Here is a 72089-nt window from a genome sequence, read left to right as displayed (position 1 = left end):
ATGGTTTTGATGTCAATTGGAAGAAATCACGGAAGGGCATACATAGAAACTGAGATTGAGTTGAATGAGTACTTGTAGCTTCTTATAATTAAGTTCCAAAATGGCACGCCACGCGTTTGTGAAAATGCTGCCTGTGACCTGGAAATTTTGCCCAGCGATATGACTTGCACAAATGAATTTCTTCAAACTTCTTTCCTTCATATCTCTCTATTCACACCTCTTTTGACAAAACTCCCAACTACAATATTGTAGAGGGCTATGAAATGAACATCTTTCATGTTGAGACTTTCTTGAAAAAATGTCTTGAGATGCGTGAAATATCTGCATGAAGTGAGCTAATCAACCAAATCTTCAACCTTTCAAGAATGTTTCTAAGTTTAGAAACTTCCAATTTTGGAATTTTCATTTTTCAACTAATTTCCATATTTGGTAACTTTGACATTTTCTCGATTTTACTTCATTCCATTGACTTTCTTTGACCGATTTTCACCCAAAAATCAATATTTGACAGTTGACCCTGATTTTGACCAAAAAGTCAATTTTTCTGATTCTTTCCAGTTTCAGGTGAATTTCCCGATTAATCCGCCTCTGATCCAATTCTCAATCGATTTGCAACCAATGAACTCCAGTACATGATATTTCTCTCAGACAGCCATATTTTGCCTCCACATCCATTTTTCTGATTAATCAATGACCCGAAAGTCAACAGGGTTGGCTCTGGTCAGAAAACCCTAATTTGACGATCTTGATGAATCTGAAGCCTGTATCATTTAATATGAACCCTGTCTTGGAGAGAGTAAAATCCTGATCTTTAGGGGAACTTCCATGAGAATAGTATTGTGCAGTCAAGTCCTCAATCTTTCTCTTTTGCTCACAGATACCCCACACATTGAACCTCTTTTTCACCGGTTTTCTTGGATAGTGACAGCGATATGGATGAATGCCTTGGATGAATGGCCTATATGAAGTATGTGTATGAATGTGATGTGAAAGCCATTTGGGAATAAATAAGTGGGCAAATTTTGGGGTGCAACAAGTATTTTCGCTCGCACAATGACATATAGGACAAGAGGTATCAATAGCTAAACCTTTCTTCGACAGATTGCATTTTGTTGGAAGTAGATTTTTTGCAAACCTCCACAAAAAGTTTCGAATCCTCTCATGAATAGGCACTTTCCAAAGCTTCTTCCACAGTGGCTCATGAATTTTACTCGACGTACCTGCCTCCTGCATCTCCCTCTTCCTACGCAGGAAGTGATAGGCCGACCGGACCGAATACTCGCCGCTCTTCTCCCAATGCCATACAACCGTATCTTCTAATCCACTTCTGCATAAAGGAATGCCCAGGATTTGATCCGCTTCCCACTGCACAAACCAATTTTTAACAGTCTCCTTCTTCCAAATTTTCAGGTCCTGATCAATCAATTCCGACACCAAAGCCTCAGGGTTATGACTCCCTTTCGGACTCAGAACCTTAAAACTTGCATTTTTGGGAAGCCAGCCATCTGTCCAAACCTTCACCTTTGATCCATTTCCAATACGCCATCTCGACCCTTCCAAAACCACATCTCTCGCACTTAGGATGCTGCGCCAAACATAACTAGGATTGTACCCGACCTTTGCGTCTTTGATCGTGCCTCTTGGAAAATATTTGCTCTTTAGAGTCTTTGCCAGTATAGAGGTATTATCAGCTTGAATGCGCCAGAAGATTTTACCTAAAAGGCTCACATTAAACTCAGAGACACCACGGAATCCCATCCCCCCTTCGCCTTTTGCCGCCGCAAGGTTTTCCCAACTTGCCCAATGAATTTTGCGATTTCCTTCCTTTGATCCCCACCATAATTTTGCCATTAGACTTTCTAACTCAGAGCATATCCCTTCTGGAAGTTTGAAACAGCTCATAACGTAGGTCGGTATAGCTTGCACTACTGTCTTAATCAGAACCTCCTTCCCCGCCCTCGACAGCATCCCTTCCTTCCAACCTTTCAGCTTTTTCCACACCCTGTTAATCACAATCGAGAAAATCTCCTTTTTTGATCTTCCAAAAAGTACCAGTAATCCCAAATACTTCGTGTGAGATGGAAATGTCTTAACTCTCATCCTGTTACGGATCGTTTCTGCTACTGATTCTGAAACATTTCGACTGAAGGAGACTTCCGTCTTGTCAAGATTAACCTGTTGGCCTGACACTTCCTGGTAACGGAAAAGGGCTTACATAATCACATCAGCTTCCACTTCATTTGCTCTAGCAAATAGAAGGCAATCGTCGGCAAAGAAGAGATGTGAAATCTTTGGGGAATTCCTAGCAATCTGTATTCCATGAATTTTTGAGACCTTCGACTCCGACTTTAGCAATCCCGAGAGAACATCTGCACAAAGAACAAACAAGTAAGGGGAAAGTGGATCCCCTTGACGGAGACCCCTTTCTGGAAAAAACGTATTGCTGGGCTGCTGTTACCCTAAGATTTCGACTTGCTAATAATGGTAAGTGGTTTCTGAGATGTATGAGATTATTAAATAGTCTAAGGTAAAGCAGTCTGATTAAAAGGTTATTTTTAGTCAAGACTATCGTTCGACTATGAAAGACCATCACTGCCAGGGATCGACTAAGGTTAGCAAGTCTACCATGCATGTTCGACTAAAATAAGTGAAAAACTTAGGTGTTTTGCCAAGTATAGCTTTGAAGTCGGAAGGCATCAGAAGTCAAAGGAAGTAGTTTCAGACAGTTTTTTAGCAGTTTTCACAGGACACGTGGAAGCCTCACAGACGAAGATGCTGCATGTCGAAGACACGTGTTGGCTAGTAATCAGTCGACCGTTAGTAGTAGTTATTTTTATTTTCACTATTTAAGCAAGTTCCAGAGGAACAGTTTAGGGTCCGCATTTTCTACAAAAACACAAGTAAACTCAAATCTATGTGCAATAATGAGTGACGAGTGCAACTTTGGAATGTATGTATGTGTACCAGTTTAATTTATGCAATCATTTTACGTTATGCATTACTTTCAGTGCACATTTAATGCTTTTTATTGCTTTCATTTACTTTAAAGTCTTGAATTTCAGTGTTTACTTTTACTTTAAAGTTATTATTGCATTTAATACAAACCAGATACACATAATAGACAAATAAAAGCGATTAGTCTTGGAATATTCTAGTTGATTCCGCAAAAGTAACCTTTAAAAAGGAAACTAGCGCTTGTTTACCAAATTTCTGGGTAAACAAATTGGCACACCCAGTGGGACTCGTCAATTGCTGTTTGTTTAATATTTGTTAGTGTAAGAGTTATGTATGATACTAAGAAGTGGTCGAAAATTAACTAACATGTCTGAATTTAATACAAATGATTCTGACCTTTTTGGAAATCAAGGAGTTGTTCTAACCGGAACAACATCACAAAATGTCGCAAATTCGTCCCTAGTTAGAACAACAAATACTGGTGGATCGACGCCAGCAACATTGGTATCGTCACCAATGAATGTACGGTCACCATTTAACCCATTACGACCTCCGTTTCAAGGAATGATACCTCCACTAGGTTTTAACCCTCAGTTTGGAATGCCCACTTCTATGATGCAAGGTTTACACACGAATCCTTCATCATATTCTGACAATATGATGGCAACAAGCACATCAAACTTAGGGAGTCGACCTATGGGCATAGGTTATATTAACCATACATTGCCATATCTAAGTACTACGTTAATGTTGTCAATCCGACAACAAATAGACGAAAGCAACCATGAAATGGTAAATGCCCTTACTCAACAAATGGGAACTGTTTTTACTCCCATGATAAACAATACGAACCAAAGTTATGAAATATTGGCTGGACAAATGGCCAGAATAACAGATTTCTTTGTAGCGCCCCCACAACCAAACCTTTCGACTTCACAAGGGTCGGATGTAAGAGTAGTTGAAACTACGAGAAATGGGGACCAAATTGAGCAAGAGATCCCTAGAGTAGTACAAAGACATCAAGATGCTGATCAGGTTCTTAGAAATATCCAGCAAGATGTCAATGTTGGACATAATAATATCTCTAATGTAGTCGAACAAATTTTAGTTCAGAATGGAATAAATGTAGGTTTGCACAGACCTAATTTTGTTTCCCCATTGTCAGAGTATGTAAGGCAAACAGAATTGCCTAGGGGTTGGAAAATCCCAAAATTTACCAAATTTGCCGGTGAGACTGGCGAATTGACAGTCGAACATATTGCTAGGTTCCAGACAGAGGCTGGAGAATTAGCAAACAATGAGAATTTAAAGATGAAATATTTCCCAAGTTCTTTAACAAAAAATGCTTTTACTTGGTTCACGACCTTACCTCCACAATCTGTATTTTCATGGAATCAGTTAGAACGATTGTTCCATGAACAGTTTTATATGGGACAGTCGAAGATTAGTTTGAAAGAATTAGTTGGAGTTAGGCGAAAGGGTACAGAAACGGTCGATGACTACCTAAACCGTTTCAGGTTATTGAAAGCTAGATGTTTCACACAAATTCCTGAACATGAGTTAGTCGAAATGGCTGCAGGTGGGTTAGATTATTCCATAAGTAAGAAGATAGATACCCAACATTTAAGGGATATGGCACAACTGGCAGACAGGGTACGTCAAGTCGAAAGGCTAAAAGCTGAAAAAGCCAGAGTTAGTAAATATCATAAGAAAGAAAAGATAGCTTATGTTACTGCAAATGAGTTCGACTCTGATAGTGATAGTGAATACGAGGAGGGAGAAGTTAATGTGGCTGAATTAAAGCCAGGACCACCATATATCTGTAAATTACTCAAGCCCTCAAAAGATAAAAATCCGATCGAAAGTAAAAATGAAAAATTTTCTAGTAAAACGTATTCATTTGATATAACAAAATGTGATGAGATATTTGATTTGTTGGTAACTGACGGGCAAATTATAGTACCCCCAGGACTTAAAAATCCTCCTCTTGAACAAAAGAAAAAAAGAGGATTTTGTAAATTTCATAATTTCTTGGGTCATAAGACTTCTCAATGTGTCCTTTTCAGGGATTTGGTGCAGAAAGCTTTGAAAGAAGGAAGGCTACAGTTTGGAGAAAAACTAAAGTCATCAATGCAAGTTGATAATGATCCCTTGCAAGTCGAAGAAGCTCACTATACTGAGCTTGCTGATGTGATGATGGTCGAAACTACTGATGATTTCGGTGGAAAGAAAGACGGTGCTACTGATGGCAAAGTCTTGAACATGGTGTATCCTGAACCAAGAGAGAGCCTTCTGAAATTCCTTGAGAGGTGTCACAACAACAACTCTCAAGTTGGATTATGTCCAAGGTGTGATGTTGTTTTCAATGTTGATGCTGCAAACAAAGTGAGGTTCGACCCTCGTCGAGGGAAGAATCGTCAATTCATGTATACAGGGGAAAACAGTGGTCGAAGGGCTGGAGAATACAGGAAGCTATTTGAAAAGCCAAAGACTTTCCGCCCTAAGACGGATGTCCCTGAGGATAAGTGGGTGAAACCCATTAACTTCAGAGGAGGTAAACGTCCAGAATGGCAGATCCAAGGTGTTGGAACAAATGCTGAAGGCTCTTGGACTGATAGTAGATCTAAGAGGAAAGATTACATATCTCCAAACTACAAAGGAAAGAATCCTATGACTCGAACGCAGTGGAGGCGTTACCAGAGAAGCCATAAGAATGGCCAGGAAAGTTCGAAGATGATGCAAGCAGGTTTTTCTCATTATCAGCCAAAACCTTTTCAGAGGAAGTTGACTGAAGAACAAGCCAAAGTGGCAAATGAGAGACTAGTTGCAAGAATGATCCTGGGAAAAAAGCTCATCAAAGAATTAGTCGACGGTGACACTCCGACTCTCAATACAGGAAAAGAGCCTGAGTATTCTCCACTGTCGGACGAAGAGGTAGACGACAACTTTGACATAGAATCAGATGAGTTGTTAATTGACTGTGGAATTGTATATGTACTTCCAGCAGAGTTCTACAGAATATTTGAGGTGTCTGAGAATGAAGATGATTTTCTTCCAGACGAAAATGTGGAAGAAACACCTGTTTGTTACTATGTAATGGGAAAAGGAGTAGTGGAAGAACAAAAGGCCGTGTTTGAGAAGCCAGGTCGAGGAATGATGTATCATTTGAAGCCTTTATTCATAAGGGCAAAGGTAGATGGTGTTCTAATAAACAAAGTGTTTGTCGATGGTGGGGCTGCTGTGAACTTAATGCCCTATTCTTCACTTCAGAAAGTGGGTAAGTCTGACAAAGATTTAAGGCCCCATAATATGGTGCTGTCTAATTATGAGGGCAAGACAAGTGGAATACTGGGAGTGATTCAGGTAAAATTGGCTGTTGGTTCGACTGTCAGGTCAACCATCTTTATGGTGATTGCATCCCAAGCAAACTTTAAATTACTCCTGGGTCGAGAATGGATCCATGGCATAGGGGCAGTTCCTTCGACTTTGCATCAGCGTGTGGCTATTTGGAGGCCAGATGGTATAGTTGAAAATGTTGAGGCTGACCAAAGCTATTACAAAACTGAGAGTGGTCGCAGGCATTTTGACCATCATCTAGCAAATGTAGCCCCTTGCTACAAAGCAGAAGAGGTGTATTCTTCTGATGAAAGTGTGTCTAAGTATCTGAACTTGGACCCAAATTATGGTTTTATTTGGAATAAGGAAGATCCCAATGAACCATTGAATCATGAAAGTCCTCCAGAGCAGAGGACAACAGTCAAAGATGATGACCACTGAGTCAGAATACCTGGCTCGAATAACGGCTTATTTGGCCGAAAACAAGAGAAAAACGGCTTTAGAAGCCGAATTGGAGAAAAACATGGCTTTTGAGGACATGATGGTAAAAAGTGAAAATAATCAAGAAGTCGATCACCAGGTCGAAAGATTTGATGGGATATACGATGACAAACCTTTAGGCTTCAAGATGGATCCGTTGGGATCAGTAAAAAGAATGCAGGCTCAAGATCCTCTTGAAGAAATTGACTTGGGTGATGGAGTCACTAAAAGACCTACGCATGTAAGTACAAAACTTACAAGTGATCTCAAGACCAAGTTGATTCAACTTTTGAAAGAATATAAAGATTGTTTTGCATGGGATTACAATGAAATGCATGGTTTAAGTCGAAGTGTGGTAGAACATCAATTACCTTTAAACCTAGGAAAGAAACCTATCAAGCAACTTCCTAGAAGATTTGCGCCGGAGGTTATGGAAAAAATCAAAGTAGAAATTGAAAGATTGCTGAGAAGCAAGTTTATTCGAACTGCGAGGTATGTCGAATGGTTAGCTAATATAGTGCCTGTCATAAAGAAAAATGGTAGCCTTCGTATATGCATAGATTTAAGAGATTTAAATAGTGCTACCCCTAAAGATGAATATCCCATGCCTGTTGCTGAGATGTTAGTCGATTCCGCAGCCGGATTTGAATATCTCAGCTTATTAGATGGATATTCAGGTTATAACCAAATTTTTATAGCTGACGAAGATGTACCTAAGACGACGTTTCGATGCCCAGGTGCTTTAGGTACTTATGAATGGGTAGTAATGCCTTTTGGTTTAAAAAATGCTGGAGCTACGTACCAACGAGCTATGAATTCCATGTTTCATGATTTTAGTGACAAATTTATGCAGGTTTATATTGATGATATTGTAATAAAATCTAATTCTGAGAATGGTCATTTAGACCATCTTCGACAGTCTTTTGAAAGAATGAGGAAATATGGACTAAAAATGAATCCTTTAAAATGTGCTTTTGGTGTACATGCAGGGGATTTCCTGGGTTTCATGGTTCACAAGAAAGGTATTGAGATAAACCAGAACAAGACGAAAGCAATCTTGGAGCTTTAGGCGCCAGAAACAAAGAAACAACTCCAGTCATTGTTGGGGAAGATTAATTTCTTGAGGAGATTTATCTCAAATCTAAGTGGCAAAACGAAGATCTTTTCACCACTTGTGAAGCTCAAGAATCAAGATCAATTCAAATGTGAGTAAGAACATCAACAGGCATTCGACCAAATAAAAGCTTATTTAACTAAGCCTCCTATTTTGTTGCCCCCCAATAGGACAAAAAGAATGAAGTTGTACATAGCTGCATCAGGTTCGATAATTGGGAGTATGTAAGCCCAAGAGGATGATAATGGCGTCGAAAGAGCTATATATTATCTAAGTCGAACCTTAGTGGATGCTGAAACTAGGTATAATGATATTGAAAAATTATGTTTATGCTTGTACTTCTCGTGTAATAAACTTAAGCAATATATAAAACCTGTTGATGTGTATGTGTCCTCTCATTTTGATGTTATTAAACATATGTTGTCTAAACCAATTTTGCATAGTCGAATTGGTAAATGGGCCTTGGCGCTAACTGAATTCTCCTTAACATATGTTCCTTTAAAAGCTATGAAAGGACAAATCGTGGCTGATTTTATAGTCGAACATGGGTTAGTTGAACTATCAGCAAATCTGGTCGATCAAACTAACTGGAAGTTGTTTTTTGACGGTTCTAGTCATAAAAATGGCTCAGGCATTGGAGTCCTGATTATTTCTCCTCAAGGACTTCCAACCAAGTTCCACTATAAAATGAAGGATGTATGTTCTAATAATGAAGTCGAATACGAAGCTTTGATAACTGGTTTGAAAGCCCTAATAGACTTGGGGGCAAAGCGAGTTGAAATTCGGGGTGATTCTGAGCTTGTGATTCGACAAATCAAGAAAGAATATAAATGCATTAAAGAAAATCTAATAGTGTACTATGCAATAGTGGTACGCTTGTTAGAGAAATTTGAACATGTTGAGATCTTGCATGTACCAAGATCTGATAATTATATTGCCAATGAATTGGCACAGATTGCTTCTGGGTATAGAGTTTCTAAAAGTAAGTTAGAAGATATGGTCGATATCAAAGAGAAGGAAACTCATGAAATGTTAGACAAGTTGGGACAATTGTCGACGTCAAAACTCGGGGGGGGGGGGTAGAAAACAAAGTTAAAAGTGAAGATTTGCATGCCTTGGAAATTTTTGTCATCGACAATATGACAGTTTCTGATTGGAGAAACCCATTGGTCCAGTACTTAAGTAATCCAGTCAGAGGAACTGATCGAAAGATCAAATACAGAGCTCTAAACTATGTGATATTGGGAAATGAATTATACAAGAAAACAGCTGAAGGTGTATTGTTGAAATGCTTAAGTGAAGCTGAAGCATATTTGGCCGTGTCAGAGGTTCATAGTGGTGTTTGTGGAGCTCATCAGTCAGGCCATAAAATGAAGTGGTTGTTGTTTAGACAAGGCTTATATTGGCCGACAATGTTGAAAGATTGTATTGAATATGCAAAAGGGTGCCAAGAGTGCCATAAATTTTCAGGTATCCAACATGTTCCAGCTAGTGAGTTGCATTTTATTGTCAAACCTTGGCCTTTTAGAGGATGGGCTTTGGATTTAATAGGAGAAATCAAACCTGCATCTTCTAAACAACAAAGATTCATTTTAGTGGGAATAGATTATTTTACTAAATGGATAGAAGCAATTCCCCTGGTTAATGCTGATCAAGAAGCAGTGATTAGTTTTATACAAAAACATATTATTTATAGATATGGGATTCCAGAAACTATCACTACTGATCAGGGATCAATCTTTATTGGTCGAAAGGTGCAAGCTTTTGCAGCAGAAACAGGATTTAAATTGCTAACATCCACTCCTTATTATGCTCAGGCCAATGGTCAAGTCGAAGCTGCTAATAAAGTTATTATAAACTTGATAAAAAAAACATGTAGGGAGGAAGCCAAAAAACTGACATCAAACGCTTGACCAAATCCTTTGGGCTTGTCGAACATCACCAAAGGAAGCAATAAACACTACCCCATTTCGTTTGACCTTTGGGCATGACGCTGTGTTGCCTGCAGAAATTCATCTACAGTCGGCTAGAATTCAACGACAAAACAATCTTTCGACAGAGGAGTACTGGAGTATGATGTTAGATGAATTAGTAGAGTTAGACGAAGAACGACTAATAGTGTTGGATAGGTTAATAAGACAAAAGAAAAAAGTGGCGAAAGCTTACAATAAGAAAGTAAAAGAGAAAACATTTGTAGTAGGTGATTATGTGTGGAAAGTTATTCTACCCATGGATGAAAGGAATAAATTATTGGGTAAATGGTCCCCAAGTTGGGAAGGGCCGTTTAAAATTTTGCAAGTATTTTCAAACAACGCATATGAAATTGAAGAACTTAATTCAGATGGTCGAATCTTGAGGATAAATGGTAAATATTTGAAAAAATATAAACCTATACTTCACGAAATTCGCATAATAGAATAAAGCCAAAGATTATATTAAAAATGGCTGAAAACTGAGCCAGTCATTACAAAAAGATCATTAGAAAGTACATGGACAGTCAGTTGAAAATAAAAATTACAAAGTAGGAAAGTTGTTCCTAAAATAGGCTAGCTTGGCCGACTCAAAGTCAATTTTAGAGTCAAGTCGAGACAAGTTTTGTCTAAGTTGTCGAATGCTACTTTCCAATTTGAGGGCATTTTCACCATGACCAAGTCCTTTCAAAACCTCTTGATTAACAGTTTCAGGCGAAGGGATTTCCTCAGTTTGAGCCAAAGTGATTTTCTCTTGTTCAAGATCTTGAATCTTCTTGTTGAGAGCATCAATTTGGGCCTTATAGTCAGCAATCTTGCTGTCGATTTCTCCTTCCTTGTCAGAAAACTTTAAAGTTTTCTCCTGAAATTCTTCAACCTTCTTAGTCGAGGCTGCACTGGCATCCCATTCTCTCTCCATTTCGTACTCTTTGTTCTTTGCCTGTCGATTGATGTTTTTCTTTGTGATGAGGTCTCTCCAGAGCTGGTCGAAGTACGCCTCAAAATCAAAGAAGAACTGAGCAACAACTGCTGGAAGAGAAGCTTTAATGAGTGAATCTAATAACTTGCGAATGTCTCCACCAAGATGTTCAGAAATCTCAAGGACAGCAAGAAACTCAGGTTCGTTTAGGTGGGCTTTTAGTTGGCACATAGCATCGACAAGAGAAGCATCGATTTCAGCATCAGGATTAGTTGACTGAGCAGGAATATCAAGAGAACTTGGCCGCAGCTTCTGAAGTCAAAAGAGAGCTTCTAAAGGATTAGTCTTCTTCAAGTCCAGAATCTCCTCCTGACTAAGAGAACTGTTGGAGTTAGTGTCATCAACAGTAGGATGTTGTTTGGACTGAGAAATGGTATTGTATTCTGGACGAGAGGCATGGTCAGCAACTTCAACATTTTTAATTGCAGGTTGAGCTTGGTCGATGATGGGATTGTCTTGGGGCTCCGTTCGACTTCGACCTGGAGTATTAGCTGAATCAGTGGTGCTTCCAAAAGCGTCAGTCCTCTGAGGACTAAAAAGGTTAGAGTCAGGAGCAGCCTCAGTAATTTTTTCAGCAACCTCAACGATCTTCTCTTGAGTGTGGTCGACAGTTGATGTATTCTATTTTAGAGGAAACAGATTAGAAAATAATTTGTTGAAAGAAATACATTAAAAGATGGTGCTAAGTTACCTCAGGAAGAACTGGAGACGAAGAAGAGATTATTGTTGGAATTTTTTGGGACTGGACAACAACTTTAGGAATGTTTTTAACACCCTTTCGTTTCTTTGTTGGAGTCGGAAGCGGAGGTCGTGAAAAAATTTCACTTTCTTGATTTGGTGGAGACGTAGTTTCGTCTGAGTCAGCAGGAACTACCAGCTAAAGAGAAAATGACAATTAACAAAGGTCAAGGTGTTATTGATAAAAGAATAAAGGTTAGGGTAATACCTTTCTTATAGCTTTGTTTCTCTTGGTTGTGGTGGAGTTCGACGTACTGGGACGCTTTCGACCTGGTTTAGGAGTAGGGACTTCGACTTGATTGGTAAGGTCAGGCCCTGAAAGATCTAAGAATGAAATTAGAACATTGCACATTGTAATGAGAGAACGAAGCTAGATGTAAAAAATACTTACTTATGGTAAGTTGATCTTCCAGCACATCGAACGCAGTATTTAGTTTCTTGACAAACGAATCCCCATCATACAGTTGGTAATACTCAGACCACCACTCACTAAACTCTTTGGTTGTGAAGTAAGAATTTTGAAAGGTAAAGGTGGGGTGTTCCAAGGATTGTTTGTTATGAAATTTTAAGCAGTCGAGATGTTGACGGGCTGTGAACGGTCGACCAGAGTAACAAATGTCACCATCATGGGAATACAGGCTTTTGGGCAGCATTTGGCTCAAACCAAATTGTCGAGAGACCAGGTTTGGTTGATAACCTACAAACCCATAACACTTACCGGTCGACTCAATGCGATGAGAAAGGAGTGTTGGGGTCAGAAAAGCATCCCAAATAGCATTTAATTGAGCTCGAAGGGTTGGAGTGTTTCCAGGGAAAATGGCTTTAAACCAAGTTGGTCCAAAACACCTATTTGAGAAAGGAGCCATAGAAGCTATGAACGTTTTACATTCAGAAAACACTTTCACATATTTGAGAAGGTTAGGCCTGTTAGACTCATCTTGAGGAGTTTGAAAGGCAAGTTTGATGCCTTCGACTCTCCTGTCATACATGACTTCCAAAATAGATCGAGAAACAGTGTAACCAATATGTGACTCGAAGGTAGCATTCAACCAATGTTGCAAAAGCCAGTAGGGTCCCGACAGAGATAGCTGTTTTGGGGTTTCATGAAGGCGTTTGATCCTTAAAGACGCTATACCCAAGCTATGGTAAAGATAAGCAAGTAGAAGCTTACCTAAAGAGACTTTTCGACCTTCATGAATCTGGATAGCCAGGGGTATGTAAGCCTTAGCTATTTGAACCGACCCTGGACAAAATAGGTAATATGAAAGCCAATAAGTGAGGAAGGAAACATGCTCTTCATCAGAGACTTCGTCTGTAGACTTGTCATAATGATCCTGCATGTGTTTGGTGATGGTAGCGTTGGTGAAGTTGAAGTTTATTTCTGTCGGAAGAGTTGGGTCGAAGATCTCACCCAAGGGCGAAAGCCCTGTGATGGTAGCCACGTCGAAGAGAGTGGGAGTCATCATTCCACAAGGAAGATGGAAGGTGTTGGTTGAACCTTCCCAGAAGAATAACGAGGCAAGCAGCATAGAGGGACAAACCTTATGACCAGTTCTAGACAATTGGATGGCTTCGAAGATACCCAATTCCTCCCATCTTTGTTGTTTTTTGCTTGAACTTTGTTGAGCCAAGCCAGATACTCCTTGTTGCCAGGAGCTGGGGTCGAACGAAAAACCCTCACTGAAGGATCCATAAACTTCAGGTCGAGAGGACGTGGTTTATCAAATGCTACAGGCATTGTAGTTTGAAATGAGGGGAAAAAATCGGTGGTTTGTGCTGAATGAGAACGATGATCTGGTAATGGCCCTGAGAAAGCTACTAGTTTATCAGTAATCTTAAAAGGGATTAGCATTTGATTTTGCCAAATAATGGCTTTGGCTTCTGTAAGTTTGGGTTGAGGAACGAAATCCAATCCTTGCTCTTCTTCTTCACGAGATATAATGGCTCCTAAAGGGTTAGAGCCCGTAGCATAGACGGTAGTGTTGGTATTCGTAGTGGTGTTTGCAGCCATTGTTGTGTATTGAAGAAAAGAAGAAAACAAGTGCTTGAAGGTTAGAGAAAAATAGTGCTCTGAAAACGCTTGGGAAGAACAGGAAAACGTGAAGAAAATAAAAAGGGAGAATAAGCTCACATATATATATAGGGGCTATGATGACGTCAATGAAATCGTGTGAAAAAAGAAGTTGTTGAATCAAAGGTCACTTCAAAAACGCTTTGGAAACTGGTTTTAGGAAGTGGGGAGCAGTTATAGCCCACTACCTAGGATTTACGTAATAATTAGTGTCTAGGGATGTGCAAAGTAATCATGGCGAAAAAAGATAATAAAAGTCGAAACCTAAGAGGAAAACGAAATGCCATCTTTCTTTTTTTTTTAAAATCAGTCGAAAGAGGTCGCTTGGGGGGCAATTTGTTACCCTAAGATTTCGACTTGCTAATAATGGTAAGTGGTTTCTGAGATGTATGAGATTATTAAATAGTCTAAGGTAAAGGAGTCTGATTAAAAGGCTATTTTTAGTCAAGACTACCGTTCGACTATGAAAGACCATCACTGCCAGGGTTCGACTAAGGTTAGCAAGTCTACCATGCATGTTCGACTAAAATAAGTGAAAAACTTAGGTGTTTTGCCAAGTATAGCTTTGAAGTCGGAAGGCATCAGAAGTCAAAGGAAGCAGTTTCAGACAGTTTTTTAGCAGTTTTCACAGGACACGTGGAAGCCTCACAAACGAAGATGCTGCATGTCGACGACACGTGTTGGCTAGTAATCAGTCGACCGTTAGTAGTAGTTATTTTTATTTTCACTATTTAAGCAAGTTCCAGAGGAACAGTTTAGGGTCCGCATTTTCTACAAAAAACACAAGTAAACTCAAATCTCTGTGCAATAATTAGTGACGAGTGCAACTTTGAAATGTATGTATGCGTACCAGTTTAATTTATGCAATCATTTTACGTTATGCATTACTTTCAGTGCACATTTACTGCTTTTTATTGCTTTCATTAACTTTAAAGTCTTGAATTTCAGTGTTTACTTTTACTTTAAAGTTATTATTGCATTTAATACAAACCAGATACACATAATAGACAAATAAAAGCAATTAATCCTGGAATATTCTAGTTGATTCCGCAAAAGTAACCTTTAAAAAGGAAACTAGCGCTTGTTTACCAAATTTCTGGGTAAACAGCTGCCCATTTAGGAGGATTTGGTACGTCACCGAGGATATACACCGAACAACCAGCCTAACCATCATCTCCGGGAAATCCATAGCCCTTAACACTCCTTCCACGAACCTCCACTCCATCCTATCATATGCTTTTGCCATGTCCAATTTCATGGCCATCACACCCTTCTTACCCTTCTTCTTCTTCTTATTCATCCAATGGAAGCACTCAATTGCAATGAGAGCGTTGTCCGAAATAAGTCTACCTCTAACGAATGCACTCTGCTCTTCGTCGATGACCTCCGGTAACACCTTCTTGAGACGGTTTGCAATGGCTTTGGTAACAATCTTCATCATAATGTTACAAAGGCTAATTGGCCAAAAATCAGTAGGGGACTTAGGATTCTTACACTTCGGTATCAAAGCTATGAATGTATGTTTATCTCCTTCGGATCCTTCTCCCTATTCAGAATATCCATAACCAGCTCTCTCACATCCTTTCCCACCGTGCCCCAAAACTTTTGGAAAAACAGCGCTGGTAAGCCATCCGGCCCTGGTGATTTAAGAGGGTGCATTTGAAATAAAACGTCATTCATTTCCTGCTCCGTAAAGACACCTTCACACCACATACGATTCTCCCGACTCAGCTTTCCTTTAACAACCTCGCACACAGCCTCAATATTAGAAGGATTTGAAGAAGTGAAGATGTTTCCAAAATACTGTCTCAAAATCTCCTCGCATCGATTCCACCCATATTTCCACACTCCATCTTCGCCCTTAAGTTTCCTTATGGTATTAGTAGTCCTCCTTTGTTTGGCTTTCCCATGAAAAAACTTAGTATTTTTGTCACCGTATCTTAACCACAACGCTCGACTTCTTTGACGCCAAATGATTTCCTCCACCTTTAAGAGATTATTCTTTTGATCTTCAATGGCTTTGAAACTCCTTATGTCCTCTTCACTACTCCCCCATCTACAATCTTCTTTTAACAATTCCTCAATTCGTTCAATCTCTTTTCTCACAGCTCCACTTCTGAATTCCTTAAAGTTCGACCCTATATCCGCCATGGCTTTCATTTTGCTTAGTCCCCCACCCGAACTAGTCTCCCACTTCCGCCTCACAATATTTGCACAGTGCACTTCTCGGGCCCATATTACTTCAAACTTGAAAATATGTTTAAAATCTTCCTTCACCTCTTCAGTTTGCTTTTCCAATTCAATTCGTATGGCAGAATGGTCCGACCCAAACCTGGGTAAGTGAGTAACAATGATAGGGTGAAATCTGCCAATACACGACACGGTGCCCAACGCTCTGTCCAGCCTATACTGAATGTTGTTGTGATCTTTCCTTTTGTTGGACCAAGTGAACGGGTAGCCTTCGAACCCCAGGTCTTGAAGATTACACACCTCCAAAGTTTGTCTTCACCAATTGAATTGTGTTTGTGATCTCACGTTTCCTCCAATCTTCTCGTTATCACTAAGTACATCATTGAAATCTCCGAAACACATCCAATTATCATTGCCTTCTCTATGAAGATCTCTCACCAATTGCCATGTTCTCCTTTTGTTATGTTCTTCCGGAAAGCCATACACCCCCGAGAAACTCCAACCCCGCTCTTCCTCATCTTTTACTTCCCCACTAATATGATTTTGGGAATAAGACTTAATTCCCAGCTGCAAACCTTCCACATAATTGCTAGCCCTCCTGCCCTACCTTCCCATTACCTTCACAATCAACAGAGAAACTGTTATCAAAGCCCAATTTGTACTTCACCACTTGTAATTCCCCATCTTTCAAACGGGACTCCATAAGAAAGATGAGGTTGGGGTTTTCAGTTCGCACGAGCCTTTGCAAGGCTCGAACCGCACGGGGACTCCCCAACCCCCTGCAGTTCCAACTCAAGAGTCTCATTGATGTAGGCGGTGTTGGTCTTCCAACACCACCTCTGGTCTCAAGATTACAGCTCCACTCCCCTCCTGATCGGGCCTCCTCTTCTTCCCTCCACTGCCTAAATCTTCCAGTTTTCCTTCAGCAATCGGAACCTCCACTAGTTGTCTCTTCCCTCTATCTCGTTCAATTTGTTTCAAGGAAAATGTGCAGGTTTATTGCTAGTTTTTCTTTGAATTTTCCTGAGAAATTTCATTTTAGGGACTTAAACCAAAATAATTTTAACATTCAGGAATTAGGACGAAAATAAAAAACACATCAACTTACAGGAATCAAAAGACTATTTAAACCTAAAATTTAATATAAATTTAGAAGAGGATTAAAGTCCTAAGAAAAATTTAGAAACTAATTTAAAAACTTGAATTTTAAAATAGAGAAATTAAAATTATTAAAAAAAAGAAAATAGAAGAATGTAAATTGAAATTAAGCCTATTTTTTTAAAAGTTTTGAAAACTAATTAAAATAAAAAGAAACAAAAGAGTAAACTTTTAATTTTCTTTGATTTCTTTATAATGTGCATGGGCAAATTTATAAAAAAAAAAAAACAGTAATTTTTTCAACTCTTCTTTTACAATACACGTGACAACTAATCATCCATTTCGGGAATGAACAGTAAAATAGGTGCAAATTTGTTACAGTATTTAAGAAAAAAATCAAAGGAATTTTCGAGGAACAAGTTCCTGAAATATGTTCATATTTTTTATTTTAAATTAAAAGGAGTTTCCGAGGAACAAAGTTTATGTGCGAAAAATTCATCGAAATGTATTTTCTGACTACTGTTTTCTCAAAGACATTGATTCCCAAAAATTATTTGAAAAATTCTATTTTCTTGAAAAAGATAAAGATAGCTTCTCAAGAAATTAGTTCTTAAAAAATAGCCGTGTTTATTTATACTATAAGTTAGAAGAATGCGAGCTATTGTCTTCGAGTTTAATTTTTGAGAATATTTATTTGTATTTTTTATATTGAACACTTGTAAATAAGTTGTTGGTTGATATTTATAAATTATTAACTTTTTTATTTAAAATTTTGGAAAATTATAATCAATAATTTTTTTTCTTCTTAATTATAGTTTTGGACTTTCTATTTTAATTCATTTGGATAACTAGTCTATTTTAAATCAACTTAATTTTGGTCTTTTTCACATTTTTAGATTAAAAGTTAGAGTGAAGATTCATTTTTGTCCCTCACAAATATTACACGAGTCAAATTAGTCCCTCACAAAAAAATTGACCCAACTTAATCCCTTACAAAATTTAACCGGATCATATTAGTCCTTCTGCTAATATTTTTTTCAAATCAGTTTTTTTCTACTTTTAAATCGATTCTTTTCATACTTTTAAACCGTGACTGGACTGACACGTTGGATTTTTTTTTTAAATACTAAATTAATTTTTATTTTTAATTTCATTTTTAAATAGTTATCAATGAATAATATCAAAAAAGCCAAAATTATTTCTTATAAAATAATTTTTAAACAAGTAATTTTCATGATTTCTACTGTTATTAACAAACTCTATACATAAATTTTTACCTATGAGGTCTCAAATCCAAGTCCCTTCAAGTTAAATAATTTTCACTTTACAACTAGACAAATCAATTTTCTATCGTTAATAAAGTGACTCTCATTTACAACTAGAAAAATCAATTTCTATTGTTTAGTAAAGTGACTATTATTTACAACAAGACAAACCAATTTCTATTGTTAGTAAAGTGACTATCATCTATAACTAGATAAATCAATTTCTATTGTTAATAAAGTGATTATCATTCACAACTAGACAAATCAATTTCTACGGTTAATAAAGTGACTATCAATAACAACTAGACAGATCAATTTCTATTATTAGTAAAGTGACTATCATTTACAAATAGACAAATCAATTTCTATTGTATTAAATTGACTGTCATTTAATCTGAAGAGACTTAGGTTCGAGACCATATTGATATGTATTTTTTTTAAATTTAAAATTGTTTAAGATTAACCACATGGGCCTGAGTTCAACTCCTTATAAGAAACAATTTTGATTTTTTTATATTATTAATTTATAATTGTTTAAAAATGAAATTAAAAAATAAAAATCTATTTAGTATTTAAAAAATAAAAAATAAATAAAATCCAACGTGGCAGTCCAGTCACGGTTTAAAACTAGGAAAAAACCGGTTTGAAAAAATATTAACAGAAGGACTTATATGATCTGGTTAAATTTTATAAAAGATTAAATTGGGTCTATTTTATTGAGAAGGACTAATTTGACTCGTGTAATATTTGTGAGGGACCAAAATGAGGTCTTCACTCTAAAAGTTATTAATATATTTATTTTGTATGATATATAACTTATATTTTTTATGTTTAAAATTCTACAAGAATTGTTTCTGTGATGATAAATTTGTAACGGTGAAACATCATTTAGAAATAGAGACAATCAATTTTTAATTAAAAAATATGAGAGCAAAATAAATAGAACAAAATTGTATTCAAACCAAAGAAAACTAAAACACCAAGGAATAGATTTTGATCCTCTCTAATTTTTATGGTTCAGCTCTCTCCTTTTTAATCCAATTTTTTAGTCTAATAGTTGAAAGATCCGCACTATAAAGTAATGGTTCATAAGAGATAAATAAATTAAGTGAATTAATGGCTAAAAAATATTTCTAAAAAATATTATGATTTTGATACCATCTTAAAATATCCACGAAAAATACATCATGTATTCTAGGGGTGATCGAATCCGAACCAATCCAAAAGGAAAACCGCAAACCGAACCAATCCAAACCCAAAACTGCAAAAACCGTATTTGGTTTGGATGGCTTTGGATGATTTTTGTGCCAAACCGCACGGTTCGGTTCGGTTTGCGGTTTTCATTTCACAAAACCGAACCAAACTGAACCGAACCGCATATTTAACTAAACTTTTGAATTTCTATAATTAATTTATTATATTTGTTAGAACAAGATTTGTTCTGATCAATATTCTTAGTTTTGATGATAACAAGGATATGAATTTTGTGTGAGATAATGTGGTACTCTAATACATTGCAATTACCCTTTCAGGAAATATATAAAGAGTATGCACAAATCAGCGCTCAGAAGCTTTGTCTCAGAAGGTTCAGCATGCAACATCAGAACATGGTCTGGCAAAACATCAGAAGATGGTCAAAGCAGAATCAGAACATGGGTCTATGGAAGCATCAGAAGAACTTGACTTCAGAAGCAGAAGCACTGAAGTTCTCATGGTATCACGCTCAGAAGCACTTCAAGGTCAGAAGACAAGAAGATGCTATGCACCAAGCTGTTTGACTTTGATGATATTCAAATGTTGTATTCACAAACATCAGATCAGAAGCAAGTACAAGTGGCAGGCTACGCTGACTGACAAAAGGAACGTTGGAAGCTATTAAAGGCAACGTCAGTAGACACAGCGTGAACAAGGCTCGAGGTAGTTGACAAAAGCGTGAAACATTAAATGCAATGCTGTACGGAATACGCAAAGCATTAAATGCTCCCAACGGTCATCTTCTCAAGTGCCTATAAATATGAAGTTCTGATGAGAAGCAAGGTTGACGATTTCTGTGAATATTAACTTGCTAAAACGATGTTCAAGTCAAAGCTCTCAAACTTCATCTTCATCAAAGCTCACTACATTGCTGTTGTAATATATTAGTGAGATTAAGCTTAAACGTTAAGAGAAATATCACTGTTGTGATGATAGCTTTTCAGAAGCATTTGTAATACTCTTAGAATTGATTACATTAATTTGTAAGTAACTAGAGTGATCAAGTGTTGATCAGGATACTCTAGGAAGTCTTAGCTTGTGTCTAAGCAGTTGTAATTAGAGTGATCACGTGGTGGTCAGGATACTCTAAGAAAGTCTTAGCTTGTGTCTAAGCATTTGTTCCTGGAGTGATCAGGTTGTGATCATGATACTCTAGAAGACTTAGTCGCGGACTAAGTGAAAAACCATTGTAATCTGTTGCGATTAGTGGATTAAATCCTCAGGTGAGGTAAATCACTCCGTGGGGGTGGACTGGAGTAGTTTAGTTAACAACGAACCAGGATAAAAATAACTGTGCAAATTGTTTTTATCGTTCAAGTTTTTAGACTACACTTATTCAAACCCCCCCTTTCTAAGTGTTTTTCTATCCTTCAATTGGCATCAGAGCGCCGGTTCTAAGGTGCAAGCACTTAACCGTGTTTAGAAAAGATTCAGGAAGAGAAAAACGCTTCAGTAAAAGATGGCTGGTGAAATTCCAACAAATCCATCTGCATCTACACCTGGCTCTGCTGAGCAATACAATGGTAACAATGGTTATACTAGACCACCAGTATTTGATGGTGAAAACTTTGAATACTGGAAAGATAAACTGGAAAGTTACTTTCTTGGTCTAGATGGTGAACTATGGGATCTTCTGATGGATGGTTACAAACATCCAGTGAAAGCTAGTGGCGTAAGGCTTACAAGGCAAGAAATGGATGATGATCAGAAGAAGCTTTTCAAGAATCATCATAAATGTAGGACTGTTTTGCTGAATGCTATCTCTCATGCTGAGTATGAGAAGATATCTAACAGGGAAATTGCCTATGATATATATGAGTCATTGAAAATGACCCATGAGGGAAATGCTCAAGTCAAGGAGACTAAAGCTCTTGCTCTAATCCAGAAATATGAAGCCTTCAAGATGGAGGATGATGAAAACATTGAGAAGATGTTCTCAAGATTTCAAACGCTAACTGCTGGATTAAGAGTTCTGGATAAAGGCTACACCAAGGCTGATCATGTAAAGAAGATTATCAGAAGCTTACCCAGAAGATGGGGTCCAATGGTAACAGCATTCAAGATTGCAAAGAATCTGAATGAAGTTTCTTTGGAAGAGCTTATCAATGCCTTGAGAAGCCATGAAATAGAGCTGGATGCAAACGAGCCTCAGAAGAAAGGTAAGTCTATTGCGTTAAAATCAAATGTTAAAAAATGTACTAACGCTTTTCAGGCTAGAGAAGAAGATCCTGAAGAATCAGAATCAGAAGAAGAAGATGAACTGTCCATGATCTCCAGAAGGGTAAACCAACTCTGGAAGAGCAAGCAAAGGAAATTCAGAGGCTTCAGAAGTTCAAAGAGATTTGAACGAGGAGAATCTTCTGGTGACAGAAGATCTGACAAGAAGAAGGCTGTCTGCTATGAGTGCAATGAGCCTGGACATTACAAGAACGAGTGTCCAAAACTTCAGAAGGAGAATCCCAAGAAGAAGTTTCATAAGAAGAAAGGTCTTATGGCAACATGGGATGATTCTGAATCAGAATCAGAATCAGACTCTGAAGGAGAGCAAGCCAACTTCGCGCTGATGGCTACAGAAGATGATGGATCAGAATCTACATCAGAATCAGATTCTGAAGAGGTATTTTCTGAACTATCTAGAGAAGAGTTAGTTTCCAGTTTAACAGAACTTCTGGAACTCAAGGCTCATCTTAGTATCAAATACAAAAGCTGAAAAAGCAGTTTGAATTTGAAACTAAGAAGCTGGAATTGGAAAATTCTGAACTGAAGGAAAAAGTTTTAAATCTATCCAAAGATAGTGGATCTCCTTCTGAAACAGAAAAATCCATTCCTAGCATGAATCATATTCTGAAAGAATATGACTCGAGCTTCAGAAAGTTCTTATCTAGAAGTATTGGCAGAAGTCATCTTGCTTCTATGATATATGGTGTTTCTGGAAATAGAAGGTTTGGTTTTGGCTATGAGGGTGATACCTCACATAAATTTGAACCTGTTGATGATCTGAAGATCACATACAAGCCATTGTATGATCAGTTCAAATATGGCCATGCTCATGATATTAGGCTCACTTCACATGCACAGAAGTTTAACACTGTTCACACCAAGAAGCATGTGACACATCCTAAGAAATATCATGATGACAAACCTAAAGAATATCATGTTGTTCCTCCTGTTAAATATTTTGCTAAACCCAAGTTCAATCAGAACTTGAGGAGAACTAACAAGAAAGGACCCAAGAAATTGGGGGTAGCTAAGGAGAAGATAATTTCTGTTGCAGATATCCTTGGCGGCAAAGAGGACAAAAAGCAAAATGTCATGGTACCTGGACTCTGGGTGCTCGCGACACATGACGGGAATAAGGTCTACATTCCAAGACCTGGTGCTTAAACCAGGTGGAGAAGTCAAGTTTGGAGGAGATCAGAAGGGCAAAATCATTGGCTCTGGAACCATAAGTCTTGGTAACTCTCCTTCCATAACTAATGTACTTCTTGTAGAAGGATTAACGCATAACTTATTGTCCATAAGTCAATTAAGTGACAATGGTTATGATATAATCTTCAATCAAAAGTCTTGCAAGGCTGTAAGTCAGAAGGATGGCTCAATCCTATTTACAGGCAAGAGAAAGAACAACATTTATAAGATTGATCTTTCAGATCTTGAGAAGCAGAAGGTGACCTTCCTTATGTCTGTTTCTGAGGAGCAATGGGTCTGGCACAGAAGATTAGGACATGCTAGTTTGAGAAAGATTTCTCAGATTAACAAACTAAATCTGGTCAGAGGACTCCCAAATCTGAAATACAAATCAGATGCTCTTTGTGAAGCATGTCAGAAGGGCAAGTTCTCCAAACCTGCATTCAAGTCAAAGAATGTTGTGTCTACCTCAAGGCCATTAGAACTCTTGCACATTGATCTGTTTGGCCCAGTCAAAACAGCATCTGTCAGAGGGAAGAAATATGGATTAGTCATCGTTGATGATTATAGCCGCTGGACATGGGTAAAGTTCTTAAAACACAAGGATGAGTCTCATTCAGTGTTCTTTGAATTCTGCACTCAGATCCAATCTGAGAAAGAGTGCAAAATCATAAAGGTTAGAAGTGATCATGGTGGCGAATTTGAGAACAGATTCTTTGAGGAGTTCTTCAAAGAAAATGGCATTGCCCATGATTTCTCTTGCCCTAGAACTCCACAGCAAAATGGAGCTGTAGAGCGAAAGAATAGGACTCTACAAGAATGGCCAGAACCATGATCAATGAAACCAATATGGCTAAGCATTTATGGGCAGAAGCAATAAACAATGCGTGTTATATTCAGAATAGAATCTCTATCAGACCTATTCTAAATAAGACTCCTTATGAATTGTGGAAGAACAGAAAGCCCAACATTTCTTATTTCCATCCTTTTGGATGTGTATGTTTTATTCTGAATACTAAAGATCATCTTGGTAAGTTTGATTCTAAAGCACAAAAGTGTTTCCTTCTTGGATATTCTGAACGCTCTAAAGGCTACAGAGTATACAATACTGAAACATTGATTGTAGAAGAATCAATCAATATCAGGTTTGATGATAAGCTTGGTCTTGAAAAACCAAAGCAGTTTGAGAATTTTGCAGATTTTGATATTGATATATCAGAAGCTGTAGAACCAAGAAGCAAAGCTGCAGAAGCTGATAGTCTCAGAAGCAATGGATCAGAAGATCAAGTTGCTGCATCTTTAGAGAATCTCAGGATTTCTGAAGAGCCAACAGTCAGAAGATCACCCAGACTTGCATCAGCTCATTCAGAAGATGTGATCCTTGGAAAGAAAGATGATCCCATCAGAACAAGGGCATTCCTTAAGAACAATGCAGAATGTCAATTAGGTCTTGTTTCTTTGATCGATCCAACTTCTGTTGATCAAGCTGTAGAAGATCCAGACTGGATAATTGCCATGCAAGAAGAACTAATCAGTTTACAAGGAATGATGTATGGGACTTGGTTCCTAGACCAAAAGGATTTAACATCATCGGCACTAAGTGGGTGTTCAGAAACAAGCTAAGCGAGAAGGGAGAAGTGGTAAGAAACAAAGCCAGACTGGTTGCTCAAGGTTATAGTCAGCAAGAAGGGATTGACTACACAGAAACCTTTGCACCAGTGGCCAGGTTAGAATCTATTCGTCTATTAATTTCTTTTGCCACTTAACATAACATCACTCTTTATCAGATGGATGTCAAGAGTGCCTTCTTAAATGGTTATATAGATGAAGAAGTTTATGTCCATCAACCTCCTAGTTTTGAAGACTCCAAGTCTCCAAATCATGTTTTTAAATTAAAGAAATCATTATACGGATTGAAGCAAGCTCCGAGAGCTTGGTATGAACGTTTAAGTTCTTTCCTTCTGGAAAATGGTTTCACTAGAGGAAAAGTGGACACTACTCTCTTTTGTAAAACCTTTAAAAAGGATATTTTAATATGTCAAATATATGTTGATGATATCATCTTTGGAACATCTAATGCTACACTTGGAAAGGAGTTTGCTGAGTCTATGCAGGCTGAATTTGAAATGAGCATGATGGGAGAACTCAAGTATTTCCTTGGGATTCAAATCAACCAAACTTCTGATGGAACCTATGTTCATCAAACGAAGTATGTGAAAGAACTTCTGAAGAAGTTTAATCTCTCTGAAAGTAAAGAAGCCAAAACTCCTATGCATCCAACATGTGTCCTAGGTAAGGATGAGGTAAGTAAGAAGGTAGATCAGAAGTTGTACAGAGGTATGATTGGATCTCTTCTATACCTAATTGCTTCTAGACCTGAAATTCTCTTCAGTGTTTGTTTGTGTGCTAGATTCCAATCAGATCCGAGAGAATCTCATTTAACTGCGGTTAAGAGAATTCTGAGGTATCTGAAAGGTACTACTAATGTTGGTTTAGTTTATAGAAGATCCAAAGATTACAACTTAGTAGGATTCTGTGATGCTGACTATGCTGGAGATAGAATAGAAAGAAAGAGCACTTTTGGAAGTTGTCAATTTCTTGGAAGTCATCTGATCTCATGGTACAGCAAGACGCAAGCTACAATTGCCCTCTCAATAACAGAAGCAGAATATGTTGCTGCTGCTGGTTGTAGCACACAAATGCTCTGGATGAGAAGTCAGCTAGAAGATTATCGGATATATGAGAGTAACATTCCTATTTTCTGTGATAATACTTCTGCTATATGTTTATCTAAGAATCCTATCTTACATTCAAAAGCTAAACATATTGAGATTAAACATCATTTCATAGGGGACTATGTTCAGAAGGGTGTTATATCTTTAAACTTTGTGGATACAGACCATCAATGGGCTGATATCTTTACAAAACCCCTTGCTGAAGATAGGTTTAAGTTCATTCTGAAGAATATCAGTATGGATTTATGCCCAGAATGAGAAGATGAGAAGATCTTATGTATGAGTATCTTCTGAAATAAGATTGGATTAGTCTTTTATAAGAAGTTCTGATTGTAATCAATTAGAAGTAGTGATTCTGTTATTACTAACGTTTCATTGTCTAAGTTGACTCAGAATCTCTTTAAAAGTAAAACAGCTGTAACTGGCTATCCAGATGGTAAACACGTGTTCACTATTTCTGGACAAGCGTGCGTGCAGTTGAGGGGACGCCTACTTAGGTAACTGTGCTAATCACTTCTTTTGTCATTATTATCTCTCCTTACGTCACGTAACATTAAATGCTATCCATCATTTCCTTTTATTTCTTTTTCTTTTAATACTCTTCAAATGTTTCTTTTCCCTCTTATATTTCTCTCTCTTGCATTGAGTTTCTTTTTCGCTCTCTATCTCTCTTTGCATTCATATCAAAAACCCTAGCAGTTTTCACTATCTGCAACTTCATCATGAATCCTTCGTCAAGTTCTGCAAATCAAGAAACTGATCGTAAACAAAAGAGAAAGGCAACTGATGAACCAGAAAACAAACCAAAAAGAGTAAGGATCACCTATGACCCTCTCAAGGCGAATCCCCTTGAAGCTATGATGTCTGGAAACTACTCTAGACGTGTGTATCAACCCCTTGATGGTATCCCTCTATCACCTCCCTCTTCACAGACTTCCACCACCTCTTCCTCTTCTTTCACCTCTCTGGAACCACCATCTTCACCATCTGATATCCTTTCTCCTTCAACCCATCCCACAAATATCTCCTCATCTCTCTCACACCCTTTTCCCACCAGAACACCTAACCCCTACAGTTTTGTGTTTCCTGACTCCAGATTCACTGTCAACCCTCCAACACCTACCACTCATTCTTTTCTAGAGCTTTTACACTCAGATGTAAATAGCTGGTTGGAGATTCTGGGTGCTGCTCACCTTAATCATCTGGATGAGTATGCTACCTGCAACCTCTGGGAAGCCTTTTGCCCGGATTTTCTGGTTAGGGATACGGATGTCCAGAGAATGATCATGACTGAAGCACCTGGGGCTCGTGGTCTTCTCTTGGAAGTTGGTGAAAGCAGCTATCACTATCTCATCAGGAACAGAAGAGTTCTTGAAGAGAGGATACCTGCAGATGAGATAGTAGAAGAAAATCTCTGCAGAGACATCGTGGTATGGAGACCAAGGTATCTTGTGCTGACTGGAGATTTTCAATGGTTGTTTGATTGGTTCAGAATGAACCCTTCTGAAAGTGCTCCTCACATGGTCTTTCCAGAAGTGGTTTATCCTGCTGAAGTTGCTGGTCCTACTCCTCAAACAAACCTAGCAGCTATTCTTCAGGCGTTGGAAGTTGGAGCTTCTGAGTTGCCTGAACCAGAATATGCTGAGGCTGCTCCTGAGTCAGACTCAGATGTTGAGATGGAAGGTACAGAAGCTGAAGACCTTCCAGAAGATCGACCTGCTGAGATTGATGTCCCTGTTGGCAGAAGTTCTGGTGCTTCTTCTTCTAGTGTACCCTCAGCTCTGATGGAGACCTTGGAAGCTCTGCATCAGAATCAAGCTATGTTGGCTTCTTGTTTGGACGCGCAAGAAGCAGCCAACGCTGAGTTTCGCTCCTTCATGGCAAGGCAATCTGCAAGCACTGACGGGGTTCATGACATTCTGGCGCAGATTTTGTCTAAGCTAGGATCTTAGTCTTTGGTCTTTGTAGTTTTCTTTCCTTGTTGCATCTGCTTTTTCTGCATACATCTTTTGTAATTCTGTTTGCTTAATCAATGAAAAGTTTGATTCTGTTTCTTTCCTTTGTCGTTTTCTACATCTGAATCTTTTATATTCTTTTTGATGTTATGACAAAAAGGGGGAGAAAATATATGATAAATGATCTGATTAAATATTATCAGTTACCGGGTAAAAAGGCCCCACATTACTAACAGAACTTGCAAAGTTCTATGCCTTAAGTTGTGTTGTTGCAGGAATTGAAGATCAACATAAGAAGCAACAAGATGAATCAAGTTCTTGGATTCTTGAAGCAAGCTGAGTGCTATGAAGCTTCAGAATCAGAAGCAAGAAGGAAGAATGTTCAGATATTCTGATGATAGAATATGATCTGAAACATTATGTCTATTTGTTCTGATACATTTTATATGGCTCTTATACATATTATGTGTTCTGAAACATATTCTATGTTCTGACTCTTTCATGCTAACTCTTGTCGTTTAGTTTTGTTCTGTAACATTTCAGGATGTAGAGATGCTCTGATGATGCTCTGATACATTCAACAATGTTCTGATACAATCTAGCATGAAGTAATGTAAGAAGAAATTCAAGCTCTGAAGCTTTCCCATTGGAAGCAAGAATCAGAAGCTGTGGATGTTCTGAAGATCTAAAGAAATTCAAGTTCTGAAGCTGTCCGATGGAAGCAGGAGTCAGAAGCTGTGAATGTTCTGAAGATCAAAGAAATTCATGTTCTGAAGCTGTCCGATGGAAGCAGGAATCAGAAGCTGTGGATGTTCTGAAGATCTAAAGAAATTCAATGTTCTGAAGCTGTCCTATGGAAGCAGAAATCAGAAGTCATGAATGTTCTGAAGATCAAGCATATGTGAACGTCTCTACTGAAATACTCAGGGAAGTCTTTTATTTATAAAATTCTTCTAGTATTAATTTCAGGGGGAGATTATTCATCTCAGGGGGAGATTGTTAATCTCAGGGGGAGACATATTCACATGCTTATGCTATAGCTGTGTAAATTGTCTTTAGCCGTCTGCTCTTTCTGATCGCAAACTCATATCATTTATATATGTTTTTGTCATCATCAAAAAGGGGGAGATTGTTAGAACAAGATTTGTTCTGATCAATATTCTTAGTTTTGATGATAACAAGGATATGAATTTTGTGTGAGATAATGTGGTACTCTAATACATTGCAATTTCCCTTTCAGGAAATATATAAAGAGTATGCACAAATCAGCGCTCAGAAGCTTTGTCTCAGAAGGTTCAGCATGCAACATCAGAACATGGTCTGGCAAGACATCAAAAGATGGTCAAAGCAGAATCAGAACATGGGTCTATGGAAGCATCAGAAGAACTTGACTTCAGAAGCAGAAGCACTGAAGTTCTCATGGTATCACGCTCAGAAGCACTTCAAGGTCAGAAGACAAGAAGATGCTATGCACCAAGCTGTTTGACTCTGATGATATTCAAACGTTGTATTCACAAACATCAGATCAGAAGCAAGTACAAGTGGCAGGCTACGCTGACTGACAAAAGGAACGTTGGAAGCTATTAAAGGCAACGTCAGTAGACACAGCGTGAACACGGCTCGAGGTAGTTGACAAAAGCGTGAAACATTAAATGCAATGCTGTACGGAATACGCAAAGCATTAAATGCTCCCAACGGTCATCTTCTCAAGTGCCTATAAATATGAAGTTCTGATGAGAAGCAAGGTTGACGATTTCTGTGAATATTAACTTGCTAAAACGCTGTTCAAATCAAAGCTCTCAAACTTCATCTTCATCAAAGCTCACTACATTGCTGTTGTAATATATTAGTGAGATTAAGCTTAAACGTTAAGAGAAATATCACTGTTGTGATTATAGTTTTTCAGAAGCATTTGTAATACTCTTAGAATTGATTACATTAATTTGTAAGTAACTAGAGTGATCAAGTGTTGATCAGGATACTCTAGGAAGTCTTAGCTTGTGTCTAAGCAGTTGTAATTAGAGTGATCACGTGGTGGTCAGGATACTCTAAGAAAGTCTTAGCTTGTGTCTAAGCATTTGTTCCTGGAGTGATCAGGTTGTGATCAGGATACTCTAGAAGACTTAGTCGCGGACTAAGTGGAAAACCATTTTAATCTGTTGCGATTAGTGGATTAAATCCTTAGGTGAGGTAAATCACTCTGTGGGGGTGGACTGGAGTAGTTTAGTTAACAACGAACCAGGATAAAAATAACTGTGCAAATTGTTTTTATCGTTCAAGTTTTTAGACTACACTTATTCAAACCCCCCTTTCTAAGTGTTTTTCTATCCTTCAATATTTTCAATCCAATTGCAATATTGTACACTCACGTCACGTGACTCACAATTCCTTCATTCTTCCTTCCTATTCAACATTTCAATTTCATTCTCTGATTTCTCTCTCACTCATTCTAGAGAAGCATTTGGTGTATATGTAGTACTTATAATATTTAGTCCTGAAGTTGTAATGTTGTATTAATATTTAGAACTGAAGTTATCTGATACTTGTATAAGTAGTATGTAGTTTATTAGTTAGTATGTAGTTTATTAGTATGAAAAACTGTATAGTATGTAGTATGAATAACTGAAGTTATATTAGTAATTTAGTATGTAGTATATGTAAAATACATACTACTGTAAAATACATGATACACTTATATGGTAGTAATTTTGGTGTAAAATACTTATATGGAAGAATGAATTATTTTGGTGTAACTAGTATGAAAAACTTCTTTTTAATGATATTGTAATATATGTAATATATGTAATATAACCGTATTGGTTTGGTTTGGTTTGGTTTGGATGACTTCTTAAAAATTAACCGAACCAAACCGAACCGCATGCATTTTTATCTCGCGGTTAGGATGACTTTTATGCTCAAAATCGAACCAAACCGCACCGCGAACACCCCTAATGTATTCAACCAAAAGTGTTTGAAAGACACAATTTCTTGAAAACTATTTTTGATTTTTAAAATGGATTTTCTTAATCATTTAAGAGAGGAGAACATTTAAAATAGAAATTGTATGAGAAGAGTACAACAAGTTTATTTACACCAAGCAATTAATTACATACCTTATATAGATGCTAATAAATGAGTAATTAATTACTAACAAATTACTTACTCACCTGTCACAATTGTTGTTGAAAATGACAATGTCTCTACATAGTGTGAAGTCACTCTTTGCATTTAAAGATAGGTGTTTAATAATACGGCCATTCCAGCCACAACCATGCTGACAGATACAATGATTTTCATTCTTGGGATAGCAGGTTTGGGAGGTGGAACTGTGATGAGATCTTGAATCTTATACAAGCAAGCAAAATTGAGGTTAGAAAATCTTTCAATGACTAAAAAAAACAGATTCTTAAATAATAGAATGTTCACAAACCTTGATAGGTTGCTTCCAATACTTCTTTATTCCTTCTAGATGCCCTAATCCAACAACAGCAACAACTGATCTTTTATCACTTGCCACTTTTAGTAATGTGTAGGACATGTACCTGGATTCGTACACCGACATCAGACAGTGACACAATACCAACACATACTATCATCACATTTGATTTGATTTATTTATATTTTAATTATTACTGATGTGAACGTATCAGTGTTAGTATAAGTGCAATATTAGGACATACTTATCTCTTTCATGCACAATAGTCTCCACTACAGTTGGGAGTTTCTCATTCATTATTTTCTTACCAAGAATTAACCCGTCATCATTATCCAACTCCTTCAACTAAAAAGGAAAAGTAAAGCCCATGTTAGGATATACTCAAGAACTTTACATGTACATGAACTAGTGCATTGGATCATGAATTATACCCAATTTTTAACAGTATCAGAGATGGATAAAGAATCTGAGAATTTCATTGGAACCCCATCTCTCATCTCTAATTCCAGTTAACATCACTTTATTTTAATCATTCTTTCTTCATTTTTCTTACCTTAAGAATCAAACAATTCCAGCAAATTTGTTTCTAGAGCACCAGTTTAATCCAAACTTCCATCAATAATAAAAGGAAGCTAAACTTCTAATCAATTTTCTTCAAATCTATTAGTAATTAAAGGAGAACACTATGATAGATGGTGCGCGTAAATGAGGGTCATATTCAAATTTCAAAGTGTTCTTGAAATCATGAATGATGGCTTCTCTGCAGGAAGTAAATGCAACTAGGATGCAGAAGGTTGTGAAAAGTCTATTCTTAATCAGTCAATGATTGGATTCAAACATCTTTGAGAAGATTGTCGAGGAAGAAACAACTAAGGTTGTGTGGGATAAACTCAAAAAGTTGTATAGTGGCGAATGAGAAATTGAAGAAGGTGAAGTTGCAATCTTAGAAGAAGCAAAATGAGAATACGTAGATGAATGATGGTAAGGTAGTTGCATTTTTTTTCTCAAGATTAGTGTTACTGATCAATTGCATGAAGTCATGAGATGAAAGGATCACTAAATTACATAATATTGAGAAAGTTTTGAGAGCCTTAACTATAAAGTTTGATCACATAGTTGTGTCTATTAAAGAATCTAAAAACTAGTCTGAGATGAAACTTGAAGAATTGCAAGCATCATTGGAAGCTCATGAAATAGGTTGAGTAGAGAAAATTTAGAGATGGTAAAAGAACAATCCCTGCAAGCTAAGTTCTTCAAGAACATGTCTCAAATATTAACAAAGGATAATAATGGAAAATAAAGAATTGACACGATGAAGGTGCTGACAGGAACTTTAAGAATTAAGCAGAAACAAAAAATGGATATAGAAGTCAAGCTATGATTCTCATATAAGGGGAGAATAAATATGGATGTGCAGCTTGATCAAAGCAAAGAATGGAATAGCCTTAAAGTTTCAAACAATCCAATGGAAAATTGCGAAAACTTAAGAAATATAATAACTGCATTACAAGAAGGTTAAGTAGAGGAAGTTGTACAGGAACATGAGGTAAGGAGGTCAACTAGAGCAAGAACTCAATCACTTAGGTTAATTGACTACGAGAGATTTCATGATCATCTAGTAGATGAAGATGGTGACCTGGTTGAAAAAGTCACAATGGTTGAATTAGAGTCAATTGATCTCAGTCAAGCCCGAAAAGATGAAAATTGATGAGAAACAATGAAGGAATGAACTCAAGGAAATTGAGAAGAATCAGACCTGGAAATTAGTCATTCATTCAAGCAAGAATTCCATTCAAGTTTATAAGCTAAAGATTGGACCAAATGGTGAGATAGCCAAGTACAAGGCAATGCCAGTTGCAAAAGGATTCCTCCAAAAATCAGCAATTGACTTCAATAAGGTAAGTACACCATTTGCTATACTTGAAACCATAAGAGTGGTGGTTGCAATTGCATCATACAAAGAGTAGAAGATGCGTCAGTTGGATGTAAAGTCTCCTCTTCTTAATAGACCACTAGAGGAGGAAGAATATGTCAAATAACCACCAGACTTTGAGATTAAAGGGAAATAAAAGAAGGCGTACATGTTGAGAAAATCATAGTATGGCTTGAAACAAGCACATAGAGCACGAGAAAAGATAATTGATATTTTTCTAATCAAGATATAATTCAAAAAATGCACATCAAAATATTGATTGTATGTAAAATGTTTAAATGAGCCGGACTCAGATTAAATGAAGCTGAATTGACAAGATTCAAAGTCATCATGAAAAATGAGTTTGAGATGCCTCACCTAAGGAGCTTGTCTTATTTCCTAGAAATGGAATTTCTGAATACTGAAGGTGGAGTTTTCTTGCATTAGAAGAGATATGCAGAAGACATCTTGAAGGAATTCAAAATGAAAAATTGTAATTGTTCCTACAGAACAATATTGACAACCTCCCCAATGCGGATTGGGAGAGGTCGCAGAGAAGTTTATGTATTTCTCGTTTTCGGATCCCCTTTTTGCCTATGCTAATGACTCTCTTTTATATAGTCTTCCTAGTGAGACAAGGGTATTTAATGGCATAAATCCATATTCATGTGACAATTATTACATATGAGACATGTCCTAAATTTACATCAATGTATATCTGATGGTCAATTACTTTGCGGGCTAGATATGCGGACTAGCTCGGTTGGGCGACTCAGTTGTCCCTTCATGGGCTAGCTCTGCTGGGCGACTTGCTTGTGGACTAGCTCTACTAGGAGACTTGACTGTCCCTTTGCGGGCTATCTCTTCTAGGCGATTTACGATGTGGGCTATCTCCGTTGGGCAACTTGGTTATCTCTTCACGGGCTAGCTCTGCAAGGCGACTTAACTATGCCTTTGTGAGCTAGTTAGGCATATCGCCTTTTATTTTCCAAATGTACATAGCCCCTCAAGCACGAAACCAGAAGGGTAGAAGCGCTTAAGGTATTTGTGTCTTAGTTGATAATCAAGAATATTATTTTCCGGGTGTACATAGCACCCTAAGCGTGAGGCCTGAAGGGTCAAAGCGCTTAAGGTATTGGAGTCTTAGTTGACAATCCAAAATATTATTTTATGGATGTACATAGCCCCCCAAGCGCAAGGCCTGAAAGGTTGAAGTCCTTAAGGTATTGCATGCGGGTCAGGAGAGGTCGCAGAGAAGTTTACGTATTTCTCGTTTTTGGATCCCCTTTTTTCCTACGCCGAGGTCTCTCTTTTATAGTCTTCCTTGCGGGACAATGGTAGTTAATGCTATAAAAATGTATTCCTGGATATTCATGTGAAAATTATTACATATGAGACATGTCATAAATGTACATCATTGTATGCTTGAGGGTCAATTACTTCGCGGGCTAGCTCGGTTGGGCGACTCGCATGTCCCTTCGCGGCTAGATCTGTTGGGCGACCTGCTTGTGGAATAGCTCTGCTGGGCGACTTGGTTGTCCCTTCGCGGGCTAGCTCTTCTAAGTTTTTACACTGCATAAATCAAGTTTGATGACTGCTAAAAATCATTTTTAATACCTGGATGTTGCATTAACCAACTTCATTACTGCATTAACCAAGTTTTTACACTGCATTAACCAAGTTTGGTGACTGCTAAAAATTATTTTTAATACCTGGATGTTGCATTAACCAACTTCATTACTGCATTAACCAAATTTTTACACTGCATTAACCAAATTTGAGTAATGTTATTCTTACACCCATGAACAGTACTTTACAGTAGTCATCAAATTTGGTTAATGCAATGTATTAACTTGGTTAATGCAGTAATGAAGTTGGTTAATGCAATATCCAGGTATTAAAAATAATTTTTGGCAGTCATCAAACTTGGTTAATGCAGTGTAAAACTTTGGTTAATGCAGTAATGAAGTTGGTTAATGCACGTCCGTACATGAATAGTATCGTCCTTAATTTTAAAAATAAAAATAAATATTATTATTTTATTTTTAAAAACACTGTTCACCGTATAAAATACGGTGAACAGTATTTGGTGCAAATATTAGGTGTAAGAATAGCATTATTCATTGATCAGTGAGGAATCTTTAATAAACTAGTTGAAAGGACGAAAATCATCGCTTTCTACTATTGCCACTAAGCTTTTTCTCTCCTTCATATTAATGATGAGGTCACTCGATTGAATTCACAACAACTGTTCACCTCTACCGTCACACAGAACATATTTATTTTTCATGTAAAACGATTGATCATTATTCTTGAAACGACCTCCAATAATAAGAACATGTTCTAAGAGCATCTCCAACCATGAACCCGTTTTTGGGTTCTTTGTGGGACCTATTAAGTCACGTCAGCTTGAAGTAACTTAATTAATTTTTCACTCCAATGGTGCAACTCTGAAGAACTTATATTGGGCCCCACAATTTTACTTTATAAATGAATATTTTATTCATGTTAAATGAAAAAGCTACTGGGTAAATGAAAAATCGAACGTTGTATGTCATATTGGGTCCCACAAATAAATGAATATTTAACTCTAAAGAACGTTGTATGTCTTTTATCCGATGACCAGCTGTAGCAATGGGGAAATGAAAAAGCTACTGCCAGATGGAAAACCAATTGAAGAACTTGTGAGAAACTGACCATTGGAGCTGGTCTAAGTTAATTTATAATTCAACAAATACTGATGTAATGTCCGACATGGTAAGGACCTCTCTAGAAACTCCGACTAAAGGTCTACAGTAATAATACATAATAATACATGCTGCTAGACCTCTAAGCAATAAAATCATTCACCACTTCTAATTTAATCTCTTGAATCATACAATGTCCACTTTCGTATTTCTTTTCTTTTTCTTTACGTCTCCTCTTAAACGTCTCACTAAAAAAATATTAATCATGGATCAATTTAATCTTCTATTTTTTAAAATATTAAAAATAATATTAGTTTTTTTACTAATCAAAACTCACAAAAGATATCGATTAAAATAAGTTTTTGCTACATCAAACCAAGCATAAAAATTTAAAGTTGTGTTGTAAAATTTGATAAAATGAACAAAATTGATTAAAAAGTAACATTTTTTATGTAATGGACTATCTAAGAAGCTTACTTTCTTTGACCAGTAGACTCACCTGTTTTTCATATAATGGACTATCTAAGAAGCTTACTGCATATCTTCCTCACCGTATCATATCAAATAAAAAAAAAATCAGTCTTATCAACTAATAAATGAAAAAGAAAATAGTAACTTTATCAAATTATTATTATTATTATTTTTATAAGCAAGAATTCATTAAAAGGGAGAACTAAGGGTTGTTCAACTTTGATACACAATAACGGTGCGAAGCCGCCAAAACAATATTACAAATCATATAAAAATTACGACATAAAAGACATAGGGTCTTTAATAAAATTGTAAAATCTAACATTTGGATGGGCAATATCGCCAAAAAAGGACCACCTCCAAACCAAAATCTTAATGTTCCAAACATTGTTGTTTATGTTCCACACCTCATTTCTAAAACAAAATCCATTCCTAGTCAACCATATGGTCCAAGAAGTGGCTAACCATAACACTCTCAATTTGCCTTCTTTAATTCTTTTTACACGACTCCAAGTGTACCAATTCATAAAAGACGAGATACACGAGTCCTCAATCCTTCCCGAAAATTCTGGAAAATCCACCCACAAAGCAATTTCTTTCTAAACTATGTTAATCACTTTACACCTAAAAACCATATGATCCCTATCTTCCGCATGCAATTCACAAAAAATACAATTTAAGTGTAAAGAAGAATAAAGATCTCCAAACACCTTGACACCAACCTCCCATAGCCGCCACCGAGACTTTTTTCAAAGACGATAACGAATAAAGATCCATAAAATCTTCCTTCAAGATAAAATCTTCTAACCATCTTACTTTTCAGAAAGGTGTGTAGAAACCGTTTCCAACTCTAAAACGACAATTTGAAACTATTGGATCCTTTGAAGAAAAAGAAGAAAGTCTAACCTTTTGAATATCGCGCCACCAAAAAGAAAAGGTAGACAATTTAGAATCATCTCCACCACAAGTAACTTGCAAACATAAATTTCCATATCGCGCCTTCAATACATCCAACCATAAAGAGTTCTCCCCTCTAGCGATCCTCCATCTCCACTTGTTTAGAAGAGCTAAATTGAAATCAGAAATATTTTTTATCGCTAATCCCCCTTTCAAGTAAGGTAATGTCACTACTTTCCAACTAACCCAATGAATGCTTCTCTTCTCCTCAACACCCCCCCAAAGAAAATTACTTTGAATCTTTGTAAATTCCTTTACTACTTTAGTCGGCATCTTGTAAAAAGACATAGTAAAAATAATAAGAGAGCTCAAAATAGATTTCAAGACAATAAATTAAAAATATTTATTAGAGAGTATAATTGGAAGATTAAATATAAAATTGCATTGGTAATTTAAACTGACAAGTATTTTAGGATAAATTTTTTTTCTAGATGTGACAATTATTTTGGGACGGAGGGAGTATAAATTTGAGGACAAAACTTCGGTACAATTCTTTAGGTGTGGTTCTTACTATTTTCTAATGAAGATATGACAAATGTATAATTTTCTCTTACACGTATGTAAATTTCTCCAATTTTCACTCACTAAATGATATTTAACTATATTTGTCATATTTTCATTAAAAAATAGTAAGAATCAGAACTAAAGAATTGTACATAAGTTGTGTCCTAAATTTGAAAGAGGACTGAAATCTTTAAAAGAAAACTTAAAAAATAATTAAAAACTAAAATTTTAAAATAGAGGGACCAAAATTGAAAGAAAAAAAAAGAATTATAATTGAAATTAAAACTATTTTTTTAATTTTTTTGAAAACATAATTAAAATAATAAAGCAGTAAACTTTTAAGAGGTTAAAGGTAGTGGATTGATCGAGTAAAATAATAATTTTACACTGTTATTCAATTGTGATTCAATAATCAACCATGTCACCTAATTTTTTTTAAAAATAACAATGTAACTTGACACTTAACATAATCGTGATTATTTAACAGTGTAAAATTATTTTTTTCTCAACTTTTAAATTTTTTCCATTTTTTAGAATGTGTATGGGCAAATTTATAAAAATAAATAAGTGATTTTTTTTCAACACGTGACAATTCATCGTCCATTTGAAATTAACAGTAATTAGGGCAAATTTGTTACGGTATTTAAAAAAGAAATTAAATATAATTTTTAAGGAACAAGTTCCTGAAAATTAAAGGGAGTTTCCAAGGAACAAAGTTTATGTGAGAAAATTTTATTGCAATGTATTTTCTGACCACTCTTGTTTCAAAGAAAATATTTCGCAGAACGAAACATTTGGGCTCGAATGGCAAACAAGTCCCTGCAAAGGACGATTCCTGATAGAAATAACGTTTGGTCAGTGCACGTGCCTCCGTAGCACGAGTCGGATTAATCGATCTAATATATAGGTTGGAACCGGTACGAAAGAAAAAAAAATATTCCACATGTATATTTGCGGATTTTGTTGCCGAATATATATTTCAAACAGAAAACCTAACTACGACAAAATCCGCATGTAACTTCCCACGATTTTAGCAGGAGACCAAAAGAGGCATGTTTTCCGCAAAAATTTAGCTCAAATCCACAAGAAAATTACTGTATTTCTAATAGTATATTGTCTTGGAGTTTAGTTTTTGTCAACATTTATTTGTATTTTTTATATTGGAACACTTGTAAATAAGTTATTGCGTTGTATAAGTTAGTAAGTTTTCTTATAATTTTTTTTGAAAAAACATAATAAATAAAAACAAAGTTTTTAATTATAATTTTAGTCTTCCTATTTTAACTCATTTGTGTAACTAGCCTATTTTAAATTAAATTAATTTTGGTATGTTTCACATTTTTACATTAAAATTAATAATATATTTACTTTGTAATGATATCTAATTTATATTATTTATCTTTAAAATTTTACAAAATTGTTTATATGATGAGAAATTTGTAACATTTAACAAGACACACATAATCAATTTTAAATTAAAAAAAATAAGAGCAAAATAAATAGAACAAAATTGTATTTAAACTAAAGAAAACAAAGGAGCAAAGGAATGCATCTATAAAATATTTCTAAAAGATATTATGATTTTGATACCATCTTAAAAATGTCCACGAAAAAAACGCCATGTATTCTACCAAAAGTGTTTGAAGGACACACTTTCTTGAAAATTATTTTTGTTTTTTTAAAATGGATTTTCTAAGATATTTTTTTAAGAAAAATCGGTTGGAATTCAACTTTTCCTATAGTTGATATAATGTAAAATAAAAATTGTATGAGAAGAGTACAAGTTTATTTACATCAAGCAATTACATACTTTATATAGATGTTAATTAACTACTTACAAATTACTTACCTATTACTATTTAGTTATATCTCTAATAGGTATCACTTAACTCATTTGTCATAATTGTTGTTCCAAATGACAATGTCTCTACATAGGGAAGTCACTCTTTGCATTTAAAGATAGGTGTTTGATAATACGGCCATTCCAGCCACAACCATGCTGACAGATACGAAGATTATCATTCTTGGGATAGCAGGTTTGGGAGGTGGAACTGTGATGAGATCTTGAATCTTACACAAGTAAGCAAAATTGGGGTTAGAAAATCTTTCAATGACTAAAAAAATAACAGATTCTTAAATAACAGAGAATGTTCACAAACCTTGATAGGTTGCTTCCAATACTTCTTTATTCCTTCTAGATGCCCTAATCCAACAACAGCAACAACTGATCTTTTATCACTTGCCACTTTTAGTAATGTGTAGGACATGTACCTGGATTCGTACACCGACATCAGACACTAACACAAATATAATACCAACACATGCGATCATCACATTTGATTTATTTATATTTTAATTATTACTGATGTGAACGTATCAGTGTTATTAGTATAAGTACAATATTAGGACATACTTATCTCTTTCATGCACAATAGTCTCCACTACAGTTGGGAGTTTCTCATTCATTATTTTCTTAGCAAGAATTAACCCGTCATCATTATCCAACTCCTTCAACTAAAAAGGAAAACTAAAACTCATGTTAGGATATACTCAAGAACTTAGCATATACATGAACTAGTGCATTGGATCATGAATTATACCCAATTTTTAACAGTATCAGAGAGGGATAAAGAATCTGAGAATTTCATTGGAAAAGAAGAAGGAATCAACAATCTTGGGATGTGCCAGAGTGGCAGCTTACTCCATGTTCTCTTTAATGTGATCTGTCTCAATCAAAATTAAAACCAATCACTATAGTAACAAAGTTGCAAACCAAATTAAAAACACATTTATAATACTCTAAACAAAGAAAATAAATCAATTAGAGATGTTACTTTGTTGGATTATTGTCCAAACACAATTGAAGTGTGGGAACATAGTGAGATGGTTGGTATGTACTATGTTGCATTCGTTGTGGAGTCACAAAATGTAGCTACTAGCAGAATAACACTTTAATTGGGGGAATGTAATTCGTCTTTAAGTAAGTGACTTGGGACACAAGGTAACTTTCACAAGTGGCAGTTTATGAAGTTGCCAATCATATAATTCAACTAGAGGTGTCAATTTATAGGGCCAATTAATTTGAGCCCCAACCCCATAATAATGAGGCCTAAAAAAATTTAAAAATAATAGGCCCTTAAACACATAGGGCCCAAACTTAAAAGGCCCTAAAATTTAAAAGAGGGCCATTAGGCCCCAAATCAAATAAAATTTTAATTTTAATCAAAAAAATAAAATAATAAGAAATTCAAAAAATAATAACTTTTAAACAAAATAAATATATTAAAAATTAAAAATAAATAAAAAAAATTTTAAAAATTTTTTTTAAAAAAAATTAAAAAATTGCCTTAAAGAAATTCTAAAACTAAAAAATTAACTTTTTAGAAAAAACTAAAAAAGTTTTTTCAACAAAAAAAAATTTAAAAATTCGTTTAAAGTGAAGGAGGAGGATTCGAAAGTTAAAACTCACTATTAAAAGTGAAGTGAGAATGCAAATAATTAATAAAAAAACAGATATTAAAATGTTTAAAATACAATAATAAATATGTATAATGGAGTACACATGATAAGTTATAATTGATGTAGCATCGGGTTGGATTAATTACCATATATTTTCACATGCAACCTAAAATTTACCTAATATATATATATACCCACGTATAAAATATCACTTTGATGAATACTGTTGGATATAATCAGAAGAAGAACAAAGTTAAAAATCATCGAACTTATCTCAAAAAAAATATCATCAAACAATTTTTTTTTCTATTTTATTTTGTGTCATCGTTCAAACAATCGTCAATCCTTTTACAAAAATCGTTACATTTGTTTTTTCTTTCACCAAAAATAAAACATCAAACTTATTTAATTTGCATATCTGTGTAGGACCTAAATTCACAAATTGGGCTTAAATTGGATTCAAAATAATGTTTGGGGTTCTACCATATTGGACTCAATATTAATAGATTTAGGAACTTTGTTTAGAAATAAAGTATTAGTTTGTAAAACATAGACTTGTTACCGTTAATCCTACTTTACAAATTACAAGAGTAATAATCCATATTGGAACTAGAAATGAAATTTTTGAAACAAAATAAGGCCCCTCAATAGGGCCCAAAAATAACACATTAATTAAGGGGCCTAAAATTATGGGGCCTAAAAAATTTCTCATTAACAAAGGGCTTAATAAAGTAGGGCTTTAGTGGGGCTAAAAAATTGGGGCTTTGAAAAATTGGGCTTATTTGACAGCTCTAAATTCAACTAGAACTAACAAAGAGAAATCCTTCATCTCTAATTTCAGTTTGCATCTCATTATTTTAATCATTCTCTCTTCATTTTCATTTTCTTAATAATCAAACAATTCTAACAAATTGGTATCTAGAGCACCGGTTTGATCCAAGCTTCCATCAATGGCAAATGGAAGCACAACTTCTAATCATTCTTTTCCAAATTTATTAGTGATTAAAGGAGAACACTATGATAGATGGTGCACGCAAATGAGAGTCATATTCAAATTTCAAAGTGTTCTTGAAATCATGAATGATGGCTTGTCTGCATTGGAAGTAAATGCATCTAAGGTGCAAAAGGTTGTGAAAAGTCTATTCTTAATTAGCCAATGATTTTATTCAAACATTTTTGAGAAGATTGTCGAGAAAGAAACAACTAAGGTTGTGTGGGATATACTCAAGAAGTTGTATGATGGGGATGAGAAATTGAAGAAGGTGGAGTTGCAATCTTTGAAGAAGCAAAATGAGAATACGTAAATGAATGATGGTGAGGTAGTTGCATATTTTTTTCTCAAGATTGGTGTTAGTGATCAATCAAATGAAGCATGAGGTGAGAGGATCACTAAATTGTAGAATATTGAGAAAGTTTTGATATCCTTAACTGTCAAGTTTGATCACATGATTGTGGCTATTGGAGAATCTATAAACTAGTCTGAGATGAAACTTGAAGAATTGCAAGCATTATTGAAGGCTCATGAGATAAAGTTGAGCAGAGAAATTCAGAGAAGGTAAAAGAAAAATCCCTACAAGAAATGGAAAAAAATATTAAGGAAAATGAAGAGTTGAATTTATGAAGGAGCTGTCAAGAACTCTAAGAATTAAGGAGAAACAAGAAATGATGAAGGTGATGGCAAGAACTCTGAGAATTAAGGAGAAATAAGAAATGATGGTGCCTTTTCCAACAAGAAATTCAAGGAGAATGTTGAAATGGAGGAAGTGTAATGCTATTGTTGCCAGATGTTTGACCATTATGCAAGAGATTGCTACTTCAATAAAGAATACAGTGCAAGTGATAAAGAAGAAGCACAATTTGTATATGCAGACAATAGTGACTATGATGAAGTTATGTTAATGGCCCTTCACATTTGGCACAAGGAAAGACCAATATTTGGCATCTTGATACATGTTATAGCAATCACATGACGAGGAACAAAGAATGGTTTATCGGGCTTGACAAATCAATAAAAAGAGCCATTAGATTTGCTGATAATAGAAATGTCACATCCGAGGGCATGATAAACATTCTTGGGAAGAGGAAGCATGGATAAGAAACAATAATCAATGATGTGATATATGCTTCTTCTATGACATTTAACATGATCTGTTTGGGGCGGATGTTTGCCAAGAATTACCCAATGAAACTAGAAAACAAGGAACTTAGAGTGTTTGGTGCAAATTCGAAACTAATTTTGAAAGCACCTCTGTCAAGCAATAGAACTTTCAAAATTATGATTGACATGATTAACCATCAATATCTTGCATCAACAATCACTAATGATCAAAATTGAAAAGAGCATTAAAGATATGGTCATCTGAATTTTAGAAGCCTAAGCCAAATGCATATGAAGAGAATGATATATGATCATCCTCGGATTAAAGTGTGAAAGGAACTATGTGAGAATATTGTGTGTGTGTCATTTTAAGTAAAATCAATGGGAGGTAACTGCTATTTTTTAACCTTCATAGTTGAACTCACTAGGTATACGTGGATTTACTTGATGGAGAAGAAAAATGAAGTATTCGCTCAACTCAAGAAACTTAAAGTGCTAGTTTAAAAACAACCTAAATATAGCATAATGTAGTTGAGAACTGATGGAAGGGGTAAATATACTTAGACTGAGTTTGCATAATTATGTGAAAAAGAAGGGATTGAGCATGAAACAATAGCTCTCTATACACCTCAACACAGTGTCATTGCTGAAAGGAAGAATACAAGCGTATTGAACATTACAAGATTATGTTCAAGTCTAGGCAAATGTGAAATAATTTAGGGGGAGAAGCAACCTCAATTGCTAAGCATATCATCAACTTATGTCCAACAAAGAAGCTAATGAGAAAGACACCATATGAAGATTGGATAGGACCGAAGCCAAACGCTGGTCATTTTTGAATCTTTTGCTCACTTTGCTTCAAAAATGTACTTGAGAGATTAAGAAAATTGGATATAGAAGTCAAGCTATGATTCTCATAGGCTATCACTTAACAAGTGCATACAAACTAGTCTCACCTAATGAAAATAAGGTGATAATAAATATGGATGTGCAGCTTAATGAAAGCAAAGAATGGAATTCCCTGAAAGTTTCAAACAGTCCAATGGAATATGGTAAAAACTTAAGAAATATAATAATTGTATTACAAGAAGGTCAAGTAGATGAAGTTGTACAAGAACATGAGATAAGGAGGTCATCTAAAGCAAGAACTCAATCACTTAGGCTAACTGACTATGAGAGATTCCATGATCATCTAGTAGATGAAGATGGTGACCTGGTTGAAATATTTATAATGGTTGAATTAAAGTCAATTAATCTCAATCAAGCCCTAAAAGATGAAAATTGACGAGAAACAATGAAGGAATGAACTTAAGGTAATTGGGAATCATACGTGGAAATTAGTCATTCATTCAAGCAAGAAATCCATAGACGTGAAGTGGGTCTATAAGATGAATACGTGACCAAATAGTGAGATAACCAAGTACAAGGAAATGCTAGTTGTAAATGGATTCCTTCAAAAACCTAGAAGTGACTTCAATAAGGTAAATACACCATTTGATGTAATTGAAACCATAAGAGTGGTGGTAGCAATTGCATCATACAAAGAGTGGAAGATGAATCAATTTAATGTAAAGTATGCTTTTCTTAATGAACCAATAGAGCAGGAAGTATATGTCAAACAACCACCATACTTTGAGATTAAAGGGAAATAAAAGAAGGCGTACATGATGAGAAAGGACCAGTATGGTTTGAAACAAGAACCTAGAGCATGAAACAAGATAATTGATATTTTTCTCATCAAGATAGAATTCAAAAAATGCACATTACAATATTGATTATATGTAAATTGTTCAAATGAGCAAGACCCAGAGTAAATGAAGTTGAACTAACAAGATTCAAAGCCATCATGAAGAATGAGTTTGAGATGTCTAAACTAAGGAGCTTGTCTTATTTCCTAGAAATGGAATTTGTGAATACTGAAGATGGAGTTTTCTTGCATCAGAAGAAATATGCAGAAGACATCTTGAAGGAATTCAAATTGAGCAAATGCAATCGTGCAATCACTCTTATGGAAGCTGGCATAAAACTGAAGAAGGATAAAAATGATGAGCTTGTAGATGCAAATCATTAGCTCACTAAGGTACCTATGGAAACATAACCTGACATTTGTCAAAGTGTTGACTTGATAAGTAGGTTCATAGTAAACCTAGATAATGTCATCTACTAGCAGCCAAAAGATTCTAAGGTGCATCAAAAGCATTGCAGAGCATGGTGTACTCATTTCAAATCAAAAGAATAATAGAAAAAAGCTCAGTTGTTAAAATCGGTCGGAATGACCGAGATCTCAGTGTGGAATGGTACAATGAAAGATATCGCGTCAAAACTTGTTGGAACGCTGCAAACGGGCGACGTGGCCAGAGCAGCCGAAATATCAGGGACGGAAACAGAGCGGAAACACGGTGGAACAGCTGGGAACGACTGTTTTTCTTGTGTCAAGATTTTTAACCATTGGAGAGCTATATTTGTGACAGAGTTTGCATACCAAGAAGAAGATGCACCGATATAATAGAAATAGAAGAAGATGAAGTCCATGGAAGTAGAAGAAAATAGAAGAAGATGAAGTCGTGGAGGCACCGACAAGATAGGAAAATAGAAATAGATGAAGTCGTGGAGGAAGAAACATTTAAACCATAAATAAATGAAATAATAGAGTTAAAAAAATAGGAAATTGAAAAGATAAAGTGCTACTCATATACTCAAAAAAGGCTCTTTGCAAAATTCATAAAAGCATTTTACAAAACTCCATGTCATAGTTGTATACCACCACATTTATCACTTTTGAGTGGCTATTAAAATATAATAATATAATATTTTTAGAAAAAAAAAACAATAATAGAGTAATGAAAATAATTATTCCTTCTAAAAAAATAAACAATAGTATATAGTACAATGCTTCATGAATTTTGACTAAGTTAATTTAGTTTTTAATCATTATGTATTTATTAGTATTAAATATATTAGTATCCGCGTCACTAAAATATAGGTCGTTCTATTCCATGTTTCCGTTCCATTCCAATTTTTTGGACAGCCTGGCCGCCCCGTCATCCGAGTTTAACAACAGAGGGAAAAGGGCAAAAAGGTATGGCTACTGTTATTAAGATTGGAAGGAGACAAAGATGACATGAAAAGTATATCAAGATACTTGTTCATGATTGGTGCAGCTCCAATTTCATGGAGCTCGAAAAAGCAAGAAATATTAGCTCTATCATCTTGTGAAGTAGTTTATGTAGAAAACTAATATGTAGCTAGTAAAGCACTTTGGATAAAAATGCAATGTGAAAGAGTCAAAGATCAACGAAGTCGTGAAAATCAAATTGTTTGTTGTAGACAAATCAACAATTGATTTGACTAATCATCCTATGAGCCAGAAGCAAACCTATTTAGAGAATGTGAGGTATTGGATCGAACTCTAGTATGGTCGAAGGGTAGCTTCTTGGTTCGACAGGATTAAGCATGAAGTCGAAGGTTGTTCACATACTGGTGTCGAAAATGCTAGGGTTGTTAGCATGTTAAATTAGGTTTTGTGTTTAAACCCTAATTTGTTAACTTAGCTTGTTTATTAAATTGGCTTGTGTAATGGGCCTTGTGGAAAAAAACCCATTAGTTAGTATGTTAGGTTTTATTATAAATAGCATACTAGTCTCTCATCATTGTACACAGCAAATCCTAATTTAGGGTGAGAGAGGTTATTTGTTATTCTTATAAACTTGTAATCTTGTTTTCTAAGAGAAAGTAAAAGAATAGTAGTTATAACCAATTCTTGTGTTCTTCTTCTTCCTTGTTCTTTATTCATCCCTTGTTTTATACTTTGTTCTTGGCATTTAATTCACAACAAATTGGTATGGTGAGCGTGGAGAAGATGCCTTCAACAAAGTATGAGATTGAAAAGTTCACCAGAGTGAACGATTTCGGTCTGTGGCGCTTGAAGATGAAAGCCCTACTGGTTCAGCAGGGTTGTTTGGAAGTGTTGAAGGGAGCGACGGCTATGCACACAGTGCAATTTTGTTGAGCCTTGGTGATAAGGTTCTTCGACAGGTATCAAAGGAGATGACGGCATCAGGGTTTTGGGTGAAACTTGAAAGTTTGTACATGATCAAGTCGCTGGTAAATCGACTCTACCTGAAGCAAGCTTTGTATTCATTCAAGATGATTGAAGACAAAGTGTTGGCTGAGCAGTTGGATATGTTCAACAAGTTGATTCTTGATCTTGAAAATATTGATGTGAAGATCGATGATGAAGATCAAGCGTTATTACTATTGTGCGCTTTGCCTCAATCACATGCTCACTTCAAAGAAACTCTCCTGTATGGAAGGGAGTCCCTGACCTTTGAAGAAGTTCAATCAGCCCTGTATTCTAAGGACTTGAATGAACGAAAGGAGCATAAACCTTCGACTGTTGGTGAAGGTTTGGCCGTTAAGGGATAATTCTTGCGAAAATAAGGTAAGTTCGACAAGAAGAAGGGCAAAAGTCAGTTGAAGTCATACAGTGGCAAAGCATCTGGCATTCGATGCTATCATTGTAAGAAGGAGGATCTCACAAGAAAGGTGTGCCCTGAACGCCTGAAAGATCATGGAGGTAAGGATAATGGCAATGCAACCATTGTTCAATATGATTTCGAATCATCTGATGTTCTTGTGGTTTCAAGCAGTGACTCAAGAAGAGAGTGGATTATGGATTTGGGTTGCACTTGGCACATGACTCCAAAAAAAACTTGTTTGAAAAATTGTGTGATTAAGATGGTGGATCAGTACTGCTGAGAAACAACAAAGCTTGCAAGATTGCAGGTGTTGGATTTGTGAGATTCAAGCTCCATGATAAGTCAATAAGGTTGTTGACTGAAGTCAGGTATGTTCCTGATTTGAAGAGAAATCTGCTTTCTCTTGGTGAATTCGACAAGAAAGGATATGTTTTCCAAGGAGAGAAAAGTATCATATGAGTCATGAAGGGGTCGAAGGAAGTCTTAAGAGGCGTGAAGAAACAAGGCTTGTATACCCTTGTGGCTGAAGTTGTAAGTGGTTCGACAAATGTTGCATCCACGAAACCTTTGTCGAAGACAGAAATCTGGCACATGAGATTGAGCCATGTTAGTGAAAGGGGTATGGTCGGATTAGGGAAACAAAATCTGCTTGGTGGAGACAAAGTCGAAAAGCTAAAGTTTTGTGAACCCTGTGTACTTGGAAAATCTTGTAGAGTGAAGTTCAACAAAGGCAAACAAAGAACACATGGATCCCTTGATTACATCCATGCTGATCTTTAGGGGTCTGCAAGGTGTCCATCAAATTCAGGAGCAAGGTATTTTCTATCCATAATTGATGATTATTCCAGGAAGTTATGGGTATTCATCCAGAAGACTAAGGATGAAACTTTTGAGAATTTCAAAAGTTGGAAGACTCTGGCTGAAAATCAGACTGGCAGGAAGGTCAAAAGGTTGAGAACCGATAATGACCTTGAATTTTGCCATGAGGCGTTCGATAGTTTTTGTGCTGCCTTTGGTATTGCAAGGCACAAAACTACTGTAGGTACTCCACAACAAAATGGTTTGGCTGAATGGTTTAGTCGAACTATTTTTGAGAGAGTTAGATGCATGTTGACTAGTGCTAGATTAAAGAAGGTGTTTTGGGATGAGGCTGTTTCGACAACAACATATCTGATAAACAGATGTCCTTCGACAGTGTTAGATATGAAGACACCTGAAGAAGTTTGATCGGGACATCCACCAGATCTCGACAAACTGAGAGTATTTCACTGCATAGCCTATGCTCACATTAGGCAAGACAAGGTCGAACCTAGAGCTCTGAAATGCATGTTTATGGGATACCCTGAAAGAGTCAAAGCTTATAGGCTATGGTGCCTAGAGCCAGGTCACAGGAGGTGTATCACCAGTCGTGATGTAGTTTTCAATGAAGCTGAGATGGCTTTCAAGAAAACTAGTGATGATGATGGTCGAAGTGCAGAAGAGCTGGAACAGGTAGAGATTCCTGTTGAGGTGGAGCAAGTTAATGGTGAATTGCATATTCCAGATGAAGTCGAAGAAGAAGCAGAAGATGCTGAGGAAGTTGAGGAAACTGTCGATGACTACCTATTATCGAGAGATAGGTCGAGAAGAGTCATCAAGCCACCTCACAGACTTGGGTATGCAGATCTTATAGCTTATGCATTAATCTCTGCTAGTGAGGTTCTTGATGATGAACCTAAAGATTATAAGGAAGTTATGAGGAGTTGAAATAAGACTGAATGGCTGAAGGCCATGGATGATGAGATGAAATATCTTCATAATAATCACACTTGGGAACTGATCAAGAAACCTATTGGAGCAGGTTAGTCAACTATAAATGGATTTTCAAAGTTAAGGAAGGAATCGAAGGAGTAGCGTCGAAAAGATACAAGGCAAGGTTGGTTGCAAGGGGTTTCACTCAGAAAGAAGGTGTTGACTTCAATGATGTGTTTTCTCCTGTTGTGAAGCATAGGTCCATTCGAATGTTGCTTGCCATGGTGGCACAGTTCGATCTTGAACTGGAACAGATGGATGTGAAGACTGCGTTCTTGTATGGTGATCTAGATGAAACAATCCTGATGAGGCAACCTGATGGGTATGTCGAAAAAGGGAAGGAAGATTACGTGTTCAAGCTAAAGAGATCTTTATATGGGCTGAAACAATCTCCGCGACAGTGGAATAGGAGATTCGACAAGTTCATGGCACGCATAAGTTTCGTTAGAAGTCAGTTCGACCATTGTGTTTACTTCAGATTTCGACCCGGTAATTCATTTGTTATTTTGTTGCTTTATGTGGATGATATTCTCATGCAAGCAACAATGTCAAAGATGTAATGAGGGTGAAGGTTGAACTCAATAAGGAGTTCGATATGAAGGATCTGGGAGCTGCTTCCAGGGTTCTTGGAATTGACATTCGAAAAGATAGAAAGAAGTCGAAGTTATGCTTATCTCAAGAGGCATATCTCCGAAAGATTCTCGAAAAGTTTGGTATGTCGAATTTGAAGCCAGTTGTGACTCCGACAAACTCTCAATTCAAGTTGAGTATTGATCAGTGTCCCAGTACTGATGTTGAAAGAGCCTATATGAATAGCATCCCATATGCTAATATAGTTGGTTCTTTGATGTATGCTATGGTCTGTACTAGGCCCGACATAGCATATGCAGTAAGTCTTGTAAGCAGGTACATGGCAAATCTTGGAAAGGCTAACTGGCAAGCATTGAAGTGGATTTTAAGGTACATAAATGGGTCTCTGAACAGGGTCCTAATTTATGGTGGAGCCTTGGGTGAAGATAGTAAAGCAGTCATCAAAGGATATGTCGACTCTAATTATGCAGGTTGTATGGATTCTAGGAAATCTATTTCTGGATATGTTTTCACTATGTTTGGTACAACAATTAGTTGGAAAGCAACACTTCAGAAGGTTGTTGCTCTATCAACCACTGAAGCAGAATATATTGCCCTCACTGAAGCTGTGAAAGAAGCATTGTGGCTTGAAGGTTTTGCGAAGGAGCTGAAACTTCAAGGTCAAGGTATCACTGTTAAATGTGATAGTCAAAGTGCAATACACGTGTCGAAGAATTCAGCCTATCATGAGCGAACTAAGCACATTGATGTGAGGCTGCATTTCGTCAGAGAAGTAATCAAACGTGGAGAAGTCCAAGTGATAAAGGTTTCGACTGAGGACAATGCTGATGATATGATCACCAAGACATTGCCGAGTTGCAAGTTTTTCCACTGTATGCAGTTGATAAAGCTGCATGCAGAAAGCTAGTTTGTTCCCTTGACGTGTAGAGTTAGGTCCAAGGTAGAGATTTGTGAGATATTGGATCGAACTCTAGTATGGTCGAAGGGTAACTTCTTGGTTCGACAGGATTAAGCATGAAGTCGAAGGTTGTTCACATGCTGGTGTCGAAAATGCTAGGGTTGTTAGCATGTTAAATTAGGTTTTGTGTTTAAACCCTAATTTGTTAAGTTAGTTTGTTTATTAAGTTGGCTTGTGTAACGGGCCTTGTGGAAAAAGCCCATTAGTTAGTATGTTAGGTTTTATTATAAATAGCATACTAGTCTCTCATCATTGTACACAGCAAATTCTAATTTAGGGGAGAGAGGTTATTTGTTATTCTTGTAATCTTGTTTTCTAAGAGAAAATAAAAGAATAGCAGTTGTAACCAATTCTTGTGTTCTTTTTCTTCTTCCTTGTTCTTTATTCCTCCCTTGTTTTATACTTTGTTCTTGGCATTGAATTCACCACAGAGAAAATATCATTTTCTTAAGAGACCAAGTTAACAAGAACATGTTGGAGAATAAATACTACAAAACAAAGCTGACTTGAAGACATCTTAACCAAGCCATTAAAGAAAAAAAATTGATTTCCTAAAAGAATTGATAGGAATGAGAAAGGTATGAATGTAATTCATCTTTTGGTACTAGTATTTTGTGTATTTTGTGTTGCAAGTGAGTGACTTACAACACAAGCTAATTATCACAAGTGATAGATTGTGCATTTAGATAAGTTAGTTGGCTTTCTAATTGCATATATACTTGTCAACCATGTAATTCAACTATAACTAGTCATTATAAGTTTCTCCCTTCTTTAGTTTTAATTTGCATCTCTTTTATTCTGGGTCGTTCACAATGTCAGTGGCGAGAGACCCAAAAGCGAACACAAAGAAAATGAAATAAAAAAATATCTAACCTGTATAGGGCGATCACCAAGTACCACTTTGCCACCATACTTGATTGCTTCTCTGTATCCAGAACGAAACTCAGCACCAGGATACACGTCCAGCTCATTGGCAAGCTGTCAGAAATTCAAGAAATAAAAAATAACGTACATGATAATTGCAACATTTTTTTTCTTCTGAAAAACCAATAAGATGGTTTGGAAGTGGTCTTTTTGCGGTAAAATTACCCATCCCAATTATTCTTTCTATGAGTTTTGTAAAAACCCCATTTCTTTTCTCTTGTAGATTAATTGGTGGGTAATTTTCTTTTGGTCGGGTTTTTGCACGTGCCTCGTGTATAAAAGTTGGAGAACCCTTAGTTCTCCCTTTAATATATTCCTTGCTTACACCAAAAAAAGAAAAACATTGAAACATGCCTCGGCCATTAACCAGCTATAAAGTATTCCAAAAAAGTTGTGTTTTTTCTTCCAGCTTTCATACATTTCTTCCACAGTTGGTACCTGCAAGAAGCAAAATATATACATAAAATTAACAAAAATCATTGAGGTGTGGTCAAATTTCAAGATTTCCTCCATATTTTTTCTTACTATCACTGATATCCTAAGTGCATTTATAACCAAATCACAACAAGTCTTACTCCCCTAGTTACTCAATATAAAGACAAAATTAAAGCATGAAACCTTAATCTTTTCGCGGAAAAGCACTTGCTGACGACTCCTACACAATTCCAAAAAGACAGTCTGCAGTGCACAAAAGCCATCAATAAGATTTCTCCATAAAAACATGCACAAGGGAAATCAGGAAAACAAAACAAATTAACCACCTCTGGTTTCAAAAATTTGACAATAGCTTCAACTTGTTGGCTTGATTCCTGCAAAATAGTTCAACATTATGGGCTGGTTTGACAGTAACATGCACAACGTAATAATGAGTCAAAAAAAGAGAAAAATATGTCTTAAAAAAGTTCTTACTATAAGTTTGTGGGAGACTAAAAGAATATAGGAATATTCTTTTAGTAAGAATATAATGTTTTACAAGCTTATATAGGACATATCATATAATTATTTACTATCTTTTTTATTCTAATTTAATATAAATTTTAAATAGTTGTTTTAAATGAAGTTCTGAAGCTTTATTTTCATATGAAAATGATCTTCAACTCTTAAATTCTATTCTTCATAACAAACTTCATCTCAATGGAGTCATGAAGTAATTTTTGTAAATTACTTCATAGAAGGTCAATTGCATATAATAACCGACAAATGGGTTTGGAGGATTCACTTTGAAAAAACACATCTCAATACAAAAAAACTAAAAATAATAAAACAACTATTTGTAACTTTTGGTTGATATAGTATTTTAAAGTGATTTTATTTAAACTAATGACACTCAAACACATGCTTAACATATTTTTATTTTCTAAATATTCTTATATTAATACTTTTTTATTTTATTTTGAAAGATAAAAAAAATTAATTAAGCACATCCACGTAATGTTGGGTGTCCAAAATTGAATCGGCCCAATAAAAAGCTGCTAATTGAAACAAACTAAATCAAAAATTGCAAAAAAAAATGCATTTACTTCGAATGTGTTTGGATTATTTATTAATAAAATTGTGCGGTTCGGATTGGTTTGCGGTTTGTATTTTAAACCGAATCAAAATAAACAAAACCGGATTATATATGTTACAAAACCTTAAACAATATTATATATTTTTTAATTATTTAAAAAAATTAATAAATATATGTGTATATTTTATCGTATTCTATGTATGATATTTATTTTAATTTACATATTAACGTAAAACAAAATATTAATTATTTATAAATACTATTGTTTTTATTTAAAATGAAATTGTTATTTTTATTTTTAATTTGTTGACGTTGATAAGGATAAGATTAAATGAAAGTTTACATATTGATAATAAAAAAATTATAGTATTATCAAGCTAGCATAGTCACATGCGCACACTTGCTTATAAGTATACTTTATATTATTTCAAATTTATTTAAAAATGAAATTTCATGTATATTATCCTTTAGACATAAGATAGAATTGTAAGATACAATTGTAAGCTGGGTATTTTTGACGTATTTGATGATCAGGCAGAAAGTCGAATAGAATAAAAGTTGGAGTAATTTGAAGCCAGTTTGAAGATTGGTTCTACATATCTATATATGGGATATTTGGTTTGACATATAAGTTTGCGGAAAAGTGATTGAAGTTCCTACAGCTCTAGTCATGAAAATGGATTTAGTGAAATATTAAATGAAATTGAAGATAAGTTCGACCGAGAAGAAGATAATTCAAAATCAGGCCAAATAACTGCTTGTTGGCCTTATCCACTAACAAAGGACACATGGAAACAAGTTAGAGACAAGATGCATGCAGATAGAGACGTGTCGATTTCTGAAGAAAAACCGTTTGAAGACAGTTATTTCGATTTAGTATAAATAGGAGTTCTAGCAATAGGATATGTTGGTTCAATTGTATACAAACTCACAAATACTCAAAGTATCTAGCGTATTGAAAAAAGACTCACTGAGTGAAATATACGTATGAAACACCACATTTTTTTATTTAATGCAAAGTCAATTTCGTTAAGTTATTTTCCTGCACTTTATTGTTCTATTGAAGTCTTGTTACGTTCTTTTCCATTGTTAAAAACCATTTCTACATTATTTTGTTACATCGAACTCTTTACTTTTAAACACCAACTACAACAAAACTTTAGAAACTTAGACACGTATATCTTAGGATCAATCTAATCAATCTTGCAAACAACCAAATCACTATTTAGAAGACTAGCGGTTGTTTACCAAAATTCAGGGTAAATAACAATTCATATGTATGCATCAAAGAATGATGAACTTAAAAATTCACTATTTAGTTTATCATTTATTCTCTCTTTGTTCATCATTGAATTCAAAGAATGATGAACTCAAAAGTTCATCTTCAACATGGTTTCATTTGCATGTTTCGATCACCCGCGCTTCCCTAATTCGCCATCTCTGAATCATATAATTCCTCTCTGCATGCACGGTTAATCATCATAATACTGGTTTTTCAAAGTTCAACAATGGAGTCCACAAGAAATTAAGAACCATTGAAGATCAAACTCAATCTTTAGAAATTTCCACAGTTTTTGCATCGACAAGTTTGGACCGAAGCTCTCGATTAAACTACAAAAGAACAACTATTTTCTCTGAAATCAACAAGTCGAAGGAGTGATTTTAATTGAAAAGATGCAGAAGCTTGTTGTGATTCCGCAAATCCCTAAAAAGTCCAAATCTGCTCAAGATTATCTCACAGGTACGTTTTCTAATGTGTATAAAGCTTGTATCGTCCAAGACAAGCGGTGTTAATATGGTTGATGTCTACAATCTCTAAATCTATATTACCTAGGGTTCTTGCATGTAAACACGCCTTTGAAGTTTTTGACAAAATCCATCAGTATTTCAACGCTCAAATGAAAGCTAGGGTTCGACAATTGCGAATTGAACTTAAATCGACAAAGAAAGGAAACAAGCTAGTCACAAAGTTTATCTTGAGATTTCAAAGCAATTGCAAACTCATTATTAGTTGTTGGAAACTCAACTATCGAGCAATATCAGATATAATCGATACTTGAAGGACTTCCTAAAGAATATAGTCCATTTGTCATGTAAATGTATGGATATCATGTATCATCCACCCTCTGTGATATTGAAGCACTTCTTAATGTGCAAGAAGCACAATTGGGTAAATTTTGTCAAGAATTGGTTGCATCAAACATCTCTGTAAATATTTCTCACACAAACCAAGAAGATAATAGTTCTAGAGGAGCATACTCAAGCAATTGTGGTAGAGGAAACATGTTCAATCATGGTCGGGGCCGTGGCAAAGGAAGGTATACAACTAGAAATCATCTCACTTCTCAACTATGTGGTAAGTATGTTCACTCTATTATTGGTATTGTTTTGATGAGAACTTCATGCCTCAAAATACATCCAGTGCTCAGCCTAGTCCTGCAAACAATTCTAATCATAAGCACTCAAGACACTACGCAGAGTTCTCATCCTATGGCTATGATGGATACCACAAATCGAACATTAGCTTACACTCAAGAATACCATATCTCCTCAGAGCTGGAAACTCAATTGGTTCACGGATCAGGAGCTTCCCACCACTTAACCCCTTATGCCTTTCATTTACAAAATAAAATGTCGTATGTAGGGTCGAATAGAGTCTATGTGGGAAATGGTCAAACTCTTACTATACATTTAATAGGTTCCACACTGTTTTACTCCAAACTTAATCCAAACCATAAATTAGATCTTGCTAATGTCCTACATGTACCTTCTATCACTAGGAATTTGTTGTCTGTTTCGAAATTCTCTAGTGATAACAATGTTATTTTTGAATTCCTCCTTGATAAAAATGCTATATTAAATCTCAGGCTTCTAAACATGTACTTGTCGAAGGAGTTCTAGATGCTAATGGCTTATATTGCTTTCCTCAACTACCCTTGGAGCTAACAAGCTCACACAACCTAATTAACAACTTGAGTACTTCTACTGGCATTCAAAATTATGTTGTTTCACATTCTGCTTTCCATATGTCAAATAATTGTAATACTCGTACTCTTTGGCATCATAGATTATGTGATGCAAACTTTACTCATGTTACTCATATACTCAAGTTGTGTAATATTTATATCTTTAATAAACAAATCACTGATTTTTGCACTTCTTGTAGTCTTGGTAAAGCACATAGGTTACATGCACCTTCAACTAACATTATATACCATAAAGCCTTTGATATGATTTACACTAACGTATCGGGCCCATCCCCCAATCCCTCAAGCTCTGGTTATAGTTCCTATATTGCCTTTGTAGATGGTCACACCAGATACACATTTGTTTGTTGAAACATAATTTTCTGTAACCATTAAGTCAGTTCAATCTGACTTTGATGGAGAGTTCAGACCCTTTACAAAATTCTTGACAGAGCTAGGGATAACACATAGACTAAAGTGTCTACATAAATCCCACCAAAATGGATATGTGGAGAGAAAGCACAAACACATAATTGAAATGACCCTTACACTATTATTTCCTTCCTTCATACCTCTAACATATTGGGACTATAGCTTTTCCAAATCTGTACATTCAATAAACAGGCTACTCACTGCATCTTTAACCAAGGCTCACCCCTTTGCAGGCCCTTTATATTAAGCATCCTGATTATAAATCCTTAAGAGTCTTTGGTTGTTACTGCTTACCATAAGCAAAATTTATCTATAATTATTATATTTATTGTCACTATTCCAAATATACCCCTATTATTTTTCACGTTTTCATGTTTTTAAGGTTGCTAAAGCAAAAAGTAGGGGTAACATTAGAAAAAGTGTAAGACTTAAATACATTTAGACAATGCTTTTTTGAATGGTAATCTTCATGATGAAGTCTATATGACACAACCTCCTGGTTTTGTAAGTACTGATAAAAGTATAGTTTGCAAGCTTAACAAAGCCATATATGACCTCAAACAAGCCACAAGGGCCTGGTATGAGAAAATGGCCTTAGCTCTTCTTCAGTTTGGGTTAACTGCTTCAAAGTGTGATAATTCACTTTTTGTCTATTGCAAACAAGGTATTTCTTTATATGCTTTAGTTTATGTAGATGACATTCTTATTACTAGCTCAAACTCTTCACTCATTCATGATCTAATCAACAAACGGCACACTACTTTTGCCTTAAAGAAGTTGGGAAGACCTAGTTATTTTGTAGGTATTGAGGTTAAATTTCGCAGCAATGGATCTCTTTTTCTTACTCATTCTAAATACATAAAAGATATGTGATCAAGGGCAAAGATGACTAATGCTAATGGTGTTCCGACCCCTATGCTAAGTACATGTAAACTAAGGAAGCATGGGTCAAATGAGATGTCATATCTATAATTATGCAGATCCGTAGTTGGTGCTCTACAGTATGTTACTTTGACAAATATTGCGTACAATGTTAACACAGCTTGTCAATTTATGACTTGTCCCCTTGATACTCATTGGGTTGTAGTTTGAAGATTATTAAGGTATTTGAGTGGTACAGTAAAGTATGGTCTGCTGTTGTCTCCCTCCATTTCAGCTCCCAAGTTTTCTTTTCGAGCTTACAATGACTCTGACTGGGCTAGTGATCCAGATGATAAACAATCAACTTCCGGTTTGTGCATCTTCTTTGGCCCAAATTTAATTGCTTGGAGCTCTTTAAGGAAGTCCCTGGCGGCATGTTCCAACATCAAAGCAAAGTATAGAGCACTTGCACACTCAACTTCTAAATTGCTCTAGTAAGAATCCTTACTTTTTGAACTCAGAATTTCGTTTCTCACACCACCACTTTTGTGTGACAACCTAAGTGCTATATTGCTATCACGTAATCCAGTTCTACATGCTCGCACTAAATATATCCTATGTTGTTAATCTCGAAAAGCGACGAGACATGGTCAACCCAAAAATGGGAGCGGCGCGGGCGGTATTTTAGCAACGCGGATAGAAAAAATAAATATTTTAATGGAACTTACATGGTGAAAACATACTAGCAAATACCAAAAAAAAAAAACTCAAATTTCATTAAGTCTTAGCAATAAAATACTTCCAAATACATAATAGCATAAGTATTAAGCAAAACATTGAAACATACATCCAAATAACAATAAAATTCAAGAAAACAAACACTTATCTAGAACTTCATCCTCTTCATCTTCACCTCCACAAAACCATGGATTATTGGTATCAATATCATCATCCATGGCCACAGGATCAATCAAATCATCATTGTCAAAGCGCTCTTTCAATGTTTGATTATACTTTATAAAAACCAAGTCTTGCAACATTTGATTATACTTCAAATGTGCACCATACATACCAATAGCTTCAACCATCAATTTGAAACTTTTTGAATTCGTAACACCGAAAGCAATTCCATTCCGATAAAAGAAACGAGCGATGTCACCGGTTAGTTTGTGTAGCTTAGTAGAAGAAGTAACTAATTGAGTATTAGATGATGATGGTTGAGTTGAATTAGTAGGAGGAGGAGTTGACATGGCTGTAAAAAAAAATAGAGCATACAAATAAAATAACGGAGCAAAACGATGAGGAAAAAACAGAACATACAATAACAAAGCAGAACAAAACATACAATAGTAGAATAGAACATACAATAGCAAAACGATGAAGCAAAGCAGAATGATGAAGCAGAGAAGGAGGAAAGAATACCTGAAGTAGAGAATGAGAAGTAGCGGTGATGAGCAGAGAATGAGAAGCAACGATGATGAGCAGAGAAGGAAGCATCGATGATGAGCAATAGAGAGGCAGAAGCAATAGTGGGTTTGCAACGAATAGAAAATGATTTTTTTTTGGTAAAAACTTAAGTTTTGGGCCCAACCCGACCCGGTTTGCGAATCCAGAAAAAGCACCCGCGTTGGACCGCTCCACGACCCGCGATAGTGGCCGCTCAACCCACATCTTTCTATCGCAGCAAACCTCTATAGCGAGAAGTGGCCAGGCCATTTTCCCAGCTCGCCCCGCAATCGCGGCCGCATCAGGCGCTATTCATAACATAGAATATATCGAACTCGACGTACACTTTGTGAGGGAAAGAGTCGTGGCTTGAAGAATGTTAATTCAACTTGTACCTGTTGGAGCACAAATCGCAAACACACTGACCAAACCTCTTGGCACAACAGTTTTTCAAGAACTAAGAGGCAAACTCAAGGTTATTTGTGAAGATCACTACCCTTAAGTTTGAGGGGGTGTTAGAGATATAGTTGGCTTTCACATTTTACTTGAGTTAACACCGTTTAACTAACTAGTGTAGTCAAATCCTATTAGCAAGTCAGTTAGCAGTTAGTCAAACTACTATATATGATATAGTTAATTAACACTTGGGGCTTATAGTTTGTATATAATGCTAAACCTTGTAAAGCTTGTAATGATGGATTAATACACTTTAAGTTATATAATCTATTCTCTCTTTGTTCATCACTTCATTCAAAGAATGATAAACTAAGTTCAATTTCCAGGGGTTCAGTTTTACTTTTAAAAATTAACCGAATTAAATCAAACCACATGTTTTTTTTTTCTTTTGCGGTTCAAATGACTTTTAACCTTAAAAACGCACAAATCGCACCAAAAACACCCCTAACAACATTGATATTTAAATTGTATACATTAAATTATATATCAATTTTTCAGTATACCGAAAATGACAAAGAGACCTATAGAAAAAGAGAGATGCATGATATAACTTTGCTAACAAATGTATAAAAGCACACATTAAAGAATAAAATACAAAAATAAAATAAAAAAAGTTAATACCTTTGAGATATGGACTGTGCCAACCACGTAGACATCACAAACCCCACCCTTTGCCGTAGACTCGCACTCAAGTACGATCACATTTTTCGAAAGCTCCTTCGGTAGCTCCACTCGACGGTGGTTCCATTCCCTCCTTTCCGTTTCCGGTGACTGTTCTCCCCCGCAGCTGGCAGTAGTATTTGTTGAGAATAGGTGGAGAGAACAAGAAGTTGTTGCTGTTGTTCTGAGTGAACATTTGGAAATATGAGTTAAAGGAACGAGTCGAGCGAGTTTTGAACGAGTGAAGAGGTGAGTCATGGTTAATGGTTTCATCTTTCTCTCTGAACGGATTAAAGTGATTCGTGATTATGATATCTGTGAAATGTATTTTGGGTTGCCATCAATAACTTTACAGTGGTTCAGTCATATGTATTGTCGCGTCAAATGAATCATGCTATATATAATAGGAATGGTAGTAGTTTTCTTTTTGGCCTTCTTTTCTCTCTTACTCTTATTGTGTTTAAAGATAAGGCTAAATAAGGAAATCTTTCTAAGACTTGATAAAGAAGAGAAATGGTTTTCCTTTAAAAGTTGGAGATGGTGCACCTTAAGATCTATTGTTTTGTGAAATGAAATTATTTAGATGTGGATATAAAGCATAAGATATGCCGTTAATCCTCTAACGTAATATACAAAAAGAAAATTAAAAGGGTAAGGATAAAGGCATATAGTTATATAGAAAATATTACTCATGTTTTCAAATAATTATGGTATGCATGTGCAATCACATTTGTGATATTAAAGTTGCGATAGTCTCTGGATTAGCATTGTACTGTAATTATGGTGCGATCTTTTACTCTCACTCTCCTCACTCTTTATAACCATATGCTTAACACAAAGAAAAGAGAGGAAAAAAATCACATTGTTACTCTGCTGAAATTCAACCAAGAACTTCCTCCAAGATCCAAAATCCTCAATAAACCTTCAACAAATCAGATCCAAATCTCGTCCGCTTGGGAACTTACCTGAAAAACAATGTTGACAGCATGCAATATGTCATGATGCATGGTATGTATTTATGTAATGATTGATTATGAATGATATATGTATGCAACATGTTTGTCAACGATGACAGTAGATCGTAGCATCGTCTGGCGGGGAAAATAAATCCCTGACTGTTGTGGAGAATACAGAGTACAAGTCTCCTAATTTAGTAGGAACTCCCGCTCCATGCTTGAGGATACTCAGCTGGGGATCTTTGACTTCTGCTTGGGGATGGAAGTGATTTGAAAGATGGATCTTGACGTGTCCTGACCGGAGATGATCTGACCAAACTCAACTGTGAGTGTCAACCTTCATAATGGTGAATTTGAACAGACCCTGTTGGAGGAGAGATTATTCGAAGATCGCTTCTTGAGGATTATTCTGCGGGGATATGATCTTGTGAAACCGGTTTTGTGGGAAGACATGGATGCCTTGAACATTGCCCCCAGTATTTATAGTAACTGCCATTCCTGGACTTGTATTGATTGGGACACACCAATGAGTATTGATCGAAGTGTCAAACAGGCCTTGCATAGCTTTGCCCCAGCTATTAGGGAATTTGAAGAGATTTGCCTCGTGAGGACCTTATGAGATGTGTACTATGGGTGATGCCCCTAGTAATCACAAACTTAGGGTGATGCCCCTGGCTGATCCGGAAGTAGCTTCGGATCCACTTGGGTGCATGCCCCTGATTGTTCGGCGCTCCTGAGAGATTCTTTGAATCTTGACCTGATTGCCCCAGATTGATTGGAAAAAGCATGTCGTGCCCCTTGTATTCATTGACTTCTAATCAACTGAGTCAGTGGTAAGAGATGTTGCTGCTGAAGTGATTTCGTCTGTCGGGATAACTTTTAGTCATTAGCCGTACTCTGTGCAGATTCTTCCTGATGCTAACATTTGAAATTATGTAGCAGAATATGTTTAATAATGAATTCATGAGATGCAATGCATGTGTCTGTCTTGAGTTTTTGAAAAACATTAAAACAGGAGATGTAAAAGCGTGATATTTGTAAAACGTGATATCAACTCAGCATTTATGGCAAACCTTAAGGAGTCAGGATACCTTTTGGTGAAAGTACGCTTTCGAACTAACCATGCTTCAGTTAGGACTTTCAAGGGTTGTAACATGGCTTGGTTCACGGTTTAAGAAACAACGGATAATGGCTCAATGTTTATTTGTACCAATCCCAATCTTCGTGATGTTCTTCGATCCTATGCTCAGTTAACTTTGTGTTTAAGTCCTAGCAAAGCTTGAAATCGTAACACTGACATTTGATGATGGTTAAAGCATCAGCAGTTTATTTGGACAGGCAGTCATCCTTTTTTGTAATGTTTTCTTTTGTCGAGGATTTGTAGTGACCTCTTTTTTGACTTTGTTATCCCTAACTTTTGCCTGAACTGTTTATTTTGAGATTACAGTCAGCGAGATGTTTCGATTTTTGATAAGTCTCCTTCATAGGTTTTGACTTAACAGTTTTTTCTCTTTTTGGTGGATAAATGTTTACTGCCTGACTTAATGGTTACGGGAACCCATCACTAATTGTGTAAAAGGCATATTGGAACAATTGAGTAAACTGAGTAGCTACCCTGTCCCAGGTTATGATTAAGGTTTCAAATTGCACGTGAAAGAAAACTTCTACTTCTTAGGCTCTGAAATTCTGGACTCAGACACGCGATGTCTTACACGATGTCACGACATCACTATCTGAATGTTTTTAAACAAATGACCAAAAAGTAAACAGAAAATAACACAGGAAAATTGTTAACCCAGTTCGGTGCAAACACACCTACATCTGGGGGCTACCAAGCCAGGGAGGAAGTCCACTATAAGTAATATTAATTCAAGGTAATACAACTCAATATTACGCCTTTCACTTAATATCTACCCAATGCAACTTCAATCTAAACCGCTAGACTAGAGCTCCTACTCACTCCCCCTCAATCACAGCAGTGATGAAAAACTAACAGACGAAAAGCAAACGAAGACACCCTTCAAAACACACCTTGATCTTGCTTAAAAGCTTCGATCAAGAACAATAGTACTCTTGCTTAAAAGCTTTGAGTACTTTTTACAACTCAAAACAAAAACGCCTAGACCAAGACAATCATCATGATGATTGTTTGGCTTACAAGAAATCTAGTACACAGACGAACAACACAACAAACTTCTGGACGGCAAACCCCTAAAAAAAAAAAAAACGCATCCAGCAGCTTCTTCATTTGATATATATAACCTTGCAGCAGCTGGGCCTTGGATCCAATAATAATTTTAAACCTAATTAAAACCATTTCCATAAGGCAAAGATCCATCGCATAACGTTGTTCTGAAACAAAACAATATCCAAAGTTTCCAAAAGAGGCGCGCAAAGACTTAACAGATCAAATAACCAAAACGCGAACATAGTAAAACACAGCAGCTTCGGATGTCATGACATCGGTCTTGACATGATAAAGACACTATTTGTTTTACCAAAAAATACAGCCAATCAAAAACATCTACAAACTCCCCCTTTGGCGAATTTTTGGCTAAAACAATAATAGATGATACCATCAGAGATCAGAGTACACACAGCAGCCAATAGAAACAAGGATCCGCAGCCAATAGAAACAAGGATCCAAAAATAATAAATTCTGTTAGACAACACAACCTCTTGCTTGATAAATCATAGTACATCCAAGGAATCAAACAGAATAACAGCAAACCTCTTGCATGATTAATCATAGTACATCCAAGGAATCAAACAGAATAACAGCAACCTGTTGCACCCCAAAATTTGCCCTCTTTATTTGAGCAATAAGTTAATAATGACGTTTATTTCGTCATTTCAAAATTGAAGAAAAATAATAAAGAGTTTTCATGGGTTTAAGAAGAAAGGCGTGAAAAATGGTTTAAACAATGGAAATACGAGAAAAATTCGCAAGTCATATTTGGAAGGTGATATGAGCTTAGTTCCCGCGTTATCTTGACTGTTTCGACGATGTCTACAACTTTCGTGTTCGGCTCGGAAGCTAATTCTTTGAAGAAGGTCGTCGAATTTGCAAATTACTTGAGGTTTCGCAGTGAAAAACGGTGCTGAATGTAGGATTTTCGGACAATAAAAAATTCATATCTCACAATCCGCTCGTCGGATTCGCTTGAAAATTTAACTGGAGGTTCGTGTCATCATTATCAAGATTTCATATGTTCAGACCGAAGACCAATTATGCACCAAAAATTCCCAGCATTTTGAAGAACGCCTTGATTTTTCAGTGAAAAGTATGTTTTCGAGTGTGTCGCACCGAGTTTGAAAATTCATAACTTCTTCGATTTTTATCGTATGAAGCCCATTCCGGTGGCATTTTCTTGGAAATTTCGTTAGCTTCGATTCTTCGTCACACATGCCAGGTCGGATTCTGAGCCGAAGATGAGGTTTTATCGAGTTCTTTGAGCGGTACGCGCAAAATTCTGCACAGTCGCGTTTGTTTGGACCGACGTTTCTCGTCATTCAAACGCGCGTATTTTCTTCGTCGCTTATCCGTTTGAGGCGATTCTCGCGGCTATGATCTACGATTTTAGTCACCTTCGAGTGGACGTTGGTTTCGTTCCGAGATTCAGAGCCGAACCGAGTTTCCTTAAAAACGAGCCAAAACAAGACGAACCGAGGGCAATTTAGACATTTCGCGTTGACAATATATAAACATTTTGCTCTTCACAAATGGAGGACTCTCATAATCTCAACTCACCAATCTTCACAAACACATTCTCTCAATTCTCTCTCAATTCTCTTGAATCAAAACCACAAATTACATAAAACTTTCATCAATTCTCATCAAATTTCATCAAGATCAAGAACATGGATTGAAGAAATCAAGATCCGAAGTTCGAATTCTCCTCCTTCCTCTCCTTGATCTTGCGCGCCCCCCTCTCCTTCTCCCTCCGGATTCGCTTTCGAGTTCGTATCGCGTTCGTGTCGTGTTCGTGTGTTCGCGTTCGTGCTTCGGTTAGATCTTCATCCGGTAAACCTTGAATCTTGAATTAAGTGCTTAATTGTTGTTTATCATGTGAATTCAAATCTAGATCTACTTCTTGTTCTTGATTAATGGATGATTGATAATGATTGATCGGTGAATTTGTGTATTTTTGCTCGAAATTGATCGTGTTCATATGGATTATGGTTAGAATTGATGTTTCGTTGTTGATGAATTGTGTTATTCGTGTTCGGATCCGTGATGTGTTGGTGAATTTGTGTGTATAATTGTTGTTGATAATGTGTGTTGCTTGCGATGTACTTAACGTGTTTGTATAAATGCATGTGTCGTACTTTTGATTGATATTTGACTTGTTTGACGCGTCGCACTTGACATAATTGTTAACATGTGGATCGTTTGATGTGTGAATGTTGGTATGTTGTGATGTTGATGTTTGTTTGTGATCAATTGGTACGTTTTGGATCGAGTGCGAATGGCTCCAAGGCCTTTAAAATGCATAAAATTCTGTTTTCACACGCCAGGAACCGGGTTGTCCCAGGCGGGAACCGGTTCCCACTCAATCCAAAATGTTGATTCTCTGTGTTTTTGTACCAGGAACCGGGTTGTCCCTAGGTGGGAACCGGTTCCCAGCTTGCTAATTTGGCCATTCTCTGTGTTTTTGTACCAGGAACCGGGTTGTCCCTAGGTGGGAACCGGTTCCCAGTTTCTGCCTCTGTTTTTTTGTATGGGGAACCGGGTTGTCCCTAGGTGGGAACCGGTTCCTGAGTGCAATTTTTTGTGTTTTGCTTTTCTAACTTCAAACTTTCGTATCTTTTTACTCGTAACTCCGATTTGCACGTTCTTTAAATCGTCGGAAAGCTTATGAGATGTACTATCTTGCTAGATGCTTTGTTTGCATTAATTTGTAGATCATTCATGTTTGATTTCTCTTTGATGTTTCATTGTCCATTTCATGTTTACCTTACTTGTTGATTTCCTTTCGTTTTATAGTAATAACGCAATTCCGATTGCGATGTTTGTTATCTCTAACCTGTGTGCTAGTGTGCAAGGCTTTTGGATAGTCACCGAGTGATACTCATTGCTTGAGCGTTCCGCTTCACTTGTGGAATACGATTATATCTCATTGACTTGTATCGTGCTCTCGACTTGGAGACACGATCTTATTGCTTTATATCTGCTTGTTTGGTTTGCTTGTTCCTCTTGCAGGTGTATCGTGATTATGCTCGATGTGCGAGTCGACATTTGTGCGCTTTATGGCTAATCGGTGTGCTGACTATTTGCTTTTGCTTTGCTAGCTCGCTCGCGGGATTCTCTTTCTTCGCTTTGCTTCGCCTTAGTTTACGGATCATAATCCGTTTGGTATTGATCTCGTTTCATTTTATTTCTCTTGCACTTTATCGCTTTCTCGCATCATCCTTTAATATGAGAAGTAGGACCTAGACATGCACCTGGCCAAGTCCTCGAAAGAGGCTCTGTTTTTGTTGGTGTGTTTATATTTGTGCTTTGCGGCAGGGAGTCACGGTGTAATAAGTCCTATATGGCACTCCGTTAAGTCCTCATGGAAGGCATGCGGTCAAGGGTTCGTAATCAACCCCCGCCTAGTCTCATCGAGTCTGTTGGTATGCGCACGCCTCGCGTTGCTTGCTTCCAAACGTGCAAAAGATCTTGTTATCGAGTATGTCAGGTAAAGGGTTCATGCAATCGGACCCCCGCCTTTCCTATAGCTCGCGTCGCTCGACGTTGATGCTCGGTGTACGCACGCACCGTTTTCCTTTACGATCCGTGACGGCTTGGTTGCTGAGAGGGGTCCGCCCTCTTGTCTATGGCCCGATCATTTTCACGAGGTCTAATGCTTGGTTGACTTGGGTTGAGCTGCTCCCCTTGGCTATGGCGGGACCGCTTTTCTACCACTCGGTCAGTACCGTTGGTTTGTTTGCTTTACGAGCGGATGCTCGTTTGTGTGCTCATTGTGGGCTTTTGCCTTTTCCCTCGTAGGTTGATAGCTTAGCTTAGACTTGTACCCTTTGTATGATAACATTAGGTAGCAAGCTTTCCCCCTTAGCTTAGGTCTTCCTCATACATTCTTTAAAACACAAACCACACTCTTTGATTTTCTTTTCTTAAGAACTTGTTATTTCCGCTCCATTCCCAAGCATAAGTCTCCAAAGGTCGAGCAGCGGAGTGTTAATGTAACTCGTTCACCTAAAAAACACAAAACAAACAGAAATTAGTTAGCCGAGCTACGGTAGCTCTGATTCTGCAAAACAGATACGTAGGCAGCGGGGTAGGGCCCGTGCGAGCATAATCCTTTCTTTTCCCTACATTCTGCATTCATTTTAGTCCAGATTAGCGCATTTTGCTTACACACCCATAGGTTTAGACACAAGCGTGGATACCATCGAGTACGATGGGCGCGTGGGGTGCTAACACCTTCCCCTCGCGTAACCGACTCCCTTACCCTTTTTCTCTGGTCGTGAGACCGTTGTTTTGTTTTGTGGTTTGCTGGCATTCCCTTCCTTTTCAGGATAAATATGTTAGTGGCGACTCAGTTAATTTTCGCGGTAGCGACAGCTGGCGACTCTGCTGGGGACGTCTTGACCTGTTGCTGGTCCGGACTCAGCGAGTCGATCCTAGCGCTTGTGTGTTTATCATTGGGTGTTTTTACTGCTTTGCATATTTACCTGTTTGCATTGCATTCTATGTGCGCTTTTACTTTTCTGCATCATATTCTGGACTGTCTGGATCTCTGTCTGTTGGGTGGGTGTTTCAAGAGGTAAAAGGCCTAATACCCCGGCTATGTGTGAACCATAGGAACCCTAGGATAGAGTGGGAGCATGGTTTGTCTCGAGGTGTACGTCTCGGGATGGATTATGTGACCACGAGCAGAGTAGTGGTTTCAAACGGAGGTATTATCATCACCCGCTTACGCGCTGTGATGATGCTTATCTTCGGGCGGACCGTATACTGCGTTTCATGACCTTACCTTGGCCTAGATTTTACCCGTGAGTGGGGCGGGAATCAATGATCATATTAACAGGTACATTGTTGGTGACCGCTGTTCTCGTTCGTGGGTACCGCTGTTCTTGTTCGTGGGTTACCGCTGTTCTCGTTCGTGGGTTACCGCTGTTCTTGTTCGAGTGTACTATGGTCCTTGTTCGTGGGGTACTATGGTTCTTGTTCGAGTGGTAGTCTGTGTTCTATTCCAAGTGTGTTATTGACTATGGGCTTTGGTTCTGTGGATTGACATTCTATATTCCGTGTGGTATAACATTTTGGGGGCCGAACCTTTGGCTCTATACTATGTGTGTTACCGGCAGTCCAGAATGCCTGGTGGGCGGCAACAAGTCCCACCACTTTGCATCATAGCATATTTATTTCCAAAAGAAACGCAAAAAAAAAAAGATGTGTATAATAAGCATTTGCATGTCATGTTTTTCAGGGATATTCAGGAGTTCACTCGAGCTACAGATGGACACTCCCATTGATACTGTCAAGGAGGCAAAGAGACATACGCACACCTACAGCTTTTTTCGAGAGCCGTTGACCGCCTTAGAGGGTTTGAGTTCGTTAATGACCGCTTTCTGCTTGAAGAGTTTCACGGACAATTATGGGAATATCTTGACTTTGTTGGAAACCGTGGTTGATACTCCTGCTTTGCAAACTTTGATGCAATTCTATGATCCCGAAATGAGGTGTTTCACGTTCCAGGATTACCAGTTGGCTCCGACATTGGAAGAATACTCTATCATTCTTAATCTCAAGGTAAAAGGCGAAGTGCCATTCATCGACGTTCCAAAAGAAGTGAATTTCAAGTTGATCACTGCTGCTCTTTATTTGAGCATAAAAGAAGTATCTGATAATTGGAAGTCGAATGGAGGTGTCTCGGGGTTCTCTTTGAAGTTCTTGGTGAGAAAAGCTAAAGAGGAATTTGAGAAAAAAGAATTGGAACGCGTACAATGCATTGCTTGCTGTGGCTATTTACGGGATTGTGATGTTCCTGAATGTTCCCAATTTTGTAGACTCGGCTGCGATACACATCTTCATGATGGTGGATTTGATGTTTATGCTTGATATTTGTCGCCCATGTCCAGGATTGTTGGATGGGGTCGCATTTTGTTATGCTGGATTTCTTTTGTATACCTTAAGAGCACTTTGTGATGCGGTTATGTGTCTGTTTGTATGAACTCAAATTTGCAATTATGTTTGAATGAAGTATGCTCAGTTTGCTAAATTATTCTCGTGTATGGATTGTTATTCAAATATATTCGGTATCAGGGTTGCTACGTCCTATCTGAAAGTGGGATGAACTCTTGGATACCTGAAAATTGACAAACATCTCATGCATATCATTCATATATCATACATGTCATATATTTGCAGGTTTTGCAGGTCTTATATCTTATGTCTCGCTGTTTTGTTACCAGAAGGAGTTCTAAGACAGCTAATCACCCGTATCCGACTAGGAGCAATCAGAGAAGACAGATGGAACAGATTCAGGAACAAATGGCTGAGATGAGAGCTCAATTGACAGAGCAGATGAATGCGCAGATGGCGCAGTTTATGGAAGCATTGACTAATGTGACCAAGGGGCAGGATGACTTGCGAGTTCTCGTCGAGAATTCTAGAAGGAATGAGAATGAAGGACGCCAAGGGCTGTTTGAGGATGTATCTGGTAGGATTGATGATCACCATGATCCGAATGAGTTTGCTCGTATGGGAGGACACTATAATCCTTTCAATCAGCATCAGGGGTTTCCACCTCCACCTCCGTCTCGTCTGTTGGGAAGGAGAGATACTCAGAACCGTGGTAATCTGGATTTCGATGTTGAAAACTTTGATCAGGTATCGAGGCATAGTGCTGATGGTGCACATGAGGAAGCCGAGAGGTATCGTCTGATTGAAGAACGTCTCAGGGCTGTTGAAGGCAAAGGGGTGTTAGGCATGGATATCAATGACTTGGGGCTGGTTCCTGGTGTGAGGATTCCACCGAAATTCAAAGTGCCATCTTTTGACAAATACAATGGGGCGACTTGCCCTATGACTCATGTCAAGGCATATTATCGTAAGATGTCGGTATACTCTGAGGATGAGGGTTTTCTGATGCACTTCTTCCAGGATAGTCTTGCTGGGGCTTCTTTGGAGTGGTATGTTCAACTCGAGCGCACTCATATCCATTCTTGGAGAGATCTTGTGGAGGCTTTCATTAAGCACTATCAGTACAATGTTGATATGGCACCCAACAGGACCCAGTTGCAGAGTTTGGTTTAGGGGTCTAAAGAATCTTTCAAAGAGTACGCTCAGAAATGGCGTGAGTTAGCCGCAAGAGTTCAGCCACCTATGACTGAACGTGAGATGATTGACATGTTCACCAGTACTTTGTCTGGACACTATTATTTGGCTTGCAGTGCTTCAGCAAACTTTTCTGAAATGGTGAGATATGGTGAACGAGTTGAGATGGGTTTAAAGATGGGGAAAATTCAGTTGGGAGCTTCTTCTAACTCCACTGGTGGTAAGAAGCAAGCTGAAGGTTATGCCAGAAGGAAAGAAGGAAATGCTGATGCCATATATGGAAGAAGGGGTTCAGGGAGAAGCAATTCACAGGTTAATGCTGTCATGATCCCAGTACCACAACAACAACATCAGCAGGGACGGCGTTCCAATAATGATCGCTATCCTCCCAGGACTAGGCCTCACAGAAAGATTGATCCGATTCCTATGACCTATGCTCAGGTGCTGCAACATTTGCTTAAGATTGAAAAGATTACTTTGAGAGATGCTCCGAATGCTCCGGACACACAATCTCCGAATTACAATGCGAATGCACGATGTGCTTTTCATTCAGGTGCTGCTGGGCATGATACAGAGAGGTGCATTGCGTTGAAAAACAAAGTCCAGGACTTGTTGGACCAAAAGATTATTCAATTCACTCCTACACCCAATATTGTCAACAATCCGATGCCTGCCCATGGGGGTCCAACCGTGAACGCCATTGTCAATGGCGAGGAGGTGGATAGTGATTGTGACTTTGATAGCTGGATTCGTCCAAGTATTCCTGGGGAGATGCCTCGCAACTGGACAATTGAAGATGTCATTCAAGTTACACAAGCTCAGGAGTAAATTCCTTGTTTTTACTTTTCTTATCATGACATAATTCCTATGCTCTGCCCAAGGCGTAGTGAATCATTTGTAGGGCCATGCAGTTCGCATTTTCAAAGTTAATCATGAAATAAAAGGACGTTTTTGCATTCAAATGTTTTGCTCTTTGTCTTTCTTTTTAACTTTTTCCTTTAAATGGCAATGTTTTTGCACACACTTGCACATAGCTTAATAAAAATAAAACTAAAATAAAAACATCAATCATGCAGATGTTCCACTACCACGGATTCCATTGGTAACAGTTCCGCTATTGCTTATTATGATTTTGACAATCCGATCTACCAAGCCGAGGAGGAAGCTTATGAAGATTGTGATCTTCCCGACGAGTTGGCTAGATTGTTGAAACAGGAAAAGAAAGCGATTCAGCCGCATCAAGAGGTAATCGAGATGGTAAATGTTGGCACTAAAAAGCAAGTCCGAGAAGTCAAGATAGGGGTTGCGCTTGAGAATAGTGTGAAGCAGAGGCTTATTGTTATGTTGAAAGAGTATGCGGATATCTTTGCTTGGTCCTATGACGATATGCCAGGTCTTGATACAAATATTGTGGTACACCGTCTACCTCTCAAGGAAGATAGTCCTCCTGTCAAACAGAAGCTTCGAAGGACTCGCCCAGATATGTCTGAGAAGATTAAGAAAGAGGTTGAGAAACAATTTGATGCTGGCTTTCTGCAAGTTGTGAATTACCCGCCATGGGTTGCGAATATTGTTCCTGTGCCTAAGAAGGACGGAAAGGTCAGGATGTGTGTGGACTACAGAGATCTTAATAGGGCGAGTCCAAAGGATGATTTTCCTCTTCCTCACATTGATGTGTTGGTAGATAATACTGCTCCTTTCA

At 36.8% G+C, this 72089-nt stretch overlaps 3 protein-coding genes across 3 annotated transcripts; all 3 read right to left on the bottom strand.

The window, feature by feature from the left end:
- Window positions 1-30776: 30776 nt before the first annotated feature.
- On the bottom strand, window positions 30777-31481 carry LOC131604796 (uncharacterized). The gene is made up of 4 exons (XM_058877213.1): window positions 31416-31481; window positions 31229-31329; window positions 30979-31090; window positions 30777-30893 (listed from the first exon to the last, which is right to left on the bottom strand). The coding sequence occupies exons 1-4, from the start codon at window positions 31479-31481 to the stop codon at window positions 30777-30779; spliced, it is 396 nt and encodes a 131-aa protein (XP_058733196.1).
- Window positions 31482-39379: 7898 nt separating this feature from the next.
- LOC131604795 (uncharacterized) lies at window positions 39380-51983 on the bottom strand. The gene is made up of 6 exons (XM_058877211.1): window positions 51969-51983; window positions 51764-51868; window positions 40116-40238; window positions 39929-40029; window positions 39675-39786; window positions 39380-39585 (listed from the first exon to the last, which is right to left on the bottom strand). Exons 1-6 carry the CDS (start codon window positions 51981-51983, stop codon window positions 39469-39471), a joined length of 573 nt encoding a protein of 190 aa, XP_058733194.1. The 3' UTR covers window positions 39380-39468.
- A 152-nt stretch (window positions 51984-52135) lies between these two features.
- LOC131606716 (uncharacterized) lies at window positions 52136-60536 on the bottom strand. Its single transcript, XM_058878872.1, has 4 exons — window positions 60107-60536; window positions 52576-52623; window positions 52433-52492; window positions 52136-52252 (listed from the first exon to the last, which is right to left on the bottom strand). The coding sequence occupies exons 1-4, from the start codon at window positions 60416-60418 to the stop codon at window positions 52136-52138; spliced, it is 537 nt and encodes a 178-aa protein (XP_058734855.1). The 5' UTR covers window positions 60419-60536.
- Between the last annotated feature and the right edge of the window lie 11553 nt (window positions 60537-72089).

This window comes from Vicia villosa, linkage group LG5 (assembly GCF_029867415.1).
Source record: "Vicia villosa cultivar HV-30 ecotype Madison, WI linkage group LG5, Vvil1.0, whole genome shotgun sequence".
NCBI lineage: Eukaryota > Viridiplantae > Streptophyta > Magnoliopsida > Fabales > Fabaceae > Vicia > Vicia villosa.
This window is presented reverse-complemented; position numbering and strand designations above follow the sequence as displayed.

What these genes read in the sequence shown, in the direction of transcription:
- LOC131606716 (XM_058878872.1), bottom strand. Translation starts at nt 60,418, where the DNA reads ATGAAACCATTAACCATGACTCACCTCTTCACTCGTTCAAAACTCGCT. An exon ending in GCACAGTCCATATCTCAAAG is followed by an intron (nt 52,624 to 60,106) that starts GTATTAACTTTT and finishes ACTATTTTGCAG; the next exon opens with GAATCAAGCCAACAAGTTGA. An exon ending in TCAAATTTTTGAAACCAGAG is followed by an intron (nt 52,493 to 52,575) that starts GTGGTTAATTTG and finishes TGTGCACTGCAG; the next exon opens with ACTGTCTTTTTGGAATTGTG.
- LOC131604795 (XM_058877211.1), bottom strand. An exon ending in CTGATACTGTTAAAAATTGG is followed by an intron (nt 40,030 to 40,115) that starts GTATAATTCATG and finishes TTTCCTTTTTAG; the next exon opens with TTGAAGGAGTTGGATAATGA. An exon ending in ATTGGAAGCAACCTATCAAG is followed by an intron (nt 39,586 to 39,674) that starts GTTTGTGAACAT and finishes TACTTGTGTAAG; the next exon opens with ATTCAAGATCTCATCACAGT.
- LOC131604796 (XM_058877213.1), bottom strand. Translation starts at nt 31,481, where the DNA reads ATGAGAGATGGGGTTCCAATGAAATTCTCAGATTCTTTATCCATCTCT. An exon ending in CTGATACTGTTAAAAATTGG is followed by an intron (nt 31,330 to 31,415) that starts GTATAATTCATG and finishes TTTCCTTTTTAG; the next exon opens with TTGAAGGAGTTGGATAATGA. An exon ending in ATTGTGCATGAAAGAGATAA is followed by an intron (nt 31,091 to 31,228) that starts GTATGTCCTAAT and finishes GTACGAATCCAG; the next exon opens with GTACATGTCCTACACATTAC.